The 72,089-nt window shown below is 38.9% G+C and overlaps 2 long non-coding RNA genes across 2 annotated transcripts; both read right to left on the reverse strand.

The window, feature by feature from the left end:
- Window positions 1-6,196: 6,196 nt before the first annotated feature.
- LOC124960745 (uncharacterized) lies at window positions 6,197-22,359 on the reverse strand. The gene is made up of 3 exons (XR_007104116.1): window positions 22,260-22,359; window positions 14,177-14,273; window positions 6,197-6,634 (listed from the first exon to the last, which is right to left on the reverse strand). It is a non-coding gene; the product is annotated as an uncharacterized LOC124960745 (long non-coding RNA).
- Window positions 22,360-35,048: 12,689 nt separating this feature from the next.
- LOC124960744 (uncharacterized) lies at window positions 35,049-42,661 on the reverse strand. Its single transcript, XR_007104115.1, has 3 exons — window positions 42,244-42,661; window positions 37,276-37,321; window positions 35,049-35,156 (listed from the first exon to the last, which is right to left on the reverse strand). It is a non-coding gene; the product is annotated as an uncharacterized LOC124960744 (long non-coding RNA).
- Between the last annotated feature and the right edge of the window lie 29,428 nt (window positions 42,662-72,089).

The raw sequence follows: 72,089 nt of genomic DNA on the forward strand, positions 1-72,089 counted from the left end.
TACACAAATAATAATTCATTTATATTGATCTGATGACATTTATTAATGCTGGGGTGGGCACCCACCTGTTCTCTAGGGGGTTACTATTGAAAGTGGATAGCAGAACCCAAAACAAAACCAGAAAAAGAGCCACTGGGTTTCATGTACAAATGTTTTTGCCACAGATGAACCTAAAGTAGCATGCAGTGAGGAGATGCATTCATTAACTTTGGAGGGATGAGCAGGAATGATTTCCTGACAACAGGGGCACAATAATCCCTTGCCTTTCCTTTTTACACCTCTTGTCTCCCCCTTCCTACTTCTTCCCACTTGTGATAGCACACAGTGGCTGAATTTGAGTTTTTGTGAGGAACAATATATAATTTCCAACCTGTTTTGTACTTCTTTAAGTATATTTCTATTTTCTAAATTGATTCTGCTTGATCTCATAATTCATTAAAGCTAATTGATCTCATATGACCCACCAGTTATGAGAAGCTTTTTCATGACTTTTTTTGTATGATAAAAATATTAACACATTACAGAGAAAATAAACCAAATCCAACAGTTCTGTGGATGTCTAAATGGCAGTTTATTGTGATCATAAATTAAATCATCAAACTCCCTAAGGTTTCTCCATAGTCTTGGTATTAAATGAGATCAACATATGTGCAAGGGCTTGACACATGGTCATTCATTGTCATTATTTGTATCATAAGATTCAGAAGTTCTTTGTATATGCTCTTGTCCATTGCCATCTGCTTCCTGAACAAGGCTAAAGGCTCCAGGAGAATAATGTTTTTGTTTGACCCTTATCTGCCTTACCACACAGAGAATTTAGAATATTATTTATGATGAAATTTATGACATGAAGAGAAGCATCAAAAGAGAATGATTTGAGACAAACCATCAGGTCAAAACGAACACAGAATAAGACCATTTTAAAACTAGACTTACTGAGGTATAATTTATATATATAAGCTGTGTATTTAATTTGCAATTTCTTTTCTAGTTTCTTCAAGTGGAAAATGATCATTGATTTGAGACTTTCCTTTTCTTCCAATTACAAATGTTTAAAGTTATGAATTTCACTCCAAATACTGATATAGCTGCATCCCACCCATTTTAATACTTTTTTATTTTCACTTTGGTTCTAATTTCTCCTGTGACTGAGTTTGGACTCACTGTCATTTGGGAATTTTCCAGAAATCTTTCTGTTGTTGATTTCTCTTATAATTCTGTTATGACCAAAAGAGCATACTTTGTATGATTTAGAGTCCCTCATGATCCAGAATATAATATTTCTTTATGAATATTGTGTGTGTATTTGACAAGAGTTTGTATTCTGCTTTTGTTGGGTGGAATATTTCATAATGTCAATTATTAGGTCAGTTGTTTGATAGTTTTGTTCAAATGTGCTGTCCACTTGTAATTAATTACTGAGAAAAAGATATTAAAATTTCTAATTATTACTGTGGATTTACCTATTTCTCATTTTGGTTCTATTGTTTTTTGCTTCGTTTATTTTGACACCATTAGATATTATTAGGTGTAGGTGTTTTTAGGATTGTTGTGCCCTCATGATGAACTGACCTCTTTATAATTATGAAATGGCTCTCTTTATTCTAGATAATATTACTTGTTCTGTAGTCCACTTTGTCTGATATTAGTTATAGGTGTTTCAGATTTCTTGTAGAGTAGTTTTTACGTGGTGTTCTTTTTGCATCCTATTGTTTTAACACCTGTGTCTTTATACATAAAATATAATGTGGGGGTTTTGTAGACCAAAGAGAGGCATGTCTTGCTTTTTAAAATCCAATCCAGCCAAGTATGATGGTACACACCAGTAATCCCAGTGGCTCTGGAGGCTGAGGCAGGAGGATTGCAAGTTCAAAGTCAGCCTCAGCAAAAGCGAGTTGCTAAGCAACTCAGTGAGACCCTGTCTTTAAATAAAATACAAAATAGGACTGGGGATGTGGCTCAGTGGTCAAGTGCCCCTGAGTTCAATCCCTGGTACTCCCTCCAAAAAAAAAAAAAATCAAATCCATCAGTCTGATTTTTACTTAGAATGAGAAGTGTGAAGAGTCTTCATTAATATTTTTATAACAACTCTATTGAGATATAATTTATATGTAATAACTGCGCATAATTGAAGTATACAATTTGATAAGTGTTGACTTATGTATGGATCCAAAATATGGCACCACAATCAAAATAGTAAACATACCAATTATATCTCTATTTTGGATTAGCTTCTGCACATCAGAGAAGACATCCAAAATTTGATTTTTGGGGGGCTGGCTTATTTCACTTAGCATGATAGTCTGCAGTTCTATCCATTTACTGACAAATGTCATAAAGTCATTCTTTATGGACAAGTAATACTCCATTGTGAATATATACCTTATTTATTTATTCATCTGTTGAAGGACACCTAGGTTGGCTCCATAGCTTGGTTACTGTGAATTGTGCTGCTATGAACACTGATGTGGCTATGTTACTAACACGTGCTGATCTTAAACCTTTTGGATATATACCAAGGAGTAAGATAGCTGGGTCATATGGTGGTTCTACTCCTAGTTTTCTGAGGAATCTCCACACTGCTTTCCAGAGTAATTACACTAATTCACAGTCCCACCAACAATGTATGTTCTGTAATATTTTTATAGTACAAGTCTGCAGTTGATGGATTCCTTCACCTTATACTGGTATAAACTTTTAAAATTTTCTAATTTATTCTTAATTTTGCCTTCATTTTTGAAAGATAATTTCCCTGGGAATACAATGCCATGATGACCATTCTTTTAATCAGCATTTTGAGGTGTTTGTCTATCTTCTTTGCATTTGCATATTTTCTCATAAGAAGTCTGTTGTCATACTTGTCTTTATTGCTCTGACTGCTTTTAAGATTTTCATTTTATCTTTGGCTTTCAGCAATGTGGTTATGAATTTTGGCACGGTTTTCTTTATATTTATTCTGCTTGGGTTTCACTGAGCTTTATTAACATCTGGGTTTATAATCATCATTAAATTTGGATGAACTTTTAGCTATCATTTCTTCATATATCTCCCCTCTCTTTTTCTAGGACATGTTTAACAGCCTTGATATTATTCCATGGGTAATAGATAGTCTCTTTGTTTTTGTCCATATTTTCTTCTCTGCACTTACCTTTAGATACTTTCTATTGCTATGTCTTCAAACCCACTGATTTGTTCTTCTGTTGTTTCAAATTGGTTGTCAAACTACCTAATATGTATATTTCTTCAGATAATATTATTTTCATCTCTTTCTCTATTTAACATCTTCTATTTTGCTCCTCATCACATTTGTGTTTATTCCTTCCTTGAGCATATAATGCACACCTATAAGAGTTGTTTTAAAGTTGTTTTCCAAAATTTCCTAAATTTCTGTCATTCTGTTTCTGCTTCTATTTATAGTTTTATCCTGGTTTGAACCATATATTTCTGTTTTTATTGCATGTCTGTTAATCTTTTATTTAATGCCACATGTAATGAAATTTTATATTGTTGAGTGTTAAACTGTGTTACATTCTTTTTAACAATATTCAGCTTTGTTCTGTCACACAGAAGAGTAGTTGCCTCTTAACAGTGATGAAACTGATGTTTGTGGTAATTCAATGATTTTATATCTTGATCTGGGTGTTTGTTACATGGGTGTGTACTTGTTACAAAACTCATCAATATTTACCTATGATATGTACATCATATCATAGGTAAACTATACTCAATAAAATATTTACATATTATTATATATATATAATTATATACTAAATAAAAACCAAAACTCCTATTTTTACCTCTTCTCAATTGTACTACCTCTTCATTATTCCTTGTTTCCCAGAATCTTACTTTGCATACAATTAAATAAATTTATTACTTCAAAGTTTTTAATCTATAGACTTACCCATATAGCATCATGGTTAAAATCACCAGCTCTAGAAACCAGATTACTTGGGAACAGAATCATGTCTTTATCACTTAGTAGATTTGTTCTGCCTAACGTTGAACAACACTTTTAAAATTCTCTGTTTTTGACTTCTTTCCCTCAACATATTTTTGAGGTTCATCAACATTGTTGCTTGTATCAATAGTTCTTTCCTTTTTATTATATTCAATTGTATTTACCATTCTATAAATATACTACAATTTGCTTATCCATTCTCTGGTTGATAGACATTTGGGTTTTATCCAGTGGGCTATTATGATAAAAGCTGCCAGGAATGTTCTTGAACAAGTTTTTGGTGGACATATGTTTTTATTTCTCTTGGGTAAATACTTAGGAGTAAACTTTCTGGGTCATAGGGTATGTTTAACTCTAAAAAAAATTGCCCAACTATTTTTATTTAATTTAACTTTGCCATCAGCTAAGTATGAGAGTTCTAGCTTCTCCACATTCTCACCACTCTTGGTATGGGTCAATCTTTTTAATTTTAGCCATACTAATGGGTGTGTATTGATGTTTCTTGTGGTTTTGATTTATATTTCCCTGATGACTGATGATGTCATACTTTTCAAGTGCTTATTGACCATTTGTATATCTTCCCTTGTTAAGTATTTGTTCAAATTCTTTGCCCATTGTTCTGTTATGTATTGCAATGTAATTCAAATAACCCTGAAACTCACTGGCTTAACAGTTCTTAATTTTATGCACAAATATTTCATTTGGGAAAGAATCAGTTCAGACAGCTGATCTCTGCTCCACATGGCTCAGTTAAAGTAGCACAACTGGAGTTGAGGTGTTTACCTCCAATATGACTCACTTACATGCCTACTTGGTACTGTCAGTTGGAAACTCAGCTGAGGCTGCCCACCAGAGACGTTGGTTCCTCTTCATGTACATTTGTCCATATATTTCTGGGCTTTTTCAAAGTGTGAGTGCCTGCATTTTAAAAATTTGTGTTCAAAGAAAATAGAAGTGAATGTTAGAATGTTGGCAGTCTCTTAAGGTTTTGATCTGGAAACTGAGTAGCATCACTTCAATCATACTCTGTTGGTCAAAGAAGAAGACTTTACCCATATTCATGGTGAAAGGAAATACAACCTACTTTTTAATGGGGGATTGGACCATATTTGCTCTGCCATTTTCTATTCTATGTTTGAACCGAGTGGTTGGAATGAATGGTTTACACTCAACTCACATGAAAAATAAAATCAGTCCCTCCTAAGACCTAAGCAAATTTCATTCTCTACTTTCTACCTTCCATTTATCAAGAAAACTTGAACCTGTTAGCAGGAAGTCAGCTAAGTATGGGTCTTATCTAATACTTTCCCCTTATATCCAAGGTAGTGCCAATCCCATTCCTGCCTGCTTCTAATGCTGTCCATTGCCTTCAAACAATTGCTTTTTATATTTTGTCCATAGTTTATCATTGTTTTGGCAACACTGGTCTGATGAAAGGTACTCCACTGTTTTGGGAAACAGCTCTTTCATATGTGTATAATGTATAAAATGTATTATAAAATATTTAAAATGAAGAAATAAAAAAGTAACCCTAAGCAATGAATGTAAAATATAAACATTAAGTCAAATCAAAAAAGCATTCACATAGAAAATTATACATGGTCAAGAATAATTTATTGGTTATTTGACATTGACTAAGTTATGATGTTAGGAATCCTTTGGACCTTTGAGGCTTGAGGCTTATAATTCTAATAACCTTATAATCTAATGTATTCCTTCTTTTTTTTTTTTTTTTTTGGTACCAGGGATTGAACTCAGGGGCATTTGACCACTGAGTCACATCCCCAGCCCTATTTTGTATTTTATTTAGAGATAGGCAGGGTCTCATTGAGTTGCTTAGTGCCTTGCTCTTGTTGAGGCTGGCTTTAAACTCAATTTCCTCCTGCCTCAGCCTCCCAAGATGCTGAGATTACAGGTGTGTGCCACCACGCCCAACTCATATTCTTTGATTTCTATTTTGTTGAATACAAAAAATTAAGGATTTATAACTTATGTATTCAATGTGAAGTCAGTAAATATAAAAAAGAAATTTCTCAAGCCCTAAAATTCCATTTCAGATGGAGATTACAGTTCTTTTCTTAAACACGGTTTGTAAGGCAAAGAAGTACCTGAACGTGGGCCAGGAAATAATCACAGAGTAAATATGGCTCGTTTTCTCAGGTTTTTAATTTTAAATATAAAAAAGTTGGGGAAGATAAATTCATTTCACATTAAACTTGAATACATTATGGCATAGAATGCAAACATCACATGAAAAATTAAATTAAAAATGGGAAGTAGAGAAACATTGTTCTTCAGAGAAATTTTAGGGCAACGCTTTACCCAGATGCTGTGAGATGAAGTCTTTCTCTCTTCTGGTATTCTGAGATAAAAGTTTTGGAAGTGATATAAATTCATTGAGCACTAGACAAGAGTCTGAAAATCTCTTCTTTGTGTAAGGTCTGCAACTGCCATTGGATCTGTACCATGAAAATGTTCTTTTTACTCTGAAGTCTACTATATTTATTTAGCTTTATTCACTGAATGCAGTCTTACCCTGTATGAAGTGCTGCCCTCAAAACTGTCCAGCTGTTCTTCAGTGTGATTTTGGTTGATGAAGATAGGATGAAAGATCCGTTTCTCTGACCTTCCATCAAGGCAAAACACAGTTGGCATCCTGCTCTTCTGTTCTAGCTGTAGACAGAACTGAGATTAGCATAAATGATTTCTTCCAATTGACTTCTGAGGGGTACACTATAAATGGATTTTCAGTGTGATTTAGGGATTCCTTCCACCATAGGCCATCACAGTGCCTAAAGTACCACTCCTTTGAGGTAGGACAGGAGTGACCTTGACAGGTTAATCTTATGAGAGACAATGGGAAGTCCCTTCTTAAGTCATTTGTCATTCATAAAAACCTTGATTTGAGCTAGTAGGCTGTAATTTAAAAATATGTCCTTAAGCACTTAAACATTCTTTCTACCAAAAAGTGAATTATCCTTCCCCTAAATATAGGCCAGCCATAATGTCTTGTTTTTACTGAACATAATTAGGCAGAACTGACACTGTGTGACTTTTCAAACTAGGGTAGAAAAAGCAACACAATTTCTAGACAGAGAGCTCCCTTTCAAGTATGCATTCTGGAAGCCACAGAGCCAACATGTAAGAAATTCAACTAATTTGAAGCCATACATATGGGAAAGACCAGTAGAAAACTCATGGACATAGGGAAAGATGCTTGAGGGCTCCAGCAGTTCCAGTCCCCAACTGTTTGAGACTCCTTGTCTACCCCTCAGGCATGTGATCAAGGAGCTTTCAGATGACTCCAGTTTTTGAATTACTCCAACTGCTTCCAAGTGGAACAGATGAGCCACTCCTGCTGATCCCTGCCCAAATTGAAGATTCAGGAGTGAATGAATGTTACTTTAAGCCATTACTTTGAGGTGGTTTGCTAGGTAACATCTAGAGTGTGAATGGATTATGTCCTATTGCTTATAAAGATTTGGAGAAAATAGGACATGAATAAAGTTTCAATTGTAGACTAAATGAGAAAGGCAGGAAGAGTCCAGTTTTTAATTTTAACAAGCCTAATTTGTTTTGTTTCCTTTATAGATTATAGTTTTGGTGTCCTGTTACTTTAAGGTTTTATAATTGGATTGTTGGGAGGGAAGAGGAGCCAACCTGAAAAGATAAGCCAAGGCACTATTAACAAGAAGGTATTAGTTCTCAGTCCTGTGTGTACATCACAATTATCAAATATGGTTTATAAAACATGTGCCTAGAACCACCTCCAAAAAAGTCTGATTTAGATTGATCTAGGGTGCATCTGGTGTATCCTAATGACTGACAGTGTTTAGAGGATCCTCTGGTGATTCTAATGTGCAGCCAAGGGTGAGAATGATTGAAAAAGAGGTCAAATGTATAAAATACAGGGAATTTATTTTTTTGATACATTGAACTTTAATTAATGGAATATCTTACAATTCTAGAGAAATCACATGTCAAAGTGTGCAACTGAAATTTGGCAATATTGGGAATTGAACCTAAGGATATTTTGCTGCTGAGCTATATCCCCGGTCCTTTCTTACTCTCTCTCTCTCTCTCTCTCTCTCTCTCTCTCTCTCTCTCTCTCTTTCTCTTCTTTCTTTCTTTCTCATTTTTTTTTTTTTTGAGACAGGGTCTCAGGTTGAAGTTGGCCTCAAACTTGTAATCCTCCTGCCTTAGACTCCCAAGTAACTGGGATTACAGGTGTGGAATACCATGCCCAACCCATAGTGTATTTTATGTGAATATAGAGATGCAAGGAAAAGTCTCAGGAAGAGGGACTGGAAATAGAGCATTTGCCTAACATGTGTGAGACCCTGGATTTAATCCCTGGCACCAGAAGATGACCAAAAAAAAAAAAAAAAAAAGTCTCAGAAAGAGAGCAAAGAAGTGTTAAGATGCTTTCATGGTCATCTTCAGAGGCCTTTTTGTCCTTAGGGCATAGAAGCCATGAAAAAACAAAACAGGTATTAAAGAAATTTTCAGTAGAAATAATATATAAATTGTTGGGGAGTAGTAAATAGGGTAAACAAAAACATTGCTGGTACATGTTGAAGCAATTGGCTTGGAAGGTTTATCTACAGGCAGTGTTCTCTATTATGGCAGAGTGCAAGCTTAGCAAGTCTTCTTCCCTAAAAAGACAAGCATAAAGCTGAAACAAACTGTTAAAAACTGTTGTAGAACTCTGAAAATCAACTGGAGAAAAACTAAAAGTTGAGAAATGTCTATTCATGCAAAACTGCTAGAACTTTGAATAAGAAAAGTTGGACCCACAGAGATCTATAGCCTTCTTTCTTGGGACGGTCCCTCCCTTTAAACCCCTCCAAATATTGGTCATTGCACTAGTTTTACCAAGGCAGGGCTGACCATGAAAACAGCAGCTTTACAGCTGGACTCCATTTGGACTGGAGAACCAAAACCATTCCTAGATGCATTATCAATAAAAACAGTGTCTGTTTTTATTTTATTCCTATGGATAGGAATTCTCACAGCTCTGCTAACCTGGGTTTTTAGTACCAGTTAAAGGAAGTGATGACCAGTTCAAAACTTAATAGGGAGTTCTTGGAAATGAGAGTCATCTAAGGGCTAAATAATCTCTCCATTTCTCTGGGCTGATGTGAAGCTAAATTTACAGCAGACCAATGTAAGTAAGAACTGAGGCAGAACTTCGAATCCCAACCCCATCACCTTAACACACACAAAGACCTGTCAGCAGAGAATTGAAGCTTACAGGCTCCAGGCGAAGCTTTAGCATAATTCTCTCAGTCACTGATCTGCTGGTAAGCTGTGGAGACACATGGGAAGCTAAGCAAAAAATAAAAAATTAAAAAAATAACTGAGTCAAGACGTCAGTAGCTGCACATCTCAGGCAGACCACTTTTGTAAAGTAAGTCCAAGTAAATTACTAAAAACAATAACTACCTCTTGAAAAAAATCAGAATCCAGACATGTTACAAGGTATGATCTGAAACATCCAGTTTCCAATAGAATATAAGATAGTCAAAGGAACAGAAAATCATAACCCATGCTCAGGGAAAAATAAATCCATAGAGACTGACTCCAAGTGGATCCAAATATATTTATCATACAAAGAATTAAAAGCAGCTCTAATAATATATTTTAAAAGCTAAAGGAAAAATATGATGGCAATGACATTCTAATAGGAATTTTCAATAGAGAAGTGAAAATGATAAAAAGGAAGCAGTAGCAATTCTAGAATTTAAAAGCACTCTAACTAAAATGAAAAAGTTAAATGGGCAGATTTTTCAATGGCATATAATCCGTAAACATGAGATAGAGCAATAGAAGTTAATTACTATGAAGAATAGGGAGAAAAACATATTGAGGAGAAATTAACAAGTATTCAGAGACCTTGGGACAACATCAAATATTCCAACTTACATGGAGAGTTCCAGAAGGAGAAGAGAGAGAAAAACAGGAAAAACATTATTGGAGAAACCATGACTGAAAGTGTCATATATTTAATGTAAAACATTAATTTACACACATCCACAAAACTCAATAAGCTCAAAGTAGGTAAATACAAAAATCCCCCTACAGACATTATAGTAAGATTACTAAAAACCAACACAAATATAAAAGAATAGCAAGAAAAAAAAAAAAAAAAAAACTAAGCCCAAACTGGGGAACAAAAAAGTAATGCAACTAGTGGCTGAATTTTTATCTAAAACAATGGAGGCAAGAAGGCAGTGGAATGACACATTCAAAATGATGACACAAATTCATATCCAGCAAAACAACTCTCCAAAAATTCAGGTGAACTAAAGACTTTCCAAGATATATAAAGACTGAGAGGATTTACTGCTAGCAGACCTGCCTTCCAAGAAACGATGAGAAATGAAAGGAAGTGACGCCACAATGTGAATCCATAGGAAGAAATAGAAGCACCAGAAACAGTAACTTCATATAAAAATATAGAAGACTGTATAAATATATATTTTATTTTATCTTACTTTTAAAAATCAGGTTGTGCAAACCAATGATTATAACACTGTATTGTTGGGTTTATCATATAGGTTTCGTAACAGTTGAAGCACAAAGGAGAGGAAATTAAAATGTATAAGAACATGGATGTTATACTTTACTGAAATAAAACACAGAATACTTTACCTAGAGCAACATATTCAAGTGCACGTGGAACATTCTCCAGGACAGACCTTAATAAGTCTTAAAACATGGTTTCATAAACATCAAAGGATAGAAATCATTCAAAGTGTGCTTTTCAATCACAAATTGGAATTAAATTAGAAATTAATAACAGAAAAATTTAAAAACCTACAACAATATCTGGGAAGTAGATGACACCTTACTAAATAATCCAAGGTAAAAGAAGAAAATAGCAAGGAAAGTTAGAAATTATTTTGCCCTGAATGAAAGTGAAAAGACAACGTATAAAAATGCATGGAATGTAGTTTATGCAGTGCTTACAGGGAACATTACAGCTTTAATCACATATTTAAAAAGGTATTGTCACTGCTTAGGAAAGTCAAAGTTATAAATTAGAAAAAGTTTTATAGGGTGAACAATTTCTAGACTTTGTCAGTTTAGTGTTTATGTGCCTTGGTCAAAGGTTTTTTAGGACTTTAAATACATGTAAAAGCATTTAAAATATATGCATGTATATAAATGTATCTACTGAATTGTAAAATGCTTTATACAGAAAAGTCTTGTAGATAATTGTCACCATATATTCAGATTCTGTCCACTTGTGAAACCCTGGGCTAAGTATTTTTATACATACAGTCTAAGTGAATATTCACAACAATCTTATACAGAATTATCAAGAAAAATTGTTTATAATTTTCCTACTTTAAAATGTCAAACACACGGCAGAGCTGGCTTCAAATCCAGGTCTCTTGGATGGCATGGCCAGTACCCTGAGGTTTTAACCCACACCCCTCCCGTTCCAATCCCTGTGATTTGCCTTAATTCTCAAGCCTCTACAGTTTACATGTTCTTCTACAGCCATGAAGACTAAGATGAGAAATCATTATTCCTCATCTTTGCAACCTCTGATATAGTTTTGAAAATTCCTGTGGGTTCTTGCTGTGCCAATTTTTCATTCCTCAAAATGCACAGCTTTGCATTACTTTGGGTTAGTATACAACAGATTGTTTGCTTGCTTGCTCTACAAAGCATATATGAAATCATGGATCTCTGGCCTTTTGCCTTCTATTCAGATTTTTGCATATCCTGTGTTAGGTGTCTAAGTTGGTGTGCCTGCTTTAGAAACTTGTAGTGGTCTGATACTATCTGTAATAGAGATTCACATTTTATTTCAGCAAACAGTAGAGTTGTGCTATTCTGATTTGATGATGAAGGCTGAGTGTGAATAGTAGTAACTAGCAATATTGATCAGGCACAAATGTAGTATCAAGGAATATCCTGATAATGTTATTTGGACATGAAATCAGAGCATTTTTAGATTTATGGGCTGCCTGGAAGTTTTAAAGTCATATTTGGGACAACTTCCAAGTGGCTAGTCTGTATTTTTTTTAAAGATAAAAATTGCCATTTGGAAAGAAAAATTATGTGTCCAGTGACCAAAACCATATACTTGATTTTCTTTGTAATAAGTGAAAATAGAGACTTAGGCATAACTTACTTTATTTTGCTTCCCTAGTCTATTCTTTCTTTTTTTCCGGGGGGGCAGTGGGTGCTAGGATTTGAACTCAGGGGCATTCAACCACTGAACCACATCTCCAGCCCTATTTTGTATTTTATTTAGAGACAGGGTTTCACTGAACTGCTTAGCGCTTCACTTTTACTGAAGCTGGCTTTGAACTTACTATAATCCTGCCTCAGCCTCCCAAGCCACTGGAATTACAGGTGTGATAGGCTGACAGATCTGACTCCATGAGAATGTTCTAGGCCAGACTCTAAGGGAAATGACTAAACAGACTCCATTTGCTCTGAGACTCCATGTTATGTAGGAAATAAGCTTCTCCCATGGGGACACCCCGCCTCTGTGCCCATCATCAGTTACTTGGTGTGACATGTTTAATAATATGCAATGGCAACTCCTATGTAGTAAAGAATTGCTCTCTTTTGATTCCTATTGCTCCTACACAATGTACCATGTGAACAGTGATTGTGTGGATGTTAGTTTGTACCTAGGTAAGGGTCATTTTGACCCACTTCCCCCTCTGTCGATGATCTCACGATGTTAATTTCAAATCATAGCAACAGACACTTATGATTAATGTGATTTTTGGTATAAGAACCCCTACAACCCTGTGGTCGGGGCTGTTCTCCCAATAGCCATTTTGTGGGCCATTGTGTGTGACAGTCAGCCGGCCGGCTTAATAAAGACTCTCAAATTTGGACTTCTTAGTGGTGATCAGTCTGTTCTTAAGTTGCGCCCCATAACATAGGTAGGCACAACCATACCCAGCACTAGTCTATTCTTTTTTGACTAGAAAAATGGAAATTGGAAAGATTTTGAATGACTTCTCTCCAGTTTTCTTATCTTACAGATAGAACAGAGGCCCAAAAGTATTAAGTCCTCAAAATCAGAAAGAGAGTATTTTATTTACTGTGCTCTGCTTTGAGTTACTCCACGACGTATAGAACAGCAGTTTTTAGGCTATACCTTAACCTGTGTTACTCCATTTTTAAAACCATAGTTTGTCATAAAGCTACTCCATTTTGAGTTTAAGTTCTGAGGTGGAATGACTTTACACCACGTTTGTGCAAGTGAACAACCACTATGTGCCTGGCACCACCATAAAGCATAAACTGGTAAATAAATTAATCATGCTAATAAGAATGACCACTTGTGAACTTACCGAATTAATCAGAAGCACTGGATGAATAAGCCTGTCAAACTCATATTGGAAAGACCAGGCCTATGAGTTTTATCAAACACCAAATGAAGTGACTCCCTCTCATGAAACCCATAAAAGGAGGAGAACTCCAAGACTGGACATGGTAGCACCCTGACCATGCCACCTGGTCACTCATCAAGACCCTTGACCAAGAAAATTGCCATATCAATGAACTTTCAGAGAGTCTCTGTTTTCTGGCTTTAGCAGAGTGCAGTTTCTTCTGCTCATGACAACCACACAAGTCCCAATCCAAGCTGACACTCCAAGCTGACATTGTGAAACTACCATCCATTCAGACCTTGGTCTAGAATAAGTCCCTGTGCTTTGACAACTCTATACACCGAACAAGTTCTTTGGCTGGTTTTTAATTTTATTTGACCACTTACTGTAACTCTTTGCATCCATGTCTGCTCTCTGTCTTTGTTCTCAGTTCAGCCTTCTAAATCCCTAATGCCGCCTTAATCCTTTCTTAGCTTTTCTAATATATATATATATATATATATATATATATATATATGTGATATATCTGAATATATATAAATATATCAGATATTATATATGAGATAAAAATATATCAGATATAAATATCATATTATATATATATGAACAATTGTGAAGGGTGATATGTAACTTGAGTGTTATACATATTCAAAATTAAGAGTGGAATAAAAGAACCTATGATTGCCTGACATGACTGTCAGGTGACCCACGAGTATTCAGTGAATTGCCACTGTTCAAATGGTGTAGCTTGTGAATTTATTGTTATTCAATAAATTCTGACATTGTGGAAAGACACAAATGTGTTTGGTCTATGATAATAACATAGCACACTCAAGATATTTACCCTTGAATTTTCTGTACTTAGTAAGTTATCTGGCCCCTGAAAGTTGCCTTTAGAAGCAGGTGAAGGGTGAGTTTCCAGAAGAACATCCATTTGAGACCTAGAATAAAGAAACACATCTCAGATTTCTCAGGTTGGTTTGAGACTTTCTTGTAACATATATTTATTTTGAAATTAAATTCTTTCTAGGGCCTAGCAAGACCTTTAACCACTGTTAGTGAAGAACTGACTATACAAAATAGAGACTCTGGGGTTTTTCCCACTAGAGTCTTCATTTGGGGTTTTAAATTCCTCAGAAAGAAGATACATAGATGTAGCAACCAACACCTAATTGAGACACACAGGGTCTCCTTTCTCCTGTGTTGGATGACCTAAAACAAAGGTCTCTCAACAGCTCTTTTCTCCAGTCACCTGTGAACAGCTTCTCTTTCCAGTGACTTGGGTCCCTATTTTTTAAAAAAATTCCTTTGAAAATAGCCACTTTCTAAGGGTGATTGTTCCTGAACTAGAAAATCTAAGAGGAGGTAGTAGAAGGGGTGCTATCACATCCTCAATTGCTCTCTCTCTAGTTCTCTTGTTGCTCCATTGTTGCTTTCTTACCTGTCTCAGTTTGCTATTCTTGGCTTCACTGTAGGCTGGGCTACTTTGCATTTCTATGGTTTATCTGCATCTGAGTGTATTCAGTTCTTCCCCTTTCTCACCTTTGAGTATCTTTCTCTGAATCTTTCTTTGACATGATTGACCCCCAAAGGTCTTTCGGGTTATTTAAGGGCTGAGCCAAAATGTAAAGGGTGTTGCATGGTTGTTTATGTGAAATCCTAGACTGTATGGGCTGAAAGGAAAGAGGGCAGAAGCAGCATAGGAGGAAGATGTTTCCTGGCAGGTGGCTTACCTATCAAGCACAGCTTGGGAGTGCTGGGCAATTGCCTGGCGCCATCCATCACCACCTCTACACTTGAAGTGTGTATATGGGATGTCTATAATCATAATGTTCTGCCCATTGCCTTTGTGAGTTTCCCAGGTTGATTTTGTCTTGGACACTCTTGAAAAGTCATTAGGCCCTTAAGGGAGAAGAAAGATTATTACCTGGAGAGAGCTCCAGAGTAGGTGGTCTTTAGGAAACAGAGGTGACTTTCACAATTCAGAGTATGAATGAAAGAGAGCATGAAAACTCAGAATTGCTGATGTAAATGAGGCAAGGTCATTGTGGGGTGGGGTGGAGTGGCTATAAGTGTCAAATGCGTGTGGGAGACCAGGATGGGAAGCAGTGAACAACAGTAAGGCCCATTAGTCAGGTGTCAGAGATGGAACAGATTGAGATACGAGTCCTGGATTGAGGTGAAAGACCCAGAATCAAGTTCTTGGTTTGAATGCCTCTTCACCTCATGCCTGGTGTATATAACAGGGATGGAGGGTGCAATTTAAGGAACTGAATGAACTTATATTCTCCCTAAGCCGCAACACATGGGCTCATCCTGTCCAAGTAGTGGGAGAACTTGATCAGGGTGCAGTTCGTGGGGTGAGCTTGGCCTTTCATGAGCAGGATTTCCCCACATTTGGCCTCAGGCTGGCAGGCTGAACTTAAGGTACTAGAGGGAGTAGAAAGATTGAGATGTCTGATTGTGTGTATTATTCTTGCCTGAAGTTTATAACTACTTTTTCATTTAAATGCTTTTGTCTCGTTCTTTATTTTCAGTCATCCATGTCTTTTTATAACTCATCTTGTAGGAAACTTTCAGTCTTCAAATAACTATAAAATCAAAATTGGTGGGGGCAAAATACTTATTTCGTTCAATCATGTGTCAAGCACCCTTTTTGTGTATGCTGTGCAAAGAGTAACCCTAACGGGCTTGGAGAAGTGACCATGGAATACTGCAAATTCTGCTCTGCCATTAGATGCTCAACGGCTTTGTGACTGGTGACTGAGATTCCTGTCCTATTTATTCTGTCCCCCCATCCCCTGACACCCAGCAACTAGTGGGTGCTCAGTAAACATTAGCTGAAAAAGCTGAAGACCCTGACACTTTCTTAGTGAACCCTGATTGGCCAGTTTTCTTAAGCAATATGAAAACCACTATGATTGGTTGTCAATAATGATTATATAACAACACTTTTATCCAAATGAGAACAACATGGCAGAAGTGGTGAGGAATAGAAAGGGCAAAGCAAGAGAAAAAGGGCTAAAAAGAACAGTTTGGGAGGAAAAAAGAAGAGTTCATTAAAAGTGACAGTTGGAGCAAAGAACATCTGACTTTAGTTCTTGAGATGAGGACGTCAGCAACAGAGAACATAAACAGAACTCTGATCCAGGGGGAAAAGAAAGTTGTCACTATGTTGAACACCAACAGTTCTCAAATGCATGGAAAACACTTCCTGAATGTTCTCTGCGTGCTGTTTGCAGCGTTAGCAAACATTGTAGCATATTGGCTAACTATCTTCAATGGCAGGAGACAGAGGACACAAACACAAATACAATGTAAAATAAAAATCACAGGAGGCTTTTTTTGGACTAAGCTCCCGCACTGGGACATAATAGACCAGACTGAAAATCCAAATGGGGTCCCTCATGCCGAGGTTCTTTGTCACCAAACTAAAACTAAGCTGATCTTCCAAAAAATCAGGATTACAGAAAACACTGCCAAATTTCTCAAACAAGTCAGTTTCAGTTGGCATGATATGAAGCTCCTCCTGCCTTCATCCTTACACTAAAGTAACCTATAATAACTTAAGTGAACCTATCAGTTAGTTTTCTATTGTTCTGTCTCCCTGTCCCTGCCTTACAAGAAAGTCAACTTTGAAATAACAATCTGCTTTTTGGTTTCTGTTTCTGCTTTCTTTAGTCCTTTTATGTCTGTAAATCCAATCTCCTCTGTTCTATTCATCAGAACACTTATTCTATTTTATGGAATGAAGTGTTGCCTAATTCTAGAATAGAAAATAAAACCAATTTAGGTGACAAAACTAAATTGTTGTAATTTTGTCCTTTGGCAAAATGATTTTTTTTTTGCCAAGAAAAAAAGTCACTAGAAATATTCCAGGCACATGAGTGATTAATAGGTAGTGAACTGTCCAAAAAGATCTGAATGCAGAGGTTTTACTGTGTGTGTTTGATTAGGTTCTAGTTGGCCCTATCGGTGTGTGCCCACAAGCCTATCACGGGACACTGGAGGAACTCGGACTCATGGAATCACCCAGGTGGGATGTGAAAGGGATGCTGGACAGAGTGAGGCAAGGATGAAGTGACTGTGTTTGCCCCTGCTGCCCCAAAGTTCTCCTGCATGACAAATATTACTTGTTCTCTCTGCAGACTTATGACAAGAACTGGGATGAAGACAGAGTGAGTTTAAAAATGCCACCTTCTGAGTAGGTTTCAGGAGACATATTCTCCTCCATCAAGGTCAGTTTGCTTGGTGAAAGCTTTTGGGACCTGAACCATCAGGAGAAAAATCAAAACACAAATGCAGGAGTGTCAGAAGCCTGGGCCTGAGTCTCAGTGCTTTCAGGTGGAGGGAATGTGAAGACTCATACGTTTTCAGATTCAAGTTTCTTCATATACAAAATGGAGTTAATAAGTAACCTATATAACTCACGAACCAAATCATGAATGGAAAAGTTGTATCTAAAGGTACAGAAGTGCCGGGCACGGTGGTGCATGCCTCTAAGCCTAGGATGCAGAGGCAGGAGGATTGCAAGTTGGTGGGCAATTTAGTGAGACTCTGTATCAAAATAAAAATTAAAAAATGTTGGGGATGTAGCTAGTGGTCGAATGCCCCTGGGTTCAGTCTCCTATATAGCAAAAGTTTAAAAAAAAAAAAAAAGTGCAGAATACTGGAGGGCATGTCTCCTTGATGGCCCTTGACTTCCAGAAGGTCTGGGATTGGGTGAGAGTCTCAGCTGGTTCTTCTGTTAGTTCCAGTATAGTGGTACTAAACACCTGCTCTATACCCGGGGACCACCTGGCTTTGGAGGAACATTTCTCACTGAAGAGTCTTGACAAGATTTCTATTTTTACTGCTTCCAGATCCTTCTTCTCCAGGGCAACCACATACACAATGCTGTTTTGCAATTTATTTTCATTTAGCCAAGGAGACCCTTCCCTCTTCTTCCTGACTTGGCTCTTATGGCCTGGCCATATTAGTCTTGGATGACTCCAAGCTATTTCAGTCTCAGAGCTGGCATGGACTTGTTATGCCAGCTGGAGAAGGACAACACACCTGTGGGTGTGCTAGGCTGGGTCTGGGAGGTGGCTGGGCAAGGGTCCTAATTACTCGAGGGTGACACAAGCTTCGCCAGCATGACTTCATTCATTTCCTTTCTCCAGGCTCTTTGAGCTCTGGGGACAAGCTCGGGATGTTTGTGCAGCTGTCCCAGCCCCTGTGGGAAGGACCTATCTTATCTGTGGATCACCCCTCTGGCCTCCAGGTGGACATATGTATTTGAGCCTAGGCCACACTTTGATATCTGGCTCACAAAATATTCATGCTCTGTCTTATCTCTCTTTTCTTTTCTTTTCTTTCTTTCTTTCTTTCTTTCTTTCTTTCTTTCTTTCTTTCTTTCTTTCTTTCTCTCTCTCTCTCTCTTTCTTTCTTCTTTCTCTTCTCTTCTCTTTTCTTTTTTCTGTTTGTGGTGCAGGGGATCAAAGCCATGCTCTACCACTGAGCTAGATCCCCCAGGCCCTTGTCTTTTCTTCTTCATGTTTGCAAAAGGTGCTATTTTAAACAAGAAAACTTAAAAACAGATGAATTGTGGTTTCTAGATGTCACATCTCCAAGAACATGATAGAAACCAGGATTCAATCCATCTGACTCTTTGGGACAAGACTTGACATTTCTTAAATTGGCTAGGCTCTCACTGAAGATGGAAGTGCCGAAGCTGCCAACTGGGGAAGAGTCACTGCTTCCTGTTAGAAGCGTGCTCCCTTCTGCAGCGATTGTCGCTCCAGCAGCAAGACTTGGGCTGGATGCTGACTAAGCCTCATGTGCTGTCTGCTGCATAGAAGATGCTGACCTGCTGTCTGGAATATGTCCTTAGGGCTGTTTTTCCAGGGGTGGTGACAGGAGGTGCTGGATCAGCAGTGGTCTCTCTTCCAGCTTCCTTGGAGCCCAGTCCCTTCTTCAGATTTAGGGGTTCAACTGTCTGAATGTAGAAGCGTGCCTTTCTTTGTGTGAGGTAGCCCTTCCAAGGACTGGATCTACATCCCAAACCCCATCACCTTCCTCAGGGAATAAGAATGAAGTGTTCCCACTGGACTGGTCAGCTAAACGTGACAGAGTAACATGTGGTTATAGAACTAGGGACAGAACCCAAGAGACCAAACTATGCTTCCTCATCACATCCAAATAAAAGATCTGGGTAGGAAGTAGGTCTTGTGACCTCAAGAAAAAATATTTGGAGAAAACATAATGAATATTAGTCATGGACGTTTTCATCATAAGGAAAACTTTTCATAGTAGCACAGTGTTGCCCAGGGCCCAGCTCATCTGGAATCACTCTCTTTGTGTATGCATAAGGTCTGCATGAGAGCACGTTCTGAGATGTGGGCCCTTGGCATCGTATTCCCCAAAGTGTGTTCCCTGAGTACCAGTCTTGGGAATCATTTTATGAGGAAAGGGTTCCATGGTTAAGTGAGATTGAAAAACACTACATTCTCTGCTTGCAGATTTACAATGTACATTAAAGACTCAGAATATATTTTGAAGAACACTTTAACTCAGGCTAACCCTGAATTTCTGTGTTAATCAGTTTGTGTTACTACAATGAAGTACCTTACAAAGAGAAAATTTGGTATATTTAGCTCATGGTTTGCTGGTTCGTGGGTATCGTACCTGTATTGGTTTAGTTCTCAGCTGGGTCACATCATAGTAGATAGCAATGGCAGCAGCAAGCCATGATAGCATCTCAAATTAGGAGTGGAGGGAAAAAGAGGATGGGTGGGACCATGCTTGCTCCTTTTATAGCAACTGACTCAGGAGACATACCAAAGGAGTTCCACTTGGAAATAACCTTATATCTGTAATGACCTCACACTCCTTCTGAGCCACTCCTCTCAAAGGTTCCACCACCTCCCAAAAGCACCATCCTGGGGACTGAGCTTTAAAATCACTATGGTCCCTTGGTGGACACTATTCATCTTCAAACCACTGCAGTTTCCCAAACTTATCTGATGACAGAATGAGAATTTTGTAATATACCTGTGAGGTACAAATTGGGAAAAGCTGCTTTTATGGAAGACACTGCACCATGCCTACAACTTGTCATATCTTTGCCTCAGTCTAGAAGTTACTGCTCCTTGGGGATCATTACCTTGGTTCATTTAAATGGGTGAGTAGTTCATGAACTCGGGGTTGGGTTTGCAGGCTTCTCATGCATACTAGAAATTTAGTGTCACAGACTTGAGAAGGACAGGTCCCAGGGGAGGGGCAGAATTATTGTCAATACAATTTAACTTTCTCCTATTGTAGCCCAAAACTTTGGGACTACAAAAATATTTAAATTATGCTCTGAGACTAGAAGGTTAATCCCTCTCAATAATTTTCCACCAGGATCTGGTACTCTGGAATGGTTAACTTAAGAAGTCTGGGTGGAGAGAGAACTTTAAACATCTGAGAGTCAAAGACCTTCCTTCTATTGTTCCCCACAGTAACACAGACTTGTGCATATAGCAGACACTTACTTCTTTATTTACTGAATGGGATTCATAAGGCTTAATTTTATATACAGTCTTGGAACATAGTGGGTAGTCTTTAGTCTGGGTTACTCTTGACTTATTTTTCATGTCCTGGGTTTGTTCTGTACAAAAATTTATAACCTGGAGTTTGGAAATGCTCAGTCAGAGTCCCAAATCTTCTGACTGGAGTCCCTCCAGCCACGTCAGTCCTGGAATCACAGAGATTTCCTACTTTGCTCTTCACACATGGTCTTGCAGACCTGGTTCCTGCTAGCACAAGTCTCAGTATGCTTGTTTGCTTTACCTGCTATTGTTTTGATCACCTACCATGTGACCACTTTTAACTCTATTTTTCTTTTATTATTTTTTTTTAATATTGACTAAGTTGTTGCATCTTATTCACCTGTAGCCCAGGTAGGGCTCCAACCCAGCTTCAAGACAGATTCAACATCCTGTATCCTTCTGGCTATGCTTGAGAATGGTTCCCAGTTAAGCCTTCCTGTTGTCACCTGTTCCAAGGTATGAAATGTGGTTAACCTTTACTTTTTTCCTCTCCCAACCCATAACCTGTTTAATACCTGGTATAGATGTGCTTCCTCAAAGGGAATTCAGGTGAAAGGAATGTAGGGGACCACACTGAGCTCTAGGGGCGTTTCAGTTTCTCAGTCTGGATGCATTTACCACGTAAGAAAATATTTTCTTAGAATCATCTCTGTGGATGCTTCTGTGATGCCGCTGGGATTTGATGGCAAATCAATGCTGCCTGAGGTCAAAGGACTTCTGGCTTCAAAGGGAAAATGTTCAGTGTTGGTGCATTCACTGACTGATGTTCCCTCTCTCGTTACATTTGATTGATTTTTATACAGCCCCCCATGTCACCCTTGACACGTTCTTGTAATTACAGTATGATTGCTTGCTATCTGTATGGCATATGTGTGCTTCATTGCAACTCCTTCTTTATAGTCCTTCCCTGAAGGCAGGTAAGGTACCACTGTATGCTACAGTATCATGTGACTTGAAGTCCCTCAATAAAAGCCACTTGAAAGAACCTGTGTTTACATAACATTACAAAGAGAAATGTTGACTCCATTAGCTCTTTTGGCTACAGAATGTCAATTATTTGACTATTTTTTCTTGAAATTCCCAGCAGATAGGTGCACTGAAGACCCAATCTGAATGTAACCAGTCTGTGTACAAGAATTGTCCCTGAATTCATTTCTTGGATGAAATTTTTATAAAATGACGTTCTTCCAGTGTGCAGAAACGTCTGTAAACATTAGTTTCAACGGGCTGAATTGGGATGGGCTGAGGTGGTGCTTAAAAGCAATCACCCAAAAGGAACTCTGTGGAAACCACAAAATAATTTGCAAGGCTCATAGAAAAACAGTTGCTTCAGATGTGCCCTCGGCACTCACTCACATTTACACGGCTTGGAGAGTTTTGCTTCTTCTGTGATGAAATCCATATGTCTCTGTTTGCCTTTCTCTTTTGCATAGGGCATTTTGTTCCTGAGAACCATTCTCTCTTCCTCCGTCTGTCCTGCTTTCCTCTGTAGATCACACATGTGCATGAACACTCTGGATGGCACCTGGAGAAACAAACAGACACCCACCCAGAAATAACATGGTAATGCAGAGCAGTGCCAGGGGGACCCAGGGGAATTTCTCAATTTCTACAAGCCTGCAATGGATGTTTTGCTGAAATTCCTAATTTAGAAACAAACAGGAAATGTAGCCCTGAGGTTCACACCTTCTTGTGAAAATCTTCTTTTCACCCTGATATTTCCAACTTCAACATCACTGTGGTTGAGGGAGTGTGAGCAAGATTTTTACAATTATTGTGTCATTGACCACCTGGCTTTCATAACAATCTCTGGCCCTGGACTTTGTGTAAGACCTTAGGCAACTTTTTTAACCTGGGAGGTATCTATTTGGAAGGCAATTAAAATAAGGTGTTAGCTTGAGCCACCTGGAAATGAATTCTGACTCACTTTTTGTGGCAGTCATTGGAGTCCAGAAGTATTTTTGCAAAGTTGCTTTATTGGATCTTTAGTGCTCATTGTGGGGTTTAATGCTAATGAAGTGATTCTGGATACATATGGATTAAATAACAACTACTTCTTTTAAAAAATTAATGCTTAATATATGCCAAGCATGTGTTCTTGTCATCTTCATTTAGCTGCAAAGAAATTGAGGCTTAGAGAGATGAGGTACCTGAATCCAGGTCATGCTGCTATGAAGTTGCAGATCTGCCACTAGATACTAGACCAGACCTGATCCAAAGCTCTATCACTTAAGCCCACTGCTAAACCACTTCCTAGAATATTACAGGTGATAGGGTAGAGGTTCTTTGCTCTTAATTGGGCAGAGAAAAAGCCGTAAGGTCAGGTACTCCATTACTGGGCGTGGGTTCTCTTTGCTAAGGTGAAGCCTGATAAATTACCTTTGTTGATAAAGGCCATGATTCTGATGGTTTCTGAACAGTTCTCAAGTAGTAAGGCCTATTCAGAGGGACATTATGGTTGAATGCACAATGTTTACAAATGCCAAGTGCTTATAAAATAATGACTCCAACATGGATTATTATTATTTTTAACCTATGAAACTGTAGATACTGGAAACTTTCAAGTCATTTCACAATGGCACTCTCTTGTCATTTTCTTCCATTTCACTCTTCCCCACATCTTTTCTGCTTAATATGGAAATTAGTCTTTCCTGTTGTTTAGGACTCAGTTCACTGAGGTTTTTTTTTTTTTTTTAAATCTAACAAGAATAATGTTCTTTATATATGAACAATAATTTCTACTAGGACATTCCCTCTGAGTGTTTGTGGGGTAATATTGAGTATCCATGGGACAATTATGATTATGATTAAAATAATAATTTCCACTTATGTAGTCTTGGTAATTGCTAAATTATTTTACATGTATTTTTAATTAACTCAAGTAATTCCATAAATACTTTAAATTCACTTTAAAGATTAGCAATGTCACTCACTTTCTCCAAGGAGTTAATGTCTATTTTTTCTTAGTCAAAGGCATACCCACAACCTTTGGGTCTCATGACACCTTCTCTGCATCTTTTGTAAGGAGCAGTAATTTTTCAGGCAACCATTCCCAAGCACAATATCTGCCGGCCATGAGAGGCCTTTTAACTTCTCAGTTATCATCATGTGGTGATAAATCTGGGTGTCATCAGACTTCCTCTACTCTCTGTTCTTCCAGAATAACCCTAACTCCACACTTTCTGCCCACTGGAACTGCCTGTCCATGAACATTAACACTCAAAAGTATGTCCCTAAACAGGAGCCTTGAAAAGTCACAGGATACCATGGCACATATTTTAGAGAGCAAGTTTTGCTTCAAGGTTTGGCTAACAAAAGTAAAATAATTTTAATTGTTCATTCAAAACATTTAATTTTTTTATAGTGAGATATTTTATCAAGCAGAAAATAATATTTACACATATTTTAAATAGTACAATCTTGGAATAGAATGTATTCCCAAACACCAAGGATGCACAAGTGCTTTTGTTCCTCTAGTGGGGACTTCAGTGGAAAACAGAATTTCTCAGCTATGAAGTTTATGAACATAAATGTTTGCAGTGGCTGCATGGAGTTTAGGGGAAAGAATAAAGAGCGTCTATGAGTCCTGCCTGGTAGGAGCTGCTAGAGTCCTAGATGGTTTATATGTTATATGGAAAATCAAACCAAGGTAATTTTATGGGCTTCTGCATTAATTTGGTAGAGTTTTGGTAACAAAATACCACAGACAGTATCCTAAAGAACAGAAATTTATCTTCTCACAATTCTGGAAGCTGGACATCCAAGATCAAGGTGTTGGCAGGTTTGCTTTCTTCTAAGGCTTCTCCTTTGCCTGCAGAGGGTTGCCTTCTTACCTGCCTTACCTGGCCCTCTAGGCACAAATGCCCCACATCTCTCTGTATGTCCAAGTTTCCTCTTCTTATAAGGACACCAATCAGATTGGATTTGGGCTTACTGTACTGGCCTCATTTTAACTTGATCACCTCTTTAAAGGATCTATTTCTAAGTGCAGTTGCACTCTGGGGTCCCAGGGATTAGGGATTCAACCTATGACTTTTGGAGAGCAATTCAACTTCTAATAGCATTGAAGACAGCCCCACCAGTGAAGTGGCATTTCACCTGAGCCCTGAAGGAATGCTAGGAGCTTGCTAGTCACCCAGCAGGATGGGCATGGAGTGGGTTGGACAGGAAGCCATTCTAGACAGTAGGAGCAGCACAAGCACAAAGCACAGACAGTACCACATGTGGGGAGGAAGCTCAAAGGTGTGTTCCTGGAGCCTGTTAGAAGGGAGGTGGAAGTTGGAGGAGGTAAATCTGGAGCCAGGGAAGGGATGAAACCAGGCAGGGCACCAAGCATCATGCTATGAGTCAAGAGCACATCCAGTGGAGAGACAGACGTGAGAGGCCTTGAGGAAGACAGTGACATGGTCAGATTTGCATTTTAGAAGATGACCATGTATACACTGCTTGGGCATGTATTGATGAGAGCAAGGTTGGGGACAGGGACACTGTCAGAGAATGATGGGAGGCAGGAAAGGGATGAGATTCAATAGGTTTAACTGAAATGTCCTTTGGATCTGACTCAGTTCCCTTCTGTGGTAGTCAATGCCCACTTCTTTCATTCCCAAAGAATACTAGTCAGTATTTCTTACAGACTTGGTGTGTGCCAAGCAATGTTCTAAGCCCTTTGCCTGTATTACCTCATTTATTCTTCTCAGTGATTATAACCCTATTTTATAGAGAAGAAAACTGAGAAGCATTGAGATTACATGGGCTCTTAAAGATCAGAACTAATGAGGGTAGTGCCAGAACGCAAACTCAGGGAATTTGACACTAAAGCCCATATTCCTAACTGCTACCTTACATTATTTTATTGAACAACAGATAACTGTCTACCATATAACTACTGAATTCATGAAAGCTTGTGGAAATATTTCTGTCATGTCTATTTCTAGGAAATGCAGCTTATTCCAGAGTAATTCTGAGGTTTTCTAATAGATGCTGTTAAATTGACTATACATCAGTCTGATTCTTTCCCACCTACTTGATTTCCCTTATCATTAATGGTTGGGTACTGAATTGCCTCATCATGCTAAACTCTGGAGGTTAGAGGCAAAGAGAAGGTGGTTTCCATTTTAAGCGGCTCACAGTCCAGACTGTCAGGTGCACAGAAAGACACCAGTTACCATTGTGGCGGAAATGAGACACAACTACAGAACCCTTAGTACTAGAAAGCTAAATCCAAAGGAATGGTGTTAGCGATTTCCATCACTTGCTCCCAGAGACAGCCATCACAAAGAGATCATAGCAGACGTGAGGGTACAATTCTCATAGACTTATTCTTGGGAAGTTATGGCTATTCTATGCAGATGAAGTACATGGAAATGTCTAAAGAATATATCCACATGTCACAGGGGATACAGGACTGAATTCATTCATTCATTGATGACGGACTATGTGCCAGGCAGTGTACTAAGTGGTGGATGAGCTTCAGATGAACCGTGCTTCAGTAATGCACTCTCACACCCCTCACCCTGCAGTGAAGATGCCCTTTATCATTATGCATTGGAGAGCTTTTCATCTGCTTCTAGTCCTTAGCACCTGCTTGGAAGACAGAAACCTTCTAACAGACTTGTATTTCATTTTTCTTCTCAGTCATGTAGTGAAACTTCTTAGTGCTAAATTCAGAATAAAGAAAAACTCTAAGCTGTCCTCACAGAATGGGAATAGCATTATCATGCTGTCTTGTCACTTGTGTTTGAACAGTATAGAGACAAAGTGCACAAAAACAAACCAATGCTCTCATCTTCTGAAACACAATCACCTTTACATTCATGTGGATCATAAGAGTCCCTTGTTACAATGTTTCATGTAGAAATTTTCCTTCCTCATCACCAAAAAAAGCACTACTTGAGGGCTTACTTTCTGGGAATCTTATATTCACTATTGACCAGAGGATTTTCCCTCCTCTCTCTGTATTATAAGCTGAAGGAGGAAAAACTGAGGTAGATAGATGTCAATAGGAAATAGACACAACAAAACAGCAAACACTGAACAAACACAAACAGATAAGAGTAAGCAGCAACTTTGTATGAAAGCCAAGAGTAGTGCGCTCCATCCCATTTTATAGAATAGAACTTTGTTTCCAAAGACAGAAAGGTATCAATAGTTCCAGTCTCCTGGATTCTTTAAAAACTGGAAGCCCCTGGGGAAGTGTGATGTGAACTGTTAGCAGGAAGACCAGCTTCCAGGCCTTTGTTGGGAAGTTGTGAGAAAGAGGGCAGATAAGTGGGGAGGCAGCTGGGAGGGTTGTTGATTTCTCTTCTACCTGGAAATGTGGCTCCTTATTAGGCAGGGAACTGGAGATGTCACTTTGCAAAATATCTCCAGGCTGCAGGTTCTCTGAATCAACATTTCAACATCTACCTTTCTCAATAGAGACAGATTTCATTGACCTCACTTTCCCCACTATTCTGCCTTGGTGGAAAGAGATGATTAGGAATAACTGATTCACACATCCCTGGAGAGAAGGAGGTACAGAGAAATGCTTGCCTCAGCCAAATATTCAGATGTCCACAAAGCAAAACATGTGGATATTTGGAAATATCTAAATAATCAGTGGACTTGATCCAGTTTTAATTCTCATGTAACAAATACCTTTTGTACAGACCACATTCTGTTTGTATTTATGTCAGGAAAACTTGGCCAGAGCTGTGTGTGTGTATATACATGTGTGTACACGTATGAGAATGTATATTTGGGTAGTATGTCAGTATGCATGTGGCTGTATGTGTGTACATGAGGAAATGTGAATGAATGTGTGGATGTGAACTTACGTTGAAAGTGGTGTGTGTATTTATGTGGGTGTAGGAGTTTGTGTGTTTATATTACTATATGTGAAAGTGTAGGAATGTAAATAAGTGCGCAAATAAGAAAGTAGTGTGTATGACAGCATGTGTGACAGTATGTGGGGAATGTTAGCGTGCACATTTTATGTGGGAGTATAGGCATGTGTGAGAACTTGTGTGTTTGTGCATGCAAACACATGTACATATGTCTGAGGGCTCTTGTACAACAGGAACCTGGATTCCAGCTGGTGGCATGAGCAGCATTTCCTGAAATTGCTTCTGACTCACAAGCACTCTAAGACTAACACAAATAATATAAAACAATTTAAATATGCAGAGACTTGGTTTGCTTTTTTTTGGTTAGTTTACATGAGGGCTGTTGTTATTGGAGAAGGAATTTATCCAAAGGTTTTCTGAACATGGACATAGCGTCTGTCCTGACTTGGTGTGACCTTTTGCTTCCCTTCCTCTAGGGCCTGTATCAGGCTGTGTTTGTCAGCTGCAGTCGTAACCAATTTTGCTCAGAGTTTCATGTTACGGAGTGATCTGCCTGACCTCATTTTGGATTTCATGCCATGGCATGAGCATCTAATGGAAACCACACCGGGCTGGACGTCAGGAGTGTTCGCATGTTCTTGGGGAGGTCAATGAAGCTGTCAAAGCCTCAATCTGCTTCTTGGTCAACCTGTGATTAACATCATCAGACTTCCTGCCTCAGAGATTGATGAAGAAAGATGAAAGGAGGGTAAGAGGACATTGAAAAAAATACTAGCTCTATTATTTGGTGCTTACCTTTTGATCCTAAGCAATGAAGTCAAGGGGTTCTGAAAGTCAGCTACTGGGAACTCTGATGTCCAGCCTGAATTTCCTTAGATTTCCATAGCTTTCTGTAGCCATCTACAAAGAGAGAGAAAAAGAAATCTATCTTTTATTGATTGCCCCTATTCACCCATTTACAATTAATCTCTATGTTCCACTGTCCTTAAGTAAACTCTGATTTTACAAATCCCTGAACTTCTCTGCTTGCACATTGGCTCCTACCTCATCTTTCGGTTCATCTGCAAGGACCAGTTTGTCCCACTCAAGCTTCCACTTGGTCCACTTTCACCCCCTTGTCCAGGAAGCATGCTGCAGTGCCTCCCACAGGGGCTGAGGACAATAGCATGGTTCCAACCCCTGCTGGCATTCCTCCTGCCTCCACCCAAAGTCACAGTAGTTTTTCCTTGGAAGGGAATGTGAGGCCTGGATCCCGGTCAGATCTGGGTAGACAGAAATTCTGTGGTGGATGCCAATTTAGATTTCCTTTCTCCAAAGGCTATACACTGTGGGCACAGATAATCTCTTTGGAAGTTTAGATCAAAGAAATAGAAGTCAGAGATAAAAGTTCTCTCATGTCTGTTATTAGGGACAATGGAATTCCATTGTTAATTCTCTGATTCTTTCTTTGTATCTCAGCCATGTCTCTCCTGTCTTGAGAACCCTTTGCCCTATGGAATGAGCATGCATAGAATGCATCTCTGTACCAACCAGTGAGTTTGGCATTGGAAGATGAGACACCTGGACTTGCCTCGTCAGGTTTCAGTCCAACAGGAAGAGAAGACATCAAGTTAATAACCTGATGACCTGTTATAAAAGGAGATGTGTGGCTGACTTTGAGTATAGAATTCAGGGATTCTACTTTCTCTAGGGTCAGGGAAACCATCCTTGGTAAGATGAGTATAAGCTGAAATTTGGAGGGTTTGAAAGACAAGCTCCTTGAGGATCATCCCCAAAAGCTTCAAAAGCTTGGCACAGAAGTTGCTCCCTGAATATCTGTTGAAGGAATAACATAGGAGTTGACGAAGGGGTATGGTTCTGTGGAGAATATTCCAGGCCAACGTCTGATGGTGTGTTGGTCTGCTGAGTGTAGCACAAGAAGTCTTCATGACTGCATTTGAGAGAGTAAAGGGAGAGCCTCTAGGAAGTGAAGCTGGAGAGGGAGGCAGAGACTAGTTTGCAGTGGCCCTTGACTTTTGCAAGGGACTTTTGCAAGTGAGTAGCCAATGAAAGCTGTGAGGTCTGTAATGCTCAGAGAGGTGCTGTGCACATTAAATGGGCCTTCTCAAACTCTGACATTCAGTGGGATCACTTGGGCATCTTGTAAAACTGGCAGATTCTGATTTAGTTGGTGGACCCTGGAATTCTGTACCAGTTCCAAGGGGGTCAAAATGACTGCAGTTCCAGGGTCTACACTGTGAACATCAAAGGCACAAAAAGTTGCATAAATGTTGACTTTCTGGTCCCATAACAGTCCATGTCCCTTCATGATGGTGCATCTGTAAAGTTCTGTTGTTTATTTTTGTGCATAGGATGATTAATGATTAATTCTCAGAACTGGATTGGATCTAAAATGCCCCAATTTACTAGTGGCAATATTGGTTCTGGACCCCGGGTTTTCCCGAATGTCAGTCCAGGATTCTTCCCATTGTACTGAAGTATCTCCCTTTTCACATGGCCTTTCCCCTACTGTGTCCCATCAGGATATGGGTGGAGGCTGACTGTGCCTAGAAACAGGCATTCGGCCCATACCGGAGAGAATTCTGGATACCATCCGAGTCCTGGTGGATTAACTTCAGTGCTCTGTGGCCTTGGAGTAAGGCCAGCCCAGAAAGTTTCCCAAGCTCAGATTAGCCACAGTCTGAGATGCACATGGTAACTGTATTATAGTCTTTCTCTTTTCTGGATCTTAATGAGTTCTGGTAATTTGCCCATCAGGTGATATTCTCTTGGTACCAGGGGAATAACCATGCTCCTTGCCACCAAGGTTGGTCTAGGAAGACCTGTGGTAGTAGGAGGCCACCTGTGAAGAATCATGTAGGGACTACAGAAAATTCCACAACTAAAATGATTCCACAACTGAAAATATCCATTACTTGCTTGTCATTGTTGCTCACAATTCCTTCATTAGTTATTCATTTTTTGGGTTAAGTACCATCTTATCTTCTACCCCTTTCTAAATAAAATCTGAGAAGGCAAGCTATCAAGTGACCAACATCCATCAGCTCTTCCCCAGACTGGGAGATGTCTTGACTAAAGAATACCCCTGAGATTGGAATGAGGAACAGTGAAAAGCAGAGGAGAGGCAGGAGGCACCACAGACAAAACCTACTCCTTTCACCATCATGCCCAAGGCCAACTGTCAACTTGACCTCCAGATGCTTCCTATTTTTTATGGCTCCTAATCAAAGTTGGTGGTGATGTAAGGAACTGGAGTAAAACCAGGCTTTCAGATCCAGGGTGGAGTTTACAGTAAAGATATGAGTAATACCTGAAGCTTGCATGTGCCTTTCCATCCCACAGAGGATGAATCCCTTAAAAACCTCATATTTCTTCTCAGGAGAGGCAAGGATGAGCTTAAGGTCAAGGACAAAAGGTGTCGAATTTTTCAATAAAAGTGATCCTACAATATGTACAATCAGAAAAATGAGAAATTATACTTCATTTATGTATGATTTATCAAAATGCATAAATGCATTCTACCATCATGTCTAACTAATTAAAACACATTTTTAAAATGTTTTAAAAAGTGAAAAATGTACTTTGCTGAAATCATACCTATCACAGTCTTTTGAAATGGTTCCTTCCTGCTTTCAAACACTGTCACACACATGTCTTTATCTTAACAACTAGCCTATTGGGAGGAAAGACAAATGTTTGACCTATGGCACAAAGGTTGCTGAGGGCTTTATTTAAAATGCACATTTCTGAGCTTTACATTAGACCTTCTCTAGTAGTAGATTTGGGGTGTGGCCTTGAATCTGAATTTTTAAAATTACGTAGGAATGAGTGTCCCAACCTTTGGGAAATGCCAATTCCTTCATGACAGAGTTGGTAAGTTATACAAATGGCTGGATTATAATGTTTGAGAGTGGAAACTGAGTTCCATTCATATTGGTGTCCTCTGTACTGGCTAGCATAGTGCTTTACACATATTATGTTCTTGACAAATGATAGCAAATGTTTAATGGTCAGGGAAATATTCATAGAAGTGACATCTGAGCGGGTCTCTTTACAAGGAGACAATGTGTGAGGTGGAAGGTATTCCAGAAGGAAAAACAATTGAAAGCAAAGATATGGACATGGGGCTTTACAGGACTGAAGAAAAGTTCTATTTGATTGGGCCATAAACTATGTATTGGGAAGTATTGGGAGATATGATTACAAAATAAATTAACCTGGTGAACCTCGGAATTGGACAAGGTAGAGTGGGGGAAGAGAGAGGGTGGGGAAGGGGAAACACAGTAGAATGAATTGGACATAACTTTCCTATATTCATATATGAATATATGACCAGTGTAGCTCCATATCATGTACAACCACAAAATGTGAAGTTATACTCCATGTATGTATGATATGTCAAAATACATTCTACTGTCATGTGTAACTAAAAATAAATAAATAAATAAATAATACTTAGATTAAAAAAATTAAGATCACATTATGGAGGACCTTGAACATAGGGATTTGCATAGTTCAGAAGCAGTGGAGAAATGCTGAACACATGGATCTATGTACACTGGGAGTACAAGATGGACAAATGCAATGTCACATATGATTTGTTTCCACACTACTTAACCACGTTCTTAACACCAGGAGCAATTGGGAGACTTTTGTGCAAACTCAAAACAACTTGTAAAGTCTTGATATTTCATAGGTTGTAATCTGCAGCCATCTCCTAGGAAAATCTCTAAGCCCTCTTCAGTGACCACCTGAGGTGTATTAGGCCCTAAATCTTTTATCTCCATCCTATCTGCTTGGGAGTTCATGATTCCAGGTGCTGACTGAGCCCTCCCCTGAGATGTATAGTAAATACCTCAACTCTAACAAGCTGTAATATAGACCACCTTTACCCCCAATCTTCTTTTTGCATTTCTAATTATGACTTACAGAACTTGCCTACTCAACTAAGTCTGAGTCTAGAAATCATTTTTGACTCATCTTTCACCCTCTTGCATCTAAACAAAGAGCCCTGGGCACTACATTTCTCAGACTTTCCTCCCTTTCCCACCTTTGGGAGGTTTGCCACAGAGATAATATTTTTTGTTTTTCTTTTTCACATTTCCATGTACATGATTTCTCCTGATTCAGCCAGCAATGAGCATCTATGTTCAAAGTGGTGGTGGGAAGGGAATATTTATTCAACAGGAAAATGGAGGAATGATTTGATTACTAAAATAGGATTTATCTTAATAATATCATTGATAGCATTTTTTTATGAACTCCTTAAAATACTAGTAACATATCAAGAGCCAGGTCTAGGGGCTAAACTGATTTTTCTTCAGCTTTTTTGTGGTAGAAATGATTAAAACGATCAAACTATCTATATTTAAGGCATCCAACTTGATGTTTTGATATGTGTATATTATGAAATCATCACAGTAATCAAGTCAATTAAGATATCAATTACATAATAGTTATCATTTTTCTTTTTTTACTTTGTGGTGTGTGTGTGTGTGTGCATGTAGAGCACATAGGAGACACCCCTTTAGGCTTGGGGATGTAGTCAATGGTAGAGTACTTATCTAGATTGTACAAGGCTCAGTGTTCAAACCCCAGTACCACCAAAATAATTAAAAAAAAAAAAAAAAAAAGCTACCCCTTAGCAAATTTCATTTCAAGTTCATGGATCAGTATTATCAACTAGAGTCACCATGCTGCACATAGAGTTTCTAGAACTTCTTCATTTTCCATAACTGAAACTTTGTACCCCTTGACCAACATCTCTACATTTCCATCTTCCTGCTTCTACTCTCTGCTTTTGAGTTTGATTATTTTAGATTCTACATGTAAGTGAGATAATGCAGTTTTCTTTGTCTGGCTTATTTGACTTAGCATAATGTTCCAGCTTCATTCATATTGCTGCAAATGGCAGGGGTTCTTCCTTTTCAAAACTGAGTAAAATCCCACTTCTGGGTATACACCTAAAGGAAATGAGATGAGAATCTTGAAGAGATACCTCCACTCCCACATTCATTGCAGCATTGTTCATGATAGTCAAGATATAGAATGGATGACTGGATAAAGAAATGTGGTATATCTAAAGATATTGAATTTACTGTAAGTCCAGTCTCAGAACCATGGCTATTAATTAAAGAGATAACAGACACGGGGAGAGAGCAATGGGGGATAAAGAAAAGACAGACAGACAGGCATAGGGAGAAGAAGCTGGGGCCAGGTGGGTAGCCAAGCCCTGGTGAGGCTCGACTGACTCAGAGCTAGCTCAGCAAGTTTATCAAGGTTTCATTATCAAAAGGTTAATTGTGGGAAAGCTTCAGCAAAACAGGCAATCTGAAAGATGCAGGACTTACAAGACATTAGGGTCATCTTGTTTTGTTCAGAATTCACCATCCTTAGGAGAAGGTGCTGAACTCAAGGACTGACTGATAAAGCTAGGTGCCTTCCCACATAGCCACCCCTTCCTGGCATTCCCAGTTACCATAGCAACTGGGGCATCTTGACCTGCCCCTTTGCACAGGCAGCTCCCACCACAAATGCAACCACAAGAGTCAGACAGGCCATGATTTAGATCATGTCTCTCCACAGTCCAGTCTAGAGATTCATCGGGATTCATATCCTATGGGAAGACCCAGACCCCATGAGGGGACAGAAAGCCCAGAAAGGAATGAGGTGGGGAAGTGAGCCTAAGACTCATGTGTCCTGCTGTTTCCTCCCCTGGCTCCCCAAAGGGCAGCACATTAGAGAAGCTGAAGGAAAGATATGAAGCATACAAGGCTGAGTCCATGCCTCACTCAGAGCCTTAGGAGGAGGTGTCTATACCTCATAGCTTTGTGCCAGCTTAGGGAGCCACAGCACTATGGCTCCTGAGCTTCTGTTACTCCTGTGGGACATGGAGTAGTCCAGAAATCCCTGCATGTCATGGGGGATGGGGGAGTGTTATGATTTGAAAAAGGTTTTTCTCTACCAAAACTCATGTTGGGGCTTGGTTCCCAGTGTCAGTATTGAGAGGTTATGGGGCCTTCAGGCACTTGAGGTCATGGGGGATCCACCGTCATGAATGGACTAATTTTTCTTTGTGGAAATGGGTTATCTATCACAGTGTTAGCCCTTTTGTTCTAACTCACATACACTCATTCCAGTGGTGCCATGTTACAAAACAGCAGGAGGCCCTTTCCAGATGAAACCACCAGATCTTGAACTTCCCTGCCTCCAGAACTGTGAGATAAATAAACCTCTGTGTTAGTCAGAGTTTTGTTGCTGTGACCAAAAACCTGACACAAACAGCTTGGTGGTGGGAAAGTTTATTTTGGTTCACGGTACCAGAGATTTCAATCCATGGTCCTCTGTCTCCATTGTTCTGAGACTGAAGTGAAGCAGAAACATCAAGGCAGACCAGTGTAGCAGAGGAAAGTTGCTCAACTCATGGAATCTGGAAGCAGAGGAAGAGAAAAATGGGCCAGGGCAAAGATACAGTCCCAAAGCGTTTGGCCCCTGTGACTTGCATTTAACCATGTCCCAGCTGCCTCCAGTTTCCATCACCTCCCTCTAATCCACTCAGCAATCAATGGACTAATCCACTAAGGAGGTTGGAACTTTTGAGATACAATCACTTCCCCAAAGCCCCACTTCTGAACATTGCTGCATTGGGGTCCAAGTCTTCATTACATGAGCTTTTGGGGGACATACATTCCAGATCTAAGCCATAAAAACTTATTTTCTTTATATATTAGCCAGTCTTGGGTATTCTGTTAAAGCAACATGAAACAGTCTAAGACTCAGGGTCAGAATGGTGGAAAGATGAACAATGTGAGTGAGAGTCAGAAGGGTCAACAAGACCACAGATTCAAAGTGACCTGGCCAGATGAGTGTCTCTCCAAGACTCATCTATGTCAAGTGAGCAGAAAGGATTGTGGCAGTGAAAGGCAGCTGAGTGCCCTGGGACCAGGCAGGAAAGAAACACTACTATGTACCTAGAGAGCCCAGAGCCTACCCTCAGACCTTCTAGCACTGATCCACAGGCATTGGTCTTCTTAGACAACTTCCTAGGAGAGAGGCAAAGCAATGAAAAGGAAACATAAAAAGCTGCACCTTTACCTGAAAGACTAAATTGAAGAAACCAGTCATTAAAAACCATATATATTGTATGAGCCAATTTATATAAAATGACCAGAATAGGCACATTTATACAAACAGGGTTGGAAGAAGGAAGGAAAGCAGTGTGCTTGACTGATAATATGTAGAGGGCTTCTTGTTCAGGTGATGAAACTGTTCTAAACTTGAGTTGGTGACGTTGCACAGCTCTGAATATATTTAATAGATATTGAGTTTAAATATTAGGGGAATTATATGGTATGTGAATTGTATCTTAATAAAGCAGCTGTTTAAAAATAAAACAAACTTAATTGGCAGTTTAAGAGTTTCCCCAATCTCCACTGCTCAGGAGAGAATTTGTGAGGAAGACAAGATCAAGAATACACTGCAGAAACTGGGCCTGCCTCACATGCTGAGGTGCCGGGTTTCATTTCTGATGCTGCCACCATTGCATAACCCTGACTTTCTCTTCAGTGTACTGCCTTTGGTTGGATAGTCAAGATGACTGTGTTTACAGTAACAGTATGAAGGAGGATATTATTATTTGTATTACATGTGTCCTCCTTATGAGGACTCTCAGCAGAAATTTGTTTTGGCTTTCTTTACAGCAACACTTATTCTCCAGAAACACGGGTTTACTTTTATCTTCTAGGCATTGTGATGTAAGTAAAGGATTCCTTTCTGTTGGCGTTTACTGCAACACTAAGAAATCTGTGATTTCCTCCCTTGTCAGTCCCTTGTCAACACACACACACACACACACACACACACACACCCCTAATGTGCTCATTGTCATTCCTGGTTCCATTTTGTCCCTTGTTTTCACTTTGTCTTTCACTTCTATTTTTTTATAGAAAACCTTGCTCTATTCTATGTATATCCACATACAACTTCTTTCTCTCTTTTCTTTCTTTAAACTAAATCACCAGAACATCTCAAGTCCACCCTTACCCCTCTTGCTTAGGGGAAGCTTGGCTAGTTGTTAGCAGGCTTCTGAGTATTCTCTTAGTCTCTATATTCCATTCTCCACGCTTATGCTTTAAAAAAAATCTTTTAAAAATTACCATTGTTTATAAACCTTAATGTCACCCTGCACATTTAAAATGGAATTCAGGTTTCTTTAGTGAACACATGCACCTCTTTAGTACCTGACCCTCATCCCTCTCCTCCATGAACTCCACCAAGCCCTCTCTCTTTGTTTTTTTATATACAGTTCTTCTCCACCTTGCTTGTCCAACTGCCTACTCTGAGGACACTGCTAGGACTCTGTACTCCTAAATCGCAAGGAGTTGACTCTGCTTTATGATGATTCCCAGGCCTGTCATTAGTGGGGCTCCTTGGGGCAGGAATGTTGCTATATACTTTGTGTCACGGGTCCTCAGCAGTGTGTTTGGTTTATGTTAATGTTGTGGAATTAATTCAAATATGTTGAATTGACAGTTTATAAATAATATTACCTTTTCCTTCTTGTCTACTATCCTTAGAACAATGGAGAGACCAAACCTGAAATCAAACAAAGGAAGATAGCAAAATATCAGTTTTGCTGATAAAGTTAGAAAGTACAGTATAAATGAATGACCAAACCAAGTTTTCAGCTACTTGGACCACATGTTGGGATGTGTCAGGTGGGGGCAATTTGGGTTTGCAGAGCAGATATATTTGCCTGTAATCACTTTCTTAAACTCCTCAAGAAAGAGATATGCTTTCAAACTTTGACTGCAAAGAGGGCCTGAGCCTGGAACATGTGCTCAGCCAAGAGAAGTTGGAACTGGGCAAAATAGAGCTGTTCAGTAGGCAGATTTCCTAAGAGACACGGTGATAATGTAGCTTTTTATTCCCAACTCAGTCATCAGATTAGTCACTCCTTCACAAAGTGAAGTAGAGAGTAATGGAAGTAATTTTTTTCAATACTTCAGAGGGTATAGCTTCTACTTTATGGGTCAACATGGTGGAAATGGGCAGGGAGTGAGTATGTTAGGTTCTCATGAGCACAGAAAGTATTTCTTGCTGATCTGAGCAAAACCAGATATGAGCATTACTTTTAATCCCATTGGGGGGAAAATGGAATGATGGTTATGTTAAGAAAGAGTCCCTATCAGTTAGAAATGCATACTGAGATATTTATGGGTGAAATAGTATATCTTGGACTTACTTTTTAAATACTTCAACCAAAGCAAATTAAAACAAAATAAGTTGTGAGGGGAGGGACTGAAAACAGGTGACATAATGTGCCAAATGTTGATAACTGGGTGATGATCAGTACCAAGGGGTTCATCAAGATCCCCCCCTCAATGTTTTGTATGTTTGAAATTTATCATAATAAAGTTCTTTAGAAAGGGATATTGGTAGTTCACGGAATCTCTGAGTTGTCTACAAAGCCAGGCGAGATGAGAAGGAAGTCAGGAATAGTACGCCAAACTGTCCACAGATGGAAGGCATCGAGGGTACCCAAAGCCACCAGACAGAGAGAACAGAGGAGAACAGAGAGAATGACCTCTACATCTGCTACCATTGTGGTGTCCAGACACCAGACAGTGTAGGCTCTCTGTCAGCTGCAGCCAGGATGGATTTGGTGCAGTCTTTCTTGGGGCAAACCTGGATTGCCACGCCCTCGGTCCATGCCCTGATCTGGGAACATAATGCCCAAAGGTGGAAAGTGGGTTCTACCTCATTCTGTGAGGGATTCCTTTGACTTAGGAGGGGATTCAGATCATATTTTAAAAGAAGACTAAATGTCTACTGAGGGAGAAAATGGTTCTTTCAGCATTTGAAGTATATTACAATTTTTATTAGGTTTTCACTGTTGTTTATAGTTATTTCCACTTGTGCAGTTCTTTGCATTTGCAAATGTTTTCAAATACATTCTCATCTAATCTTACTAGTTCTTTATTTACAGTATAGGAGGTGTTCTCACCTTTATCCCTTACAACATCTTTATGGGTCACAGTCACCTCCATATCACAGATGAGAAGATGACAGAAAAGAGAGGTAAAGCGACTTTCCCAAGTTCCCAGAGCTTTTAATCCATGGCTCAAATTCAAATCCAGAGACTCCTGCTCTGAGGTCAGTCTGTGTCACTTCCACTATGATACCACCAAACTCTTCATAATGACTTTCAGTCAGTTTCAGCATTTGTTTTTCCTTATCTCAATCCACTCAAGAACCCAAACTTCTCAGATTTTTGTCCTTCCTTGGTAACTTTTCTGAATAGCTTTTCTCAATCTTTTGAGACACAAGGACATCAAAAATCTATTAAGTAGTTAATTTATAGAAATAAACATGTATCCTAGGAATTGGGCAGTACCCAGTTACAGTTAATTGTGGAGGAAGTGGTGTCTTCCAGAGAAGGGCATGAGTCAATTTTGACAGATTTTGAAGTATGAAATAGGTTTAAAGGCAATTAAGAATAGAAATTTTAAGTTGGTAATGCAGTACACTGTTAGGTCCCAAATGTTAAAAAATATATATAATAATAAAAGAAAAAGAAAAATCCCAGTGAGATGATTGTCTGGGACTCACTGCAGCCTCCCCAAGAAGTGTTTATACAAGGGCACCTGGAAAAGGGATGCAGATCTGCAAAGTGTCAGGGAGGAGCAGCTACCCTGGATGCAAATAACTGGCCTCAGCACATTCCAAGGGTGAAAGTGGGAAAAAAAAAAAAGTGTGACGCTATTTCAAAAGAAGGCACCGGCCCAGCAAGCTCTCCCCTGCTGCTTAATACAGGAAATATCTCCCAAACATCTCCGCTAATCCTCCACCAATACAATGAGAAATGAGCGCCTCTGGCAGCCAAGCAGTTATTAAGCCAGGACAAAAAATATTCCCGCCCATAGCAACAGAGCCAAAGATAACAGCAGGGAATAGCCAAGCTGCAGAGAAATGGCAGATAGAAATATTCAATCCTGAGAGCGCCCCCCAAGCAACCCATGTGTGAGAAAAAGAAAGGACCTCGCTTTTTACCCAAGAAGCTCAGCATGGTATTGTAAACTAGGACTTAGTGTACAGTGCTGGTCAGGCTGAACTTGGATTCATGATCTGGAGTTCCAGGTTGTGAAAATGACAGGCAGGACCAAACTGGGCAGCATTCTGAGGCTTTCTGATCCTGTTTCTGGCTTATTGATGAAATATACACAGGACACAGAAGAAAATTGCTGCCGCTCCCCCCATTTGCAACACAGAGATTCATGAAAAGGTGCTTGGATAGACTTCTCCTACAAAGAGAGGTTTGTTTTTCCATGAATATTCCTCCAGAATGCTCCCTTTCTTATCACAGTGCTCACTCTCTCAGTTTCTCCAAGTGAATGAGGGTAAAATAGAATAAACAGTAAAATGACAGGCAATCAGGATAATGGACATTCAACCACACCTGGAAGCTAACTGGTAGACATATTAATGAGGCCTATTTCAAAAAAGACCTGTGGGAACACCTCCAGCTAACTCCTTTGTCCCAGAGGAGGAAATCAGAAGATAGGGGTGAACCCTGATGGAAGTTACAGTAAGGAAGATGGAAGTGAACCCAGGTGGTAGTCAAGATGCTTTTTTAAATACCTATTTTACATAGATTTTGTTCCATGCTCTGCCCCAAAACTATATATAAACTCTTAAGCTGGTACATTGAAATGGGGTTTTCTGCTACCAGGGCCCCTCCCCTATGGTGGGAATTCTATCACTTCTCACTTATATAAATCCTGCTCAGTTTATTCTTCCCTTCTGTGCTTGTCCATGGATTTTATTCTTCAAAATTTGCAAGACAAGAACCCAAGTGAAATCGGAGAAGCAGGGAATCTAGTTTCATCTGAAAACTCCAGTTTCACAAGTTCTTCGTTCAGCTAGGAGGGAACCCTATTTAGGAGGTCACACTCTTACCAATACCTCGTAGCTGCTGATTGCCTCCATCCAAAGTCAGCGGTTCCGTACACCATTTACAAAGAAGGTGAGCTCTCCTTCTCTGGGCTTTTGCAGACAGTAGCTAGTGAGAGGTATAGCCAGGCACACTGGAGAGCTGTATATGAAAAAGTTTTCTCTACCCTTTTGCTACTTCAAAAATACTTGTTATATGTGTTCTTTGCAACAGACTTGTTAGCAAGTCACCAATTTTTACTCCTAAAAGAGCTTTAGTGATAACACAACAGGTTTATTTTATAGAGGGAAACCAAGGCTGAGAGTTTGACTCCTGTCCTCTGGGTCAGCATACCTTCACTTATTATATTATATTACCTAGACCCCACCTTGATCTGGGAAATACATAAACCAGACTGTTTTCATTTTAGGACTCTTTTAGGAAGAAAACCAAATATATTCCCTATCTTGGCAAATGGTTCCAAATTGATAGCCTCTTTGGCTCATAGAAAAGTTATCTAAGTTTCTTTAATTTATTTTTGCAAGTTTAAAAATTTGTGTTAATTTTGATTAAAAAAAAAATAGGCCACTGTAATTCTAGATGAAAGTGAAATGTGTACTGGCTACACAGATGCCAACTCCACAGCTCCTGTTCCCTTGGGGGTTGCTCCCATCGCACTACCCCTCCTTTCCTCCTTCTCAGAGAGGAACTGTCCACATGATGACAAAACCATAGGCTGAAATAAAAGTACAAAGTAATACCAATTGTTGCTCAACTGGTAGATCCTAAATGACTTCCCCCAAACAACTTGACTTTACCCTCCCACTCTCCAAATGGAGTCTGAACTGATCTGCTTTGATACCATGTGAGGTCAGCACCAGGTCTTCCCTAAACCTGAGGACAAATGTAGGCTCGGGTCAACTCTCAACCATGAGCAAATTAGGTACCCTCTTTGGGGCTCAGTTTCCCCACGTTTAAAACAGGAGTCAAACTACCTACTTCAGGGATAATGAAGTTATAATGAGATAGTCCATTTAAAGAATTTTAGCAGACTGGCACAAAGTAAATATTAACTACATTCCTTTAAACTTTAAACCTATTAAACTTAAATGCGTGTGTGTGTATGCACATACACACACACATTCACATGTATACATGAATGGGGGATACTAAATTTCTGCCAACTGCCTCCTGGTCTGTTTTTATCTTTAAGAATGTTGGCTTAGCTCCAGATTTCAAATTGTTAGAGACCATTTTTTAAGCTTTCCATGAGTAGTTTTCCCTCAACTCAAGTTTCAGTCTCGTGTTCACGGAAAGGGATTGGGCAAGTATTCTGAGACTACTTCTCTCCCTTACTAAAGTTCTATAAACTCCTAGATTTCTCCCCTGATCAATTTGTAGAGATATCTATTAACCCTTAAGTCTATGCTTAGTCAAGACTTCCAGTAACATTTTCAAAAGGAAAACACATGCATACACATACACACATCCCCCACAAATATAGAAATAATTGGGCAAAAGTAGTCCAAGTGTCTTAAATTATAGTCATCAAATATTGGTGGCTACAGTGCAGAAAGCTCCTTACCTTTTTTTCTTGATATGACTTCGGTAAATGACTGTCAAAGACTAACAACCCCACAGCAGGTTTGGGATGGCCCAGCTGCAAGTTGGGTAAATATGGATCCCTCTGAGCACTTTCTTTTCCAGGGGTTTCTTCCATCACTGCTTGTTCTGGTCTGCCAGACCAACTCTCTTCTGGTCCCTTCGGTGACAGAGACACATTCTGCCGATGTCTGGGCTTTGAGCCTCTCCCTTTACCTTTCTTTTGCAGTTTTCCATGGTTCCTAATTCTACCTCTGCTCTTGATCTGCTCTTCTCCTGCCTGTTTTATTTCTGTGAAGTTTTTGTTTGGCTGAAGCTATGTACACCAGCCAGAAATTAACGCTGGCTTACCCTTCTCTACAGCTCCTAGTCTTCATCCATCATCCTAACATGGCAGTTGGGTCTAGCCTCTTTGACAGCCACATCTTTCTCTGGGGTCCGCCTGCCTTACATCACCTCCTTTCAAACCTTAAGCTTCCTTTAGGACCACCCTTTGGATTCTTGTTTCCTGTGACCTAATTTGTTGTGAGCTGATTTACTGGGAGCTGATTTGCTGATCAGAAATGATCGACGACTATTTTGCTCAATCACTGATCATGTCTCTTCTGCTTCAGTTTTTCAGCACTCCCTCCTTCCTCAAATTCCCTTTGTTGACTCATTCCTCTGGAGGCCATAAGGATCTTCCGGAATTCTGACATCAATTTTACAGAATCAAACATATTATGTACATAATATTTTCCACATATAATATAGAAAAAGATATCATTTCCAACTAAAGACTCACATTCCTTGTGGGTTGGTGAAACGCTTGATTAAACAAGAGAGATGATTTATTTACTTCTTCTATGGTTTTTGAGGCAATGGATTCGATATGTCATTGTTTTAGGCAATCCCAATCAATTTTTTGCTACTAGTTGTAACCAGTTTGCTTAAAGAGCAACAGTCAAGGCTCCAATATTGTTCAGGTAACGGTGTATGTAGAAAGTCATAATTGTACCCCGGCAAACATGCAGATATATTAACCTCTCAGGCTCTCTGCCTTCTACAGACCACACATGGTCACCCTGCAAGCTAAGGGAATTACTATCTCAGCACATCCTTAATAGGTCCTACTCAGATTCAAGGCTAGGGAAGCATGCCTGAGTTTCCCAGAGGAAGTAACAATTTTATATCTATATTACTGTACTTCAAACTTTTTCTAGCCAATCTCCTGTCCTCAAGTCTGTAAAAAGTCTCAGCAAAATTGTTTGCTTCTCCAAGTACTTTCAGGCATGCCCTCATTTTCCAAAAAATTGAAATCAAAATGCAAACTTCCACCCATTTCAAAACTTCTCCTGACTTGGCCCAGAAGCCATCAGGGCAGGAAGCTGGACTGTCTTTCTCTCCTTGTTCTACCTTTCTCTGCCTTCCTACTCCCACTGCTCTTGGCTTCCTGGGATGAGGTTAAGGGAAGGAGGCAAGTGCCAAGGGCTTACTTGGCTAGTGCTATTGATATTGGGGTTGGTGCCTTCTGTGTAGCAGACATTCCAATGCCAGCTCTTATCTGCTGAGCCAGCAGCACATCTCATGTAGCTTCTTTCATTTAAACTATGCCTCTCAATTGGTAGAAGTGCAGGTCACTCTCCAGCATTCCCATCCTCAGCTTTTTCATTACAGGTGGCCCCAGTGCCTCTTGGATAAGGAAACACAGGGATGAGCCCTGGGTGATACCAGAGCTCTGAATTTCCCATTCTCAGAGTCCCTCAGCTTACTCACAGTCAATCTCATATATGTGTCAGGATGAAGAGGAGAAATTAGGACTATATGAACACTGGTTGTTCACAAAACTCAGTAAGGGATTTTTGTGTCTTTAATTTTTAAAGATTAAAACCAAACTTTTAATTTTTTAAACTATCAGCAATTGTTACTGATAGACTCCAATTAATATTCACTAAAGTCTCTTCACTAAAGGAAGTATACTGATGCTTTCAATGCCACTGCCCAAGTCTGAATGGAATCCAGTGCGTCTCTGCATGTTGTTTTGGCAGTACCAGTAAGCAGTGAGTGTCTCCTCACATAAAACTTTTCCCAGAGTCCAGGCTAGGCCTTTTACTATTATTTGTGCCCTGAATGCTGCAGCCTATCTTATAACACATCATCATAGTCCCTCAAGACTCTCAAATGATTACATTTCAAATGAGAGAATTTTAATGCCTTCCAGGAAAATGTAGATGTTTTTCTTAGACATACTAGCAAATCCCATGCAATATATTGAATGATCTGCTTGAAGATGTTTGAGCAGTACATTTCCTCAGATGGCAGACTGCCACATTCCTTACCTATGAGCAAAGATTTCAAGGTGGCATGGAGAGGCAGTGCCGAGTCTTCTGTCCCCTGATGCCAAGTTTCCTCCCATTGATGCTCTGCTCACAGCTGCTGGGAATGTGTGGAATGGGGTCCCACTATCACCAAGAGAGAATTGGTGCAATATCCAGGACATTGGAGGAGTGACACTTTCATACTTTTCCTGAAGCTCCTGCTGTGGGGCCATTTTAAAAATGTGATAGATCCAGCTACCTAATATATAAAGAGGTGGAAAAATATAAAAAAATAAAAAAATAAAAACAACAATCCCCCCCAAAGTTAGACAAAAAAATCACCCACAGCTGTCACCAAAATTGAGGGACAAATTTCCTTACAAAATTTTGTACTGTGAGTGATATCAGAGCAGAAATTCTACTAGAGGCCATTAAAAGCATTTAGAATATTATAGAAATGGAATTGTTTAGTGTGTCACCTTTAGAGACTGACTTTTCTCATTCACTATGATGTCTTGGGATTCATTTGAATTGTTGTGTATTCATATAATTTGTTCTTTCTTATTTCTGGGTAATATTCCATTGTATAGATAGATGAATCAGTTTGTTTTTCCATTCACATGTTGAAAGACATTAGGATTAATTGGAGTTTTTGACAGTGCTGAACAGAGGCATCCCTTTCTCCAGGTCAGCCTGAATGTATCGCTTCTGACTACTTCTTTCAGGAGCAACAAAGGTGAAGGCAGAACCAGGGACTTGAACCAATCAGGTATCTTCTTTCCAAGTTATCAGGGCTCAGGTCCATTTTAGATTCATGCCAGTATGACAATATCACTTAGCTATCCAGTCAAAATTCTTGATTTTATTTACATCTATGTATTTCATTTCATCTGATTCCATAGTTTAACTATTTTCTCAGTTTACCTCCATCTGACCATGTCATAGTTGTCTTCTCCCCTGCCTTTATCAGTTAGTTTCCTTGGACCTCCAGTAGTCTCCATTTACTTTACTTTGTATCCAGACCCTCTGACTTTAAAGAAGCTATATTCATGAACTCTGGGACTTTAACAAGGGGCATTGGAATCCCTGAATCATCTGAGTTCACAGTCTCAAAAGGAGGTGGACTGGAGTCCAGTGGGACAAAACTTGATAAACCAGATATTATGGTTCAGACACTTGGGATTTTTCTTTTCCTCTGGGACCTCTTGAGCCCATATTTGGCTTTTAATTCAGGAAACTGTTGTCCAGGTTAAAGGGTTTAACTTTTTCCCTCTTGACAATTCATGCCTTTATTAATTGACTGCATTCTGCTCTGAAAGTAGACAACAGCCATCTAGTCAGTGTCAAGAACAATTCTGGAGCTCTTCCTTCTCAATTTGGTAAGTTGTTTCACCAGTCTGACTGTTACTCTGCTTGAGATGGTCCACAGTGAGCAGAAAGTGATGATGCATAGTTAGTAGAATTTTCTGCAAGTGGGAAATGTTCATGAACATTGCATGCTTTTCCATTTATCTGTGTCTTCTTTAATTTCTTTAATCCATTCAGCACTGTTTAACTTTTGATTGATAAGTAAGTTTAATCCATTTATATTTAAATTATTGTTATGTGAGAATTTATCATTGACATTTTGTTTATTGTTTTCTGTCTTTTGTGCAGTTATTTTGCTACTCTTTGTTCTCTTGTTTTCTTCCTTTGTTATTTGATTTTTTTGTATTGGCTTTTCTTATTCTTTTCTGTTTATCTTTTATGTGTCTATTATAGGTGTTTTATGAGGTTTGCATAAAATATCTTATTATTATATCCATCTTTTTAAAGTTAACAACTTCAGTCACATACCAAAAAATAAAAATCAATACTTTGACTCCCCTCAGCAATTTTTGTTCTTTCACTCAACATTTTCTTTTATATCATGTATTTATTGATAATACATATTGATATGTATCTTTTAACATTTACATTAGGTTTGAAGTAATTTGTTTGCCACCATTACAGTGCCATATTAATCTTTATTTGCCTGTGTAAATATTTTCCCCAGGAAGATTTATGTTCTCATATACTTTCATGCTGCTGTTTAGTTTTTGTTATTGTCGTTGTTGTTACAGTTTGAATAAACAGTTTAAGTGTTTCTTAAAAGGCAGATTAGCATAACATTTTCAGTTTTGTTGGTCTGGGAAGTACTTTATTTATTCTTCATTTTGAAAAGAAAAGTTTTCTGGTATATTTCTCTCCTCCTCCTCCTCCTCCTCCTCCTCCTCCTCCTCCTTCTCCTCTTCCTTCTCCTCCTCCTCCTCCTCCTTTTCCTTCTCTTTCTTCTTCTTTCTCTGTCTCTCTCTGGTATTGTGGATCAAATCCAGGGCTCTGCAGATGCTAAATATGTGTTCTACTTCTGAGTTATAGTTCTTGATTGACTTTTTTTTTAGCATTTTGACTATATGATTTCACTTTTGTCTGCTCTGTGAGGTTTCTACTGTGAAATCCAATAATAGTTTTATGGAAGTTTCCTTGAATGTGATGAGTCTCTTTTCTCTTGCTGCTTTCAAAATTCTTTCTTTGTTCTTGACTTTGATAATTTGATTATAATATCTCTTGGTGTAATCTTCTTTCATTTGATCTTCTTTGAAGACTGTTAAGCTTCATAAATCCAGATGTCCATTTCAGTTCCTAAATAGTCCCCATTATTTCTTTTAATAAAGCTAACTAACTGCTCCTTTTTCTTTCTCTTCTTGAGCTCTCATAATGTGTATATTGGTTTGTTCAGTGGAGTTCCAAATATCCTACAAGTCTTTCTTCACTCATTTTTCCTTTCTTTATGCTCTGATTGAATAATTTCAAATGATTTGTCTTTTAGTTCACATCTTTCATCTATTTGATTGAGTCTGCTGATGAGGTTCTTCATTGCATTTTTCACTTCATTCATAGTCTTCAGTCTCAGGACTTTTGGTTCACTGTTGAGTTTTTTATTTTGTTCACTTTTCCATGATTTTGTTGAATTGTCAATTTGTGTGCTTTTAGAGCTTGCTGAATTTCTTTAAAACAATTATTTTTAATTCTTTGTAAGGTAATTTTTAATTTCCATTTCTTCAGGGTTGGTTACTGGAAAATTATTGCATTCCTTGGATTGTATCATGTTTCTTTGATTTTGATTTTGTTTTTATTGTTGTTGTTGCTGTTTGTTTGTTTTTCTTTGTAGAATTGCATAGATGTCTACACATTTGAAGGAGCAGTCGTTTCTTCCTGACTTTTGTGAAGTGGCTTTTAGCAAAAGGACTTTCTTTTGTGAGTGGGTTGGAGAACACTAGCTGGTAGGCATATGACAGCTCTGGTTCTGTGGATGGTGCACAGGCAGCTTCTTCCCTCGGGGGATTCTGCTTTGGTGTAGACTCCATCAGCTTCATCAGCTGAGGTTAGTGCCAGCAAGAACCATAGGTGTCCTTGGTGGCCAAGACTGCTGGTGTCCACAGTGCTGTTGAGGGCATCTGGGGTCATTCTATAATCATTTTCCCCATGAAAGAAATGCATTGCGAAGGTAATCACTTTTGATGTTAGGATCAGCGGTGAATGTGCAGTGGTGCTGGGATTGAACTAGCCCTGGGAGAAATATGGACGCACCAGCAACTCCTCTGGAGGGTCACACTGTTGTGTACTCCAGGGAGTTCTATTAGTGGGAGTGAACATTGCCAAGACTGTGAGAATTCTTGGCAATGAAAGTTGTGACCATCTTTGGTGGTACCTAGGGCTTATGAGGTCTTTGGTGGTAAGACTTCTCAGGTCTTTCTCCTGTTCGTTATTCTCAGGTATGGCTGTCAAAGCTGACCATCTTGGGTTGTAAACTGTACTGGATTTGGGGATGGTATGACACATGTAAAATATTTTCTATGCTTTTCTACATGGCCATCCTCACTTTGTGTTTTCCATTGATTTGCTACAGTTTTTTTTATTGTACTCCAGGGTGTTCCCAGAAATATTTTACTCAGTAGATTGTTGGTTAATCATTCATTTTGGTGGGGCAAGATGTGAAATTGCCTAATCTTCTGTATTACTAACATCACTCAGAAATGTCCTCTTTAGATCCATGGATTATTTGGAAACATATTGCTTTATTTTCAAATATTTGCAAATTTCTTTTTGTCCTTCTATTGTTGATTTTAAGTTAATTCCATTACTGCCTGAGTAATTCTTTGTATGATTCAATTATTAAATTTTTTTTTTTTTTGTAGTGCTGGGGATCGAACCCAGGGCCTTGTGCTTGCAAGGCAAGCACTCTACCGACTGCGCTATCTCCCAGCACTCAATTATTTAAAATTTAGTATTTTTATTTATTATTTGGAATATGGTCTATCCTAGTGAATTTTCATGTACTTGAAAATAATATTCTCCTGTTATTGGGTGTATTCCGTAAGTATCAGTTAGATTCAGTTAGTTGATTTTTGACACCATCCAGTGGAGTCAATTTGGCGCGGGAGACAAACGAGTAGCGAGACTCTAGAATTTGAAATGGTTTATTGATGATTCAGAAACCCGGGAACCCTGGTGGGGAGGAGAGCCGGCTTATATCCCCTCCAGGAGGCAAAGGGTAGGGCCAACGCTAGTTAAGCGAAGATCAGGCAAGGAGCTAGCTGTCCAATCACCGTAAAGGTCAAAACGAGCAGGCACGAGCAGGAGCACTCAGGAACACATGTGCATGCATTGTGTGCGTGGATTTAATTGAATACAACCAATGATAAAACACCTGGGTGTGCTTATGTTAACCGACTTCCTCACCGCCGATGTGATCAAAACAACTTCTGGCTGGCTGTCAGGCGCCATCTTGGCGTAGTCCGTATGGCATAGCTCCCAACATCTCCTCCTTCCTTATATGAAATGAAAATGAAGCTGGCAGGGATCATGTCTGTCTTAGGTCCCAGGAATCAACATCCTGTCCTTACCCATCATCAAAAGATACCAAAGCGGGGTTGGCCCTTCTGTCTTAGTTTGGTGCAGTGTTTTCCCATGGTTACCCATCTTTGACTACCGATCCAGCATACTAAGCCATATACTGGGAGATTGTCCCGCTTCAAGGGCGGCCATGGCCTATTTTATGGTCACATTATGAGTCTGTTGACTGGCTTTGAGGCATTTGTAAATGTAGAATAGAATTAACACAAGCACACCCAAGTTTATTAGTGTGGGACTTAAGAGTTCTCCAAATTTGGTGCCAAATTGTGTTAGTTTATCTAATGCTCCTGTGATAAGGTCTCCCGATTTGACTTCCACCTTAGTGGCATTTATGGTGAGGATTTGCTGTCGAAGCCTTGTTACCAGCTCGTCAAATCTATCTGTCCATTGTTGTGCGATCTGTGAAAATAACTGTCTAAGAAGTTCTCATTAAAAGTCACAAAAAGGAAAGGGAGAGCTAGACACACAGGAGTACATGAAAAAGCAATTGTTTCACTCTCTCTACGTATTTCAGTATTAACTCCATTAACCTTTTGTTCAGTGCACTTTCCTTTACTTATAGACCCTCCTTTTATAAAAGCCAGGAGGCTTATATCCATACATACCTTAGGCCCACATAAGGACTAAATGGATAAGGGGTTGAAATTACCTTTATATTCCAAATTTTCTATAAAATCTTCTGTGCTTTGAGATGTGATATATATCTGATTAGGTAAATACCAAGGTCCAAATGTCAGATTACTGGAGACCTTTTTATCAGGTCCTAGGTGCTGACAAGCTTCCCATAAAGGAGGCCAAGTAATAGGCTTTTTGAAGGACTGGCAATGGCCATACTAATGGATATAAAAATCAGCCTTATTACTAATAACTTTGGGCATGTAACCGGTGACATTTGTATTGGAGTTGTTTTCTTTATTTAAGGTAATATCTGCCAAAGTACGATCAATCAACTGCACACAAGGTGTGCCACTGCCAAAGGCGAGGCATAATGCATTCTCTAGTGATAAATTCAGGGTAAACTTGGAGCCCAGTGGTGGTGTGTACCTAAGGGTAGCTTGCCCAGTAGATTCATTAGTGGAAAAGAACTGAGGAAAGACTGCACCACCTTGAAAGACTGGAACCAGTCAAGGCAATACCCTGACTATTGTCCAGAACTGTTCACCCTGGACGAAACTCACCACCATCATCAGTAGCAACAGGATCCTCAGAGGGCTCGGCTGCATCTTGATGAACCGTCTTAACTGTTCGACTAACCTTTCTGGAATCCAAATTGGCGTTTTTTCTTCCTGTGGAAATACACACACATGCCCTCTTCCCCAAATCAAGACCGGGGAAGGTCCTTTCCATTCTCCTGTTACAACATCTTTCCATAAAGCTTGTGGCTTTATGTCAGTGTCAACTGCAGCATGTCGATCCACTGCTGATTTTCCTGATTTATCCAAATTTTAAAAATTTAAGGTAAAAAGTGCTATGGATAATCTGTTCTTAGGTGGATATGACTCCCCTATTCCCCCTTTCTGTTTTATTAATAAGGTCTTAATGGTTAGATGAGCTCTTTCTATAATTATCTGTGACATGATATATACTAAATGTAGAACAAAACTGTTTAAAGGTTAAGGATGTATAGCCTGGACCATTGTCTGTTTTTATTGTTTTTGGAACGCCCAAAATAGAAAAGGTATATAGGCAGTGATTTATAATATCTTGTTTTTTCACCTGACTGTAAGCAGGCCATAATAAATCCTGAATAAGTATCTATGGACACATGCATGTATCTAATCTTTCTAAATTCTGGGATATGAGTAACATCCATTTGCCATATATGGTTGGCTTGTAATCCTCTAGGGTTAACACCATTTTGAGGTACTGGGAGATAAGTGACACAATGTTCTAGTTTGTTCTTTAGCCAATTTAAAACATTTTTGAAGAGTGTTAGTGTTAACATGGAAGTTTTTATGAAAATTTTCTGCTTCTAAGAATGTGGAAAAAATATGTACGTCTCTAGTAGCTAAGTCTGCTTAAGCATTACCCATACTGAGAGGTCCTGGTAACCCGGTATGAGCCCTAATATGTCCAACAAAAAATGGTTCCTTATGGTCCCAAATTAACTTTTGAATTGTAGATAATGAGGAATGAATGATAGATGCTGAGGATATTTTTGGTATAATTTCTATGATATTTAGATCATTGACTATATATTTGCTGTCAGAGAACAGATTAAATGACTGATTTGGGAACATTTGGAAAATTTGACAAACGGCTAGAAGCTCTATCTTTTGGGCAGATTGTGGAGGATAAAGAAAAGTAAATGTCTGTGTTGGCATGACTATAGCAGCTGTTCCATTACTGGACCCATCAGAAAATCAAGCTATACTGTCCATTCATATCTTTGACTGGGTCCTTCGTGGTTAGTAGCTGGTACAGTAAAAGCAAATCTACAGGTATCTTCCTTATGAAGTGGTATAGAAAAGAAGCAATCCTTTATGTCTAAAACTATAATTCTCCAATCCTTTGGAATAGCAGACAATTGAGGGAGTCCAGATTGAGCTGCTCCCATTATTACCATTTGATTATTAATTGCTCTAAGATCTTGGAGGATTTGCCACTTTCCTGATTTCTTTTTAATTATAAAGATAGGTGTGTTGAAAGGAGACTTAGAAGGTTGTAAATGGCCTAAGGCCAATTGTTGTCTTACTAACTCTCTGGCTGCTTGTAACATTTGAACATTGAGGGGCCACTGAGGTATCCAAACAGCCTTTTGTGATTTCCATGTAATTTTTATTGGCTCAGTGGCCCCCTCTGAAAACCCAGTCGCTCTTTATTACTTCTCCTCATAGCTTGGATGGGTTCAGTTATTCCCTGTGAATGTGCTCCCAGTCCTTTTCCAGGTATGAATCCCTGGTTCACCATGATATTACAAGCTATCGGGTTAATATGTGTATGTTCATTAGTCAACTTGATCTGTAATTGTCTTAGTATGTCTCTCCCCCATAAATTAATGGGTAAATCTCTTAAGACATAAGGTTGGAAAGTACCGTGATTTCCTTCTGTATCTGTCCATTTCAATAACTGTGCACTCCGGGGTGGGTTTGAGGCAACCCCCAAACCTCGTAAGGTCTGGTCAGCCTTTTGAAGAGGCCAATCTTTTGGCTATTGGGTCAATGTTATGATACTAAGATCAGCTCCAGTGTCTAATCACCCATTAAATTCCTTGTCATTTATTCTTATAGATACATGGGGCGAGTGTTTAGATCCAAGGCAAGCATGGTCATAGGTTCTCCTGTGGATCCAAACCCTGATTTATTTCTTTTATTCCTTTTTGCTAAATATTTGTTATGTTCACTGTTATGTTCATTTGTGCTATTTTATCCCCCTGATTTATAACAGAAATACCTTTTGGGGAACTGACCATTATTTTTATCTCTCCCTCATAATCTGGATCAATTACTCCCGGTGTTATATGGAGTCCTCTTAGGGCAGCAGAACTGCGCCCTAATAGTAAACCTACTGTTCCTGATTTAAGAGATCCATAGATAACCGTAGGTATTAATTGAACCCCCTTTCTGGAGTTAGTACTACTCTAGCGGCGGCACAGAGGTTCAATCCTGTGCTTCCTGTTGTATGTCTGATGAGGGAATTAATGGATAATGGGTTCGAGGAATCACTCTGATGGGATCCACCGCTGGCTGTCCTTCCTTCACGGCTCCAAATATTTGTGGGGCCCGAGCCTGAGGGCCCCTCATCTCGTTTTTTGGGAGTGGTTTTCCTTCAATGTCAGTTACAAATTTACATTCACTTGCCCAATGTTTTCCTTTTTTACATTATGGACATACTCTGGGCATTTTTTTATATGTACTATAACTTGGGTTTGGACAATCCCTTTTAAAATGTCCTGGCTGTCCACATAAAAAACAGTTTTTGGGTTTGGCCCCCATAGCTTGAGCCACTCCTTGGGTGACAGCAGCTGCTAATACTTGACCCTGTATAGCTGACTCATTAATATCTCTGCATATTTTTAAATAGGTATGAGATCCTTATTTTTCCATGGCCTAATTGCTTCCCTACACCATTTATTAGCTTGTTCATATGCTAACTGTTTTATTAAAGGCATTGCTTGTTCTGAATCCCCAAACACTCTGCCTGCTATTTGTAACAGACGATGTACAAACTCTGCATATGGTTCATTTGAGCCCTGTATAACTTTGGATAATTACCCTTGCAAGTCCCCATGACCTTGTAATGTTTTCCAAGCTCTAACCATGGTGGTAGCTATCTGAAGATAGATTGCTGGATCATATGTAATTTGTTGCTGTTATTCAGCGTATAGTCCTTGTCCCAGTAACATATCTAGGTTTCGTTGATGGAAACCTGTGGCTGTGTTTCTACGAGCCGTCTCTGCACAGAGCTCTTGATTGGTTACTTTCCACATTAGATATTGTCCACCATGCAAAACTGCCCGACACATACTCGCCCAATCGCTAGGAGTCAGATTAAGTGTTGTGATGGATTCCACCATACTCACGGTAAACGGAGCTTGGGGCCCATAAGTAGCAACTGCCTCTTTAAGATTTTTTACTGTTTTAAACTCTAGGGCCTGATGAAATTGCTGTCCCTGATTGTCCACCAAGACTGGGCAGAACAGTCTTAATGGGCCTTCCACAGGGTCCCAGCGATCCCCGGTCTGTTTATCACTTGGGACTCCACTACAACATGGCCGACAAGAGTGCTTACAAAATGTCAGGTTCCCACCTTTTATCATAAGGGGGAGCTGAGAGGGTAATTATCTCATGGTCTTTCCTGCCCTTTAGCAACTTTGCAATGTTAACTCGCTTATTTTCTAGTTCCTTCCCAGTATCTCCTTCCTCCTTGGAACCTCCTTCCTGTTCCTGGCTACTTCAGTTAACCTCCTCCTCAATCTCTTCTAGCACTTCTTCTCCTTCTTGTAATATATTTTTTATGCCTCCTTTTTGAATTATCTTTTCAGACTGATTTCATGATATTTCTGAACCCATCTTTTACTACTAAATAAGTTTGATACAGGACAAAGACCACACTAACAGTAGTACAAACACACAAGCAACACAAAATACACGCACTCCAGAGTTCATTTACCATCCTATTTATTTTTGTATTTCACTACCTGGACAGCTATCCTGAGCACGTAACTGCCTTAGAGACAGGGGCTACAGCTTACCTGAGCACCTAACTGCCTTAGAGACAGGGGCTACAGCTTACCTCGCTACTTATCATTTGGGTAGACAAACGGGTAGCAATACTCTTGAATTTGACAAACACACAAGCAACACAAAACACACGCATTTTTGCACTTCACTACCTGGTCAGCTATCCTGAGCACCTAACTGCCTTGGAGACAGGGGCTACAGCTTAGCTCGCTACTTACCATTTGGGTTCTCAGGAGGGGAGACAAATACAGAGTTCCCCGTACGGGCCACCATTTGATGCCGTCCAGTGGAGTCAATTTGGCATGGGAGACAAACGAGTAGTGAGACTCTTGAATTCGAAACGGTTTATTGATGATTCAGAAACCCGGGGACGCTGGCACTTGAGGAGAGCCGGCTTATATCCCCTCCAGGAGGTGAAGGGTAGGGCCAACGCTAGTTAAGCGAAGATCAGGCAAGGAGCTAGCTGTCCAATCACCGTAAAGGTCAAAACGAGCAGGCAGGAGCAGGAGCACTCGGGAACACATGTGCACGCATTGTGTGCGTGGACTTAATTGAATACAGCCAATGATAAAACACCTGGGTGTGCTTATGTTAACCGACTTCCTCACCCCCGATGTGATCAAAACAACTTCTGGCTGGCTGCCAGGCGTCATCTTGGCGTAGTCCGTATGGCATAGCCCCCAATAGATTTTGTCCTTCAGTTCTCATCTGCTCATTTTATGTTTTACTGAGAGAGTAATGTTGATTTTCCTCGAGAATGAACTTACTTCCTCTTCAGTTATCTGTCTAAGGTCATTAGCAGTATCGTATTACCTCAATCTAATATCTCAGTTGAGAAAGTTTAAAGCTGATGTTTAGTTCTTTTGAAGCCCATATACTTCTACTTAATTATTTCTAGGGTGAGTCTTGCTAGTGACTTACCCCTTGTCAATGTCCAAACTTCAATCCTTTTTCTCATAGCCTAATGACACTTTCAGTAGAATATGACTTCCTGGACTCTTGCCTACTTTCTCATAAAGGAAATTATCATAAAATAACACCAGATATATATCATTTCATTGATTTCTACACCCCCTTGTGTAGTAATTGGTAATTATTCAGTATAATTTTAAGCTCTCCAAACATGCTTTTGCATAATATGCTTTTTTTCAGTGCTCTAGTTGGTATTATCTAAGGATTTAGTCTGAATTATGGAGTCCATGATCACTATAAGCAGAAATTTTGATTTTGGAACTAAAACAAAATCATGAAGATTAAATTTGTCTCCTAAATCTAAAAGGGTAATCTAGTGTGAATTATATAAAAAATAAACACTACAATGATTTGGAATGGCCACAACATCTTTTAGAAAGAAAAACAAACTTTAGACTTGTATTGCCTAATATAAAGACCTTGTAAAGCTATGGCAATCAAGACAGTATTGGCAAAATAAAAGAAAAAAATTAGATTAATGGAAAAGACATGAGGGTTCAAAAAATTGGCATATATATTCATATATAGGCATATATATGTGTGTACATATATATATATACATATATATATATTCAATTGACATTGGACAAAGGGGCAAAAGTAATTTAAAGGTGAAAGTTTAATCTTTTTACCAAATAGTGTTGGAAAAAATCATCATCTGTGGTAGGCATAATTCTAAAGATGTCTTCCCCAGGTTCTGTATTCTGGTTGTTCAATGACACAGTAATATAGGAACTATTGCAAAATAGACATTCCAGATATAATGAAAATTATAAACATAAGAGAAAAAATTATCTAGAATCATTCACATGGGCTCAATTTAATCAATTGAGTTCTTAAAAGCAGAGAAATTTCTCTTACTGGATTTAGGAGCTATAATGGAAGAAGACAGTAATGGAAAGGCAAAGAGACTCAAAGTGTAAGGATTCAGTTGACAGTTGCTGACTTTGCAGACAGCCATGACTAAGGACATAAAGGTGGCCCTTGGTACCTGAGGTCAACCCCTGCTGTAGAATGCTTGTGCCCTACCACCTTTAAATTTCTATGTTGACCCTCTAATCCCAAATGTGATGGTATTAAAAGGTAGAGCTTCTTGTAATTAATTTTATAATAGCAATAATCTTTTAAAGAATAAAAACCCAGAGAGCTCCCTCATTCCTTCTTTCTTGCAATGACACAATAAGAAGATGACCATCTATAAAACAGCAGACTAATCTCCAACAGAAACTGAGACTTGAAGGCATCTTGATCTTGGACTTCCTAGCCTCCAGAATTGTGAGAAATAAGTTTCTGTTGTTTATAACAGTCTACGGTATTCTGTTATAGCAGTCTGAATGGGCTAAGACAATTCCCAATGGCCAGCAAGGAAAGAGGAACTCCAGTCCTATATCTTTATTTTGTGGAAAAGATTAATGCATTTTCATTTGTATATGGGAGAGCTATATCATGTTAAGTGGAAGTGTGATCTAGTTATTTTTTGCATTTGGAGAGTAAATGAGGCTTAAATAGATACATATGGGTACCAGGTTGACAAGGGGTGGACTGTGGTGGTTAATCTTGTGTCAATTTGGTTGGGCCAATGTGTTCATATATTTGGTCAAACATTAGTCTGAATGTTTCTGTGAGAGTGTTTTTAGGAAAGATTGACATTTAAATTACTCTACAAAATATGAGTGTCTGTTTCATCCAATCCACTGAAGGCCTGGCATTATGAACTGAAAGTTTTTCATTTTTCCCAAAATTCATATGTTGGATCTCCATCCCCAGTGTGATAATATTGGGAGGTGGGTCCTATGGGAATTAATTAGGTTTAGATAAAGTCATGAGGTGGATCTTGCATGATGGTGTTATTGCCCCATAAGAAGTGGAAGATCCAGAACTTTTTCTTTTTGCCATTTCAGGATACAGCAAGAAGGTAGCTGTTTGTGAGTCAGAAAGAGGTCCCCACCAGAATCTGGTCATTCTGACACCCTGATCTCTTACTTTCCAGCTTCTAGAACTGTGAGAAGTATATGTTGGTTGTTTAAGTCACTCCATTTCTGGTATTTTGTTACAGCAGCCTGAACTAAGATACCTGGTTAGAATAAAAGATTGACTTCCCACAAGTAAGGAGATATTCTGCCAGCAGACAACTTTTGAGCTTGAACCACAACATCAGCTCTGGCCTGAATCTCTAGCTGACTTGCCCACCCAGTGGATATTAGACTTGCCAACCTCCATGATTGCACGAGTCAATTCCTTCTACTCTCTCTCTCCACATGTACACACCCTATTGGTTCTTGTTTTCTGGAGAACTCTGATTAACCATGTGTGAAGTACATTTGGGGAAATTCATTCTAATGGTACATTGAGTCAGGAATGGCCTCTAATACTGTCAGATGATGAGAAGAGTAGGAGGATAGAAGGGAACATCAGTTTATTTTCTTGGAATTCCCCTGGAAATGCTGAACAGTACCTTGGGAAGAAAAATTTATGGACACTGTGGTTCTAACATAATTAACACTCATATTTGGGATGCTTACCCACAATGGGTAATTCCAAAGACTAGCCTCTGGAATTAGTCATGTTGGGGGCAAAACAGAGAGACTATCTCAAATAAAGCATTTTATGACTATTGTAAATTATTAATGCATTTAACTTATGGAAAGTACGATACTATGGCTCTTTTGCAATGAGTAAAGAATTCTTTACTTTCAGAAAAATGAATATATACATTTCCTACAAAGACCAAGAAATGAAATCCGAGTGACTGACGTAGGACAGAACTTTGGGTATATGACCTGAATGTTTGCGTCCCCCTGAAGTTTGCAAGTTGAAGTCTTAACCTCGAATGTGATGGCATTTGGATATGGGCTGTTGTGAGATAATTAGATCATGAGGAAGGGGTCCTCAAGATGGGATTAGTGCTCTTATAAGAAGAGACACCAGACAACTTGCTGACTCTACATCATATGAGGACACAGTGGCAAACCAATAAGTAGGTCCTTACCAGGAACTGAATCTGCCAGCACCATGATCTTGAACTTCTAGCCTCCAGAACTGTGAGAATAAATGTCTGATGTTTAAACCACCCATCTGTGGTATTTTGTTTTGGCTGTGCAAGCAGACAAGCTACAGAACTACTGCAATTCATTCTGGGAAGAACACAGATTTTATCCAAACATCACAGCCCAGCCAAAATGCAGAGGACACAAAGTGGCAAGGAAATCAGCATTCCAGTTTGGACTCTCCAACTAACATAATATGTGACCTTAGACGAGACTTCATTTTCTGGCTTTTATTGTCCTCAGTTGTAAAATGAGGTGTTGAACTGAAATTCCTTGAGCCCCTTCTTTCTCTTCGGTGATCAAACTTCCATTCTTTTTATTATTGGTTAAGTTGAAATGAACTACACTGCTACACAGTCTAACTAATAAGAGATTGAACAATTCTCATGCTCTATTTCTGGAGAATTCTCATCTGTCTATGAGTTTTATGCGAGGGCTTCTAGAACAAATTTTCCTCAGCTGGGACCAACTGGAAGAGGTTCCTTGGGCCTTGCAGCAATAATGAGTGGTTAATACGTTAAGTACTATAGGGCAAGTTTCATTACCAGACAACTAGTTTCAGGTTTTGAAGAACTAAAACGCCAGTGCTAGTTCAGTGATACCTGTTGTCCCGCCTGTGATTGAGAACTGTTTGTGGGGAGCTTGTGCCAGCAACGGGTGTCGAGGCCTCAACTGTCATCACAGGTAGGTGGGCAAACCAATTATGCCGTGCAAAATCGTTAGTGTGTGTGATTATTTAGGTTCCCCCTTGAACATCTGGCCACAGAAGGATGGACACTAGAGGGGTCTGGCTGTCTGAGTGGGTGGAGGAAGGTGGGGGTGTTTCGTGGAATTTCACAGAACTCTTGGCAGACACTACTGCAACCATTAGACTGATCTCATCCATCTTGATGCTATTTTTCTCAGCAAGCCATAACCTCAGCTTTCCATGGCTTGTGGTTTCTGTAAGCTGGGAATGAATTCTCTCACTCTGGGTGAAGGTGTCCAATTGGAAGCAGGAAAAAAAATAATTTAGCCCATAAAGGCATTTTGTCATCTGGGAGTGGCCGTATTTTGGGAGAGTCCCATGGATAAAGGTCACTTTGGACAGCAGCGTAAGCCAGAAGAGCGGTGAGTCAGTCAGGAGTTCTTATAACCAACATTTATTAAGCATTTGCTGTGTACCAGGTTCTGTACTGGATTTTTCAGATACTGGAGATGAACAGAAATTCACAGCAAATGAGATAAAAGCCTAAGCTGTTAGACTAAATCATGTGGCACTGCAGACATTCAACCACTTTGGCCTATCAAAAACCAATTTCATAGGGTTTAACTGGGGGCTATTATGTCTTAAGTGTAACATGCTGTGAGGACATAGGGAAGGGAGTGATCAATACAAACGTTGGGTAGTTGACCAACAGGCTTTGCTAAGAAAATGACATTTAACTTTGGTCTAAAAGGGAGAATATGATTTTTGAAAATATTTTAAAAGATGAGGCAAAAAAGAAAGGAATTGAATTTATTTCATAAATGTTTGTGAAGCATCTATTATGTGCAGGGTGGTATAATATGCTTGACATGAAAAGAAGTCTTGAAATGAGTCATAATAAATAAGCAATTAACCTTAACAAGCAAGCTCTTTTATTGGGATACAATCTTCAACAAAAATTCCCCAGAGAAAATTGCTAAGATATTTTTTTCCTAGACATAGTAGTGGTTATCTATAAAGCAGGAAAGTGTAATTGGTCCCAGAATTGTTTAGCACAGGTGAGAGAAAGTATGTCGTTTCCATTCTCAAAGGTTAACCACTGAGCTAAAGGTTACCCACTGATCTGTATAGAAGAAAAATAAACAAAATGAAAAGTGAATAAAAATGAAAGCAAAACAAGTAATTAAGGGTATTAATTTTCCCAACTGTTTTTAGAATTATTAGTCTTTTTTCAGAGTCTTGCTGATTCTCCTAAGGACTCCAGATGAGTGAGTGTGCTCAGGATTGCAGCCAGGTCCAAGTTGAGATAGACCTGGTGGCTGGGAGACTCCAAGGGAGTGATGAGGACACTGACAGCCTGGAGGGTTGGTGCCACCCGAATACCTCTATGCCTCTGTCATGGCCCCTTTTTCACACTAGGCGCAGGAATAGCAGTGAGCAGCATGCTAGCAGTTTCTGCCTCATGAGTCCTACCAACTAAGGGCTAGAGACAAGACAATGACAATGTGCTTTAAGGAATTTGTTAAAGAACAGATGTTAGGGACTTATTGGAATAATATTTGACATAAGCTTGGGGGTTGATGGGAATGGGGATGGTAAGAGTAAGTGATTAAAAGATGAGTAAGAATTACTCTGACAAAGAAGTGAAGTATAGATAGCATGTGCAAAGGACTTGAGGTTTGAAAACTAGCCTGACATGAACTTCCTATATGGTTGTATCACCATATATGTATATGGTTGTGTGACCTTAGGCCAGCCGTGTAATCTCTCTGGGACTCAGCTACCCCATCTGTAGCTTAAAAGTTTGAATAAAGTATCTATATCCTCAGACCGGTAAATATTCAGTAACAGATGTACAACTAGAGAAATGGTCTTCAAATGTTTTTGCTCATACCTCAAGATAATTCTTAAATATTTGATATACCTTTACAATGATCTTGAATTTGCATTTCCATGCTATTTCCCAGGCATAATTTTATTCAAACATATGTGTGTGTATGTATGCATACATACATATAAACATACATAAAGTTTTGGCTTAAGTCTCTTATTGCCCACTCTTTCATAACATCTCTGCAACATAAATATGTGTATAGGTTGAAAATTGTCTCTGAAGTTTGCTCTGACTGTAAGACTCATTGTTTCAAAAATTTCTCATGAAGAGTTATTTTTACAGTTTAGTAGCAGTACTTAATTGATCAAAACAGCCTAATATATTAAAGGAACATTTTAATGGAAAAAGATTATCTGATTAGATGTTATTCTTCCTGTATCTTAAAAAAAATTTTAATTATACATGGATGATTATTTACTGGTAGAATAAAGTAGGATTTGGCATCAAATTCGTTGCTATTTTTCATTTTTATAGTTGTAAGTTTTGAGAAATCTTGTTTATATAAATAAATAGGAATGGAGGGAAATTGGAATGTCAAAGTCATTCAGTTCTTTGAACTCCATCTGAGTTATTTGGCAAAAGGATTAGTAATCTACAATCAAAAGATCTTTCTGTGATTTTGATAAAGGTGACATATTGAAAACCAATTGAATTTCCAAAGAATTTGTTTCCTGGTCATAGAGTTGCCTTCTCAATTCTGGGAAACAATGCCAGAAAAGTTTTCATGAAGGCTGGTGAGGATGATAATTATCCATGTCCTCTTTTACTTAGACTTCTTGTTTACCCAGATATATTCTGGAAAAGATTGGGAAAGAGGAAATATTAATTTTCAACACACTTTTACAAGCATGATATTTTTAAATAGTGGCTATTATTTTGTCATGTGCTTTAATATACATTTGTCAAAATATTTCGTCAGATATAACTCTTTATGGACAGTATTCACCACAAAACCAAATAGCAGAGCCTCTTCAGGTGACTCAGGCAAATCACACAATTTCTGTTAGAAAAAGTCTGGCTTCATTTTTACACCTATCCACATGCTCTTGCATCCTTGTGACAATCATCCAGATTCTATACAAGGCATTGACAGCCTTCATATGAACTTGTCACCTGAATGAATTCTGGTGCCTCCACCTTCAGTATCTTCTAAGGATATTTTCCTTTTATTCTTGTCAGGAGACTCCCCTTCAAGAGAGATGTGTTCACAGTGAGAGAACCCTGGAAACATTCAGAGTATGTGACAGACCTCTCGTAAAAGAAAAAAGAAAAAACAAACAAACAAACAAACAAACAAAAACAACAGAAGATAGTTGGCTGGTGGGGTGAGGGATTGAGGAAGAGTTGAGGAATGTGAATTACAGAGATAGGTATATTCTTAAGGAGAAAGAATATACATCTAAGTTAGGAATCTGGAAATTAATTCCCTTACAACTGTTAATGCCTGAATAATTCCTGGAAAAAAATTTCATGTAATACGTTTAAAAGATTTAAAAAACAATTCTTGTTGGAAATTTAGCCACAGAGCACTTCTTTCATTCTGTATACAGATTGCAGAATTCATTTATCCTCCAAGCTCAGGGACCTCACTTCTCTCCTTTTAGAAGAACACATACATTTTGCCCAGAGTATCCTGGGGCCAAGATGCCAAAGCCCAGGCCCGCATGTCTACTTTCTTCACAACTTCTTTCACAGCTTCCCTCACCTGAACTGCAAAGACTTCCAAACAAGGAGAACTTGGCCTCAGGGTCAGTCCTTTGGGGGAGTAAGGATAATTGAGCTTCAGGCTGTCTCCTTGACAACATAACAAATGGTGTATTTTATAGAATCATAGTTTTGCTACAGCTGAAAGAATTTCAACCTGTTGCAACACTTATTTTATAGGTATAGAAACTGAAACCAGAGAGATGGGTGATTGATAGTCCCCAAATATCACAGCTAGTAAGTGACAGAACTAGCTGAGAGTCAAGGCTCCTGATTCCCCAAAGCAGGGCTATACCTGCATAAATGAAGCATTGTTTTATACTACACTGAGAGAAGAAATGAATTGATTGACCATATTTTCACTTTTCACCTAACTGCCCCAGTGTCTTTCAGACATCATTATGGTTTTTACTTCTGCAAAGCCAGATGGTCTTATACCTCGCAGGGATTTTTGGAGAAACCACAGTTGGAGATGACTGGAAGCCTTTTGTATTGTGACTTTCCTGATAATAAGTTTTTCAGAACTGTGATCACCCCTTAAGCAGCCTTAGGTTCCCAAGACTCCTACAGAACTTGGGTTGGACATGGCTTCTAATTATTTCAAATTGCAGGTGTTTCAAAATAAAAATGTTGAGCCAACTCAACTTTATCTCTGGGGCTTTTCTCATTTAATTTAAACTTTGCTCATTCCCCATTTTGCACCTGCTGGAAATTCCAGAGTGTCAAAGCAGGCCATCCATAACCAACTCCCAATTAAAGGCTCCAGTCAATTTCACTTTACTCAGATGTGAGACAGCCTTCCATGATTCTGAGATAGGCCAACATAAATATCTGTAGTCTCAGTTCATTCAGGCTACTATAGCACAATACCTTAGACTGGCTAATTTACAAAGAGCATAATTTCAGTGCTTACAGTTTTGGAGACTGGGAAGCTTAATATCAAGGTGCTAGTGGGTTCATTGTCTGGTGAAGGACTTGTCTCTGCTTCTAATATGGCATCCTCACATGGCAAAAAGCAGAAGGACAAAGAACCCTGGTTAAATCACTTCCTATATACCTCCCCCCTTTTAATGCTATCAACTGGGGTTTAAGTTCTAATGTGAATTTTGGAAGGAACACAGTCATTCAACATACAGTACCTGAGTTAAGTATGTTGAGTGGACTTCCCAGATCTCTCTGTGGGTTTAGAAGACCCACTGAATGTATGCCACGTAACTTGTGCCCCTATTAAAACTTTGCATAACAACACATAAACCCTCTAAGGTTTCTTTGTCTTGAAAAAAATCCATTAAGTATACCAGCTAATTCAATGTATTTTTAAAAAATCTGTACAAATGGGACTTCACAAATGGAGAGAATAACTCTCTTGCTTGGATGTCATCACTACCCATTTCTGTCTGATAAAATTATGAGATGGGCATGCAGAGCATCTGAAATTAAGTCTCCTTGAAGGGAGCAAATGAATCAAGTTCGTGGTGGTAGAGAAATGAACAACCAGTGAATTTAAGAAGAATGGAGAGATCATCAGTGTAATCGGAAACAGTTGTAACATCTAAATTAGCAAACTTGCTTCCTGAATTCCTTGGGTGATTATGTCTCTTCACTTTAGAGTTGCCTATAAATAAATTCCTTTAAAAATAAATTCAAGTAACTTTGCAGAAAAATAAGAATCTAAATGAGTATGAGACTTAACTATTTAGAGTCCAAAAGTATTAGGATGAGAAGAGAGTTTTAGAACTCATCTGTAAAATGCAGAAAATGTACAGATCTCTTAGCATTGTGGTGGATATGAATGTTATAATGAATGAGACACTTATCCAGAATGTTGTATATAACTTTATTATTTCATCATTTGCAGTTTGATCATTTTATAACAAAGAACCTGAGGCCCAAAGAGATTGACTTGTTGGAAAGCTGTCAAGAACAGACCCAAAGTGACTGACCTTTAGTCCCAGGCCCAATATAGAATCTTTCTAATTTACATGCTTCCCAAAATCATTGAGATTAAGTCAACACGGTTTAACTCAACCCCCAAAACTTTAGAAAATGCTGAGGAAGTTGAGATGTTCTTGAAGATTTTTTGCTGCATTTAGTCACTAAAAAAATAGAGTTCACTGAAGGAGCCACACGGAAGCATTTGTTTCCACCAGAGACTTCAGCCCTCCTATTGGTTAGGGAGTTGTTTGGGTAGGACTTTTGGAAGCACTGGGAAGAAAGTGGGAAAGGTTTATCCAATAGGTGATGATTTAGAAAAGGAAGTCAGGGAGCCTTCTCTCTCTTACCCCAAATTTCCAGAAGCTAACCTAAAATGGATGTTTATTGTGGCCTCTTCAGAATCCCTGAAGCCTATTTTGGCGCAGAACATTGGCAAAGTATAGAGACAGTAGGCTGGTCTGTCCTAGTGGTATTCCCAGGAGGGGCTTGTTAACTGAAAGAAGCAGAAGTATACCAGTTGACTTGTGTACCTATTAAAACTTTTCATATAACCCATAGATCCTCCAAGGTTTTTCTGCCTTGAAAAAAAAGGTCATTAAATATACTAGTGGATTCAATGTATTTTTTCTAAATATATTCAGAATATTTGTAAATAAGATATAATTTAAATTCACACCCTTAAATATTGGAGTATCTTTGTCCCTTTTCTTTATTGGATTTGGCTATTTTCATAGATGTAGCTTCTAACTCTTTGTGTGTGTGTGTGTGTGTGTGTGTGTGTGTATAAACATATTTTTGAAAAATTTTAAAATTTGTTTTAATTAGTTATACATGACAGTAGAATGCATTTTGATATATCATATACAATGGAGTATAATTTCTCATTCTTATGATGTAGAATCCCACCAGTTGTATAGTTATATATGTATATGGGGTACTGATGTCTGAATCATTCTACTATCCTTCCTACCCCCATGTCCCCGCCCCTTCCTTCACTCCTCTCTACCTAATCTAAAGTAACTCTATTCTTCTTTAGCACCTCCTGTTGTGAATTAGTATCTGCATATCAGAGAAAACATCCAGCTTTTGGATTTTGGGGATTGACTTATTTCACTTAGCATGATATTCTCCAGTTCCATCCATTTACCTGCAAATTCCATAATTTAATTCTACTTTATGACTGAGTATTTGTCCACATTTTTTAAAAATCCATTCAACTGTTGAAGGGCACCTATGTTGGTTCCATAGTTTAGCTATTTGAATTTAGCTGCTGTAAACATTAATTTGGCTATATCACAGTAATATGCTGATTTTAAGTCCTTCAGGTATAAACTGAGAATTGGGTCAAATCGTGGTTCCATTCCACGTTTTCTGAGGAATTTTCATACTGCTTTCTGTAATGGTTGTATCAATTTGTATCCCCACCAGCAGTATATGAGGGTTCCTTTCTCCCCACATCCTTGCCAACATTTATTGTTGCTTGTACGCTTGGTAATTGCCATTCTGACTGGGGTGAGATGAAATCTTAGTGTAGTTTCAATTTGCATTTCTCTCATTGCTAAAGATGTCGAACATTTTTTCTTATATTTGTTGATCAATTGTATTTTTTCTTCTGTGAAGTCTCTGTTCAGTTCCTTAGCCCTTATATTTATTGGGTTATTTGGTTTTTTTGGTGTTAAGTTTTTTGAGTTCTTTATATATCCTGGAGATTAATGCTTTATCTGAGGTGCATGTGGTAAAGATTTTCTCCCATTCTGTAGGCTCTCTCTTCATGTTATTTATTGTTTCCTTGTTGAGAAGAATATTTTAATTTTGAATCCATTCCATTTATTGATTCTTGATTTTACTTCTTGAGCTTAAGGAGTCTTGTTACATGGTGAAGATTCGGGCCTACATTTTCTACTATTAAGCACAGGGTCTCAGGTCTAGTGCCTCAGATCTAGTGCTTAAGTCTTTGATCCACTTTGAGTTGAATTTTATGTAGGGTGAGATATAGAGGTTTAATTTCATTTTGTTACATGTGACTTTCCAATTTTCCCAGTGCCATTTATTGAATAAGTTATCTTTTCTCTAGTGAATGTTTTTGGCACCTTTGTCTAGTATGAGATAACTGTATTTATGTGTGTTTCTCTCTGTGTCTTCAATTTTGTACCATTGGTCTATGTGTCTGTTTTGGTGCCAATTACATGCTGTTTTTGTTACTATGACTTTGTAGTATAGTTTAAGGTCTGGTGTTGTGATGCCTCCTTTTTAGTCTGCTTTTTCACTGCTGTGACTAAATGATCTGACTTGTACAATTATAGAGGAGGAAAAGTTTGTCTGAGGGCTTATGGTTTCAGAGGTCTTATTCCATAGATGGCCAGCTCCATTCCTCAGGGGTCAAGGTGAGGCAGAACATCATGGTGGAAGAGTGTGACAGAGGGAAGCAGATTGGGGGACACCTCACTTGCAAACCATAACATTCCATCCCTGGTCCCCCAAAGCTCACACTCATCTGACAATGCAAAATGTATTTAGTCCATTTTCAAGAGTCCCTGTAGTCTCAATAGTTCTGAGATTGCTCAAAGTTCAAGTCCCAGTCTTCTCTGACTTTCAAGGTAATTTACAGTGTGAGCTCCTATAAAATTAAAAGCAATTTACAAATATCCAACATTTAAAGGTACTGAGTAAACATTTCCATTTACAAAAATAGGGCATAGAAAGAAGGGATGGGACCAAAGAAAGACTGAAATCCAGTTGTACAAACAGGTCCTGTAGCTCCATGTCCTGCACCTGGGGCACATGGTATCTTGTTCTCTCCAAAGGGCTTGTGAAGCTCCGCCCCTGTATCTTTGTTAGTTGCAGCCCAACTGGCCTTTCTGTTGGCTTGTTTCTGCTCATTTCCCGCAGGTTTCCTAGGATGATGTCCCATATTACTGGCATTTCTTAATCTCAGGGGTTTCCACTGCAGCTTCAGCTTCCTCCTCACATTTCCACACTCTAACTTCTCAGAGGGTGCCTGCAGGGACTCTGACCCCGCTGCACTTTGCCTGGCTTCCCAGGCCTTCTTCTGAAATCTTGGTGGAAGCTTCCATGATTCCCTGACTCTAGTATCCTGCATTCCTGCAGAACTAGCATTATTTGGTTGACACCAAAGTCTGCCACCATCCCGAACAGTAGCCAAGTCATCAGGGGCCCTTGCTGCAGCAACCTCTGAGGGTCTGGGTGGCTGAGCATGTTGAAAAAATTTCCTTGGCCTCCTTGTGCAAGAAGGGTGCCCCACTGGTCTCTTCTCAAGAGAATTTTCACCTTTTCTCTCTTGAGCTTGAATTGGGTGTGGTCTTGCCAAGCTCCTGAGATGCCCTCTAGCCATCTTTCTTATTGTCTCTAGGCAAGTCTTTAGCATTTCTGTAGTGGTGGTAATGTCTTTAAAAACTACAACTTCCTTAGCCCTAGTTTTACTCCAACCTTTCAAGTTCACTTTTTCCAAATCTTTCTGTTCTACTTTCTGCTCCTGATTATCACGATAAACTTGGCTAAAAGCTGCCAGCAATATTCATGCCACTGCCTGAATGCTATGCTGCCTAGCCATTTCTTCTGCCAGATTAAGCCCATTGATTCTAAAATCAGTCTCACAAAAATGTCTTGGGACATGGGCAAAATTAGACAACTTCTCAACCAGAACAAAACATGAATGGGCTCTACTCCAAATTTCAATAGAGTCCTCCTTTTCTGAACCCTCTTGAGTTGGGTCTTCACTGATCATGGTCCCATCATCATTCTGGTCTTCTGAGCTACCGCCAGAATCGGCCATTAATCTCTGCTTACAACCATCTAAAGCATTTCCAGATTGCACTGCTATACATCTCAAATTCCTTCCACCAATTCCAAAAACACTCCAAAATCTTCTGAATCACGTGGTCAGGTTAGTCACAGCAATGACCCCACTTCTCGGTACCAATTTCTGTTTTAGTCAGCTTTTTTACTGCTGTGACTATTGGGGTTCAATATCGACCGATCCCCAGAAAGTCAAAGTGCACACACGCTAATGCAAGTCACACAACAAGGTTTTATTCAAAGCAAGCTCAAGCCTGGACCTCGACCAACCTCTCAGACCACTACAATGGCTGAGTGGGGAGCGGCCCCGAGGGATAAGAAAGCACTCTATTTAAGAAATTTCCTATCATTCACATACAAAGACCTGTATATTATTGGTTAGCATTCAAACAGTTGAACATTTGTTCTCTTTTGGTTGGGTCCCGCCAATTTATTTGAATCTCATTGGGTCCCGCCAAAACTGAACGGTCCTCGAGGAAGAAGGGAGGAGGGAGGGGGTGAACTATGCAGGAGATGAGTCAGGGCTAGGCCCCCCACCCCGTCCTTGATAGATAAGGTTTCCGGGCAGCTGCCCATTTCTCGGACAGATAACTCTTAACAGCCTTGATAAACCCTGGGTACCCAATACGTCCTGTTTGCCCTGTATTGGGCTCTTGAGGGTAGCACCTGCCTGTATCCTGGTGGTTAAGATAGTTCCTCATTCCTTAGTGTTTGCACGCCCTTTCCTGGGGTGGGGGGGTTTACAGGTCAGTTCCCGAAATGGCTTGTTCATACAACGTGGCTACACAGATGTCACCTCGTTCTCAACAGTGACTAAATGATTTGATCAGTACAATTATAGAGGAGGAAAGGTTTATTTAAGTGCTCACAGTTTCACTTCCTGCTTCACTTTTCTTGCTAAGGATTGCTTTGGCTATTCTGGGTTTTTAATTTTTCCAAATGAATTTCATGATTGCTTTTTCTAGTTCTGTGAAGAATGTTGTTGGGATTTTGATTGGAATTACATTAAATCTGTAGTATGGTCAGTTTGACAGTATTAATTCTGCCTATCCAGGGGCATGGGTGGTCTTCCCATCTTCTAAGGTCTTCTTCAATTTCTTTTTTTAGTGTTCTGTAGTTTCCATTGTAGAGGTCTTTTACCTCTTTTGTTAGTTTGATTTCCAAGTATTTTATTTTCTTGAAGCTATTGTGAATGGAGTAGTTTTTGTAATTTCTCTTTCAGTATATGTGTCAGTGATGTATAGGAATGTGTTTGATTTATGGGTGTTGATTTTATATCCTGCTACTTTGCTGAAATCATGTATAAGTTTTAAAGTTTTCTGGTGGAAATCTTTGGCTCTTCTAAATTACAATCATGTCATATGCGAATAATGATAGTTTGTATATTTCTTTTCCTGTTCCTATCCCTTAAATTTCTTTCTCCTGTCTAATTGCTCTGGCTAGAGTTTCTAGTACTATGTTGAATAGAAGTGGTAAAAGAGGTCATTCCTGTATTGTTCCAGGGAATGCTTTCAATTTTTCTCTGTTTAGAATTATGTTGGCCTTGGGTTTAGCATGTATAGCTTTTACAATGTTGAGGTATGTTCCTACTATCTCTAGTTTTTCTAGTGTTTTGAAGATGAATGGATGCTGTATTTTGTCAAATGTTTCTTCTGCATCCATTGAGATGATAATATGATTCTTATTTTTAAGTCTATTGATGTGATGAATTATATTCATTGACTTCCATGTGTTGAACCAACCCTGTATTGCTGTCAGTTGCACTATCTTTTCAATATGTTTTTGTATGCAATTTGCCAGAATTTTATTGATAATTTTTGTATCTATGTTCATCAGGGATATTGGTCTGAAGTTTTCTTTCTTTGACATGTCTTTGTCTGGTTTTGGTATCATGGTGATATTAACCTCTTAGAATGAGTTTGGAAGGGTTCTCTTCTTTTCTGTTTCATGGAATACTTTGAGGAATCTTGGTGTTAATTCTTTGAAGGCCTTGTAAAACTTGACTGAGAATCCATCTGATTTAGTAATTTGAGTTTTTGTTAGTGTGGCTAGGGGTTTATCAATATTTTTATTTTTTCAAAGAATGAACTTCTTGTTTTGTCAATTTTTTCAATTGTTTCTTTTGGTTCAATTTCATTGATTTCAGCTCTTTTAAATTATTTCCTGTCTTCAACTGCTTTGGTTGTTGATTTGCTCTTCTTTTTCTATAGCTTTGAGATGTAATGTTAAGTCATTTATTTGTTGACTTTTGTACTTTTAATGAATGAGCTCAATGCAGTGAACTTTCCTCTTAGCACTGCCTTCATGATGTCCCAGAGATTTTGATATGTTGTATTGCTAATCTCATTTACTGCTAAGTATTTTTGATTTAATCTCTAATTTCTTCTGCTGTCCATTCATCATTCAATAGTATATTATTTGGGTGTTAGCATAGCTTCTATTTTTTATTCCATTGATTTCTAATTTTATTCCATTATAATCTGATAGGATGCAGGGTATTAGCTCTATTTTTTTTTTTTGTATTTGTTAAGAGTTGCTTTATGATATAGGATATGGTCGAGTTTAGAGAAGGATCCATGTGCTGCTAAGAAGAAAGTGTATTCAGTCATTGATGGATGAAATATTCTATATATGTTTGTTAAGTTTAAATTATTAGTAGTATTTTTTACTTCTATAGCTTCTTTATTTAGTTTTTGTTTGGAGGATCTATCTACTGGTGACAGAGTCATGTTAAAGTTACCCAGTATTATTGTGTTGTGGTCTATTGGATTCTTGAAGTTGAGAATGGTTTGTTTGGTGTACATAGAGATGCTTCATTGTTTGGGTCATAAATATTTATGATTGTTATGTCTCATTGATGTATAATTCCCTTAAGTGGTATAACTTCTTTATCCCTCTGACTAACTTTGGCTTGAAGTCCACTTTATCTGATAAGAGGATAGAAATCCCTGCTTGTTTACAAGATCCATGTGAGTGATTTTTCCCCCCATCCTTTCACCTTCAGTCTGTGGATGTCTTTGCCTATTAGGTGAGTCTCTTGGAGATAGCATATTGTTGAGTCTTGTTTTTAATCCAATCTTGCAGGTTAAGATTTTTAGTTGATGAGTATAGGCCATTAACTTACAATGTTATCATTGAGATATGATTTGTGTTCCCAGTCATTTGGGCTTTTTTTTTTTTTTTCATTTCATCCTCATGGAATATTTTGTTGAGAATGTTCTGAGGTGCAGGCTTTCTAGTTGTAAATGCTTTTAACTTTTGTTTACCTTGAAAGGTGTTTATTTTATCTTCAAGTTTGAAAGGTAATTTTGATGGATAGAAAATTCTTTGTTGGCATTCTTTTATTTTTTTTCAGAGC

This window comes from Sciurus carolinensis, chromosome 11, assembly GCF_902686445.1.
Source record: "Sciurus carolinensis chromosome 11, mSciCar1.2, whole genome shotgun sequence".
NCBI lineage: Eukaryota > Metazoa > Chordata > Mammalia > Rodentia > Sciuridae > Sciurus > Sciurus carolinensis.